General features: G+C 32.3%; 4 protein-coding genes across 4 annotated transcripts in view; 2 read left to right on the top strand and 2 right to left on the bottom strand.

The window, feature by feature from the left end:
• Positions 1-5,633, top strand: part of LOC145325794 (uncharacterized) — an 11,335-nt gene extending 5,702 nt beyond the window's left edge. Inside the window, exons 16-24 of the mRNA XM_080168754.1 lie at positions 61-146; positions 256-313; positions 558-597; positions 1,622-1,707; positions 3,026-3,114; positions 3,470-3,564; positions 3,978-4,009; positions 4,329-4,382; positions 4,754-5,633. Coding sequence (XP_080024880.1) covers positions 61-146; positions 256-313; positions 558-597; positions 1,622-1,707; positions 3,026-3,114; positions 3,470-3,564; positions 3,978-4,009; positions 4,329-4,382; positions 4,754-4,786 — 573 coding nt within the window. The 3' untranslated portion in view covers positions 4,787-5,633. The remainder of the gene's footprint in view (positions 1-60; positions 147-255; positions 314-557; positions 598-1,621; positions 1,708-3,025; positions 3,115-3,469; positions 3,565-3,977; positions 4,010-4,328; positions 4,383-4,753) is intronic.
• Positions 5,634-10,882: 5,249 nt separating this feature from the next.
• Positions 10,883-17,967, bottom strand: LOC145325795 (gelsolin, cytoplasmic-like). The gene is made up of 10 exons (XM_080168755.1): positions 17,854-17,967; positions 17,403-17,500; positions 15,865-15,990; positions 15,104-15,190; positions 14,407-14,487; positions 13,927-13,974; positions 13,431-13,503; positions 11,910-11,977; positions 11,373-11,408; positions 10,883-11,097 (listed from the first exon to the last, which is right to left on the bottom strand). Exons 1-10 carry the CDS (start codon positions 17,897-17,899, stop codon positions 11,011-11,013), a joined length of 750 nt encoding a protein of 249 aa, XP_080024881.1. The 5' UTR covers positions 17,900-17,967; the 3' UTR covers positions 10,883-11,010.
• Positions 17,968-23,642: 5,675 nt separating this feature from the next.
• Positions 23,643-48,479, bottom strand: LOC145325797 (uncharacterized). Its single transcript, XM_080168757.1, has 18 exons — positions 48,425-48,479; positions 47,304-47,373; positions 43,194-43,288; positions 41,967-42,108; positions 41,405-41,572; positions 41,279-41,326; positions 40,883-41,143; positions 40,611-40,706; positions 40,317-40,418; positions 38,969-39,085; positions 36,652-36,762; positions 29,259-29,378; positions 28,925-29,038; positions 27,358-27,462; positions 26,845-26,943; positions 26,195-26,323; positions 25,166-25,246; positions 23,643-23,765 (listed from the first exon to the last, which is right to left on the bottom strand). The coding sequence occupies exons 2-18, from the start codon at positions 47,371-47,373 to the stop codon at positions 23,740-23,742; spliced, it is 1,884 nt and encodes a 627-aa protein (XP_080024883.1). The 5' UTR covers positions 48,425-48,479; the 3' UTR covers positions 23,643-23,739.
• Positions 48,480-60,138: 11,659 nt separating this feature from the next.
• Positions 60,139-72,089, top strand: part of LOC145325564 (uncharacterized) — a 127,230-nt gene continuing 115,279 nt past the window's right edge. Inside the window, exon 1 of the mRNA XM_080168537.1 lies at positions 60,139-60,371. Within this exon, the coding sequence (XP_080024663.1) occupies positions 60,353-60,371 (19 nt within the window). The 5' untranslated portion in view covers positions 60,139-60,352. The remainder of the gene's footprint in view (positions 60,372-72,089) is intronic.

Here is a 72,089-nt window from a genome sequence, read left to right on the forward strand (position 1 = left end):
AAGTACAGACAGACACAAACACTTATAAAGTAACGTTGCTATTACAAATGCTGTTGATAGGTTGCTGAGCATGACCTGACCAAACCTGATGGAGAGAGATATGTCAAAGTTTGTGGAAAGGCTGAACATCCCAACTTTAACTCTAGGTATCACAATCTTCAAGTTTATAAAGAAAAAGTTATTTAAAATTTATTTAAATTTAAAAGAAAAACATATAATATAACTTTTTATTTGATAAATATTTTACATTTTTAGAACAGCAGATTATGATTATGCTACTCTTACCCTCTGCGAGGAACTTAGTTGGGCTAAGGTTAAAACATGAACCTATTTTGGTTGTAAAGTTACTCTTTAGATGTTTGTGTCTTTTGACGTGTTTACCTCCCTCTATATATAGTTATTTAGATCATTAAAAAGTTTCTTTATATATTTGTATATAGAGCCAAATGTAAAAAAAAACTCTATTATCTTCTCTAGCATTAGATCACTTATTGGTTTCATTCCGTGCTCATCTGTAAATATGTTAATTTCTCTTTAATTAATTTTCAATATTTCAGGATGTTGCTCCAGTTTGTATGCCAACCACTAGTGGACAAGGTAATTATTAGCAACATTAGTTATATACTATAGTAAAAGTTATAAGGTCTAGAAGAAGTTGGCCTAGAAGTTAAAAGTTATTAGGGCAATCATCAGGAGGAAGAGGATTTAAAGATAAGGTAAGAAACGTACAAATTGCAGGCAAACAATGAATGGGGGAGAATAAAATTTAAAATTTCACATGTTTTCTCAAATTTATTAAATCGTTTATTAGAAACCTTTTTAAGCACTGGGTACAATGTTCCAAGAGACTATCTTATTGTCTTAAGTTCCCTCCAATTCACCCTTAATGGTCGGGGGGGAGAAGCGTTTAAGTATGGATATGACACATAACTGAGAGTTGGAATTTTTGAATATCTCCATCCTGGCGGGCACAGCATGCCAGCAAACCTGGCAGGGTCATCCAGGTAAAGAGCAAAAATATATTTTTGACTTAAACAAAGCATTTTATCTTACCAAAATACTAAAATATTCTCTAGTAGTACATCCTCATATGAAAAACAGGTGTTCAAGTCAAGTTCAGGTTCCAGGTATGATCCTGCAGGTCCTGATCCTCCAGGTCTTCTTACATGTATACATGACGCATTAAAATTTCACAAAGATCTGCCGCCGTTTTTCCGCCGACCGCCGACTGCGGCGGCTGGCAGCTGCCAAATACAGCTGAAATTTATACTTTGATATTTCTAAAATAAAATTTACATAAAGATAAATATTTTCTGCAAAAAATTTTTCTTATAGCTACAAAAATAAGAAAATTACAGCCGTTTGAAATTTTTAAGTAAAAAGGACCTAAAACAAAAGTTGTTAAATAAAAAGGTAAAGGAAGCAAAAATTGACTTTTACTTACTTAAGGTAAGAAATTTATTATCTAACAGGAGAATTGCACAAAATTTTTAGCCCTCTAGCTCTAATAGGAACTGAGATAATAGGGGTGGGGGCGTTGAATGCACCCCCCCCCTCCTTCGACCGATTAAGGTGCGGCAAGGGGCCTGACTGTTAAGAGTTAAATGATGTATATGTATAGGAAGCCAATATGAGAACAAGGCATCTGTTGTATCTGGATGGGGAACCCTGTCCTCTAATAGTCCCAACCGCCCTGCTCAGCTCCAGGTATAATTTAATTATCAGATATATAGGGATATGATATTTGATCAGAACTAATTATATTTTATGTCTTGTACTTTAGTGGTAAGAAATAATTGAATTTTTCTTGTACAACTAACAAAGGATTTTTACAAAAGTTTTTTCTCTAGGCATTCAGTCACACTCAAAAAATTTCACAATCTAAGGGACCACAATTTGTTTAACAATATAATTTTCCCAAGCAACGACCTATCTTAGAGTTTCCATTATATATAGCTAGATGACTTATTGTGTAGATGAAATGAAAATAAGTCCTTATGTAGTATGTGTTCCCTGTGTTCCTCACGGTCCAATTAAATTACCATTCCATTGCAAAAAACGCGATATTGGGTTTGTTTAAATATCCATTTATTTAGCATTTTTCAAGAATGTCAAGCGTGAGAAAATTTTTTGAATGTGGTAACCATTTATTTTGATTTAAATGGTACATATGATTTTCATTTAAATTCATTTTTGGACCCGTGAGAAAATTTTTTTAACGTGAGAACCATTTAATTTTCATTGAATTTCATTTTTTGGAAGTGTGGGAAAAAAAATATGTTTTAGTATAAAGAAATGTTCTATCAGTTTCAAACCTTTTTCATTCGATAGATCATACTGACTTTGGAAAAACTGTCAGACCGATTTTTGAAATTCAATCTGTGAAAAAAGATATTCAAGTTTTAATTTTTTGTTTTGAAAATATTATTTTACATGTATTGACGCCATCTTGGATTATGATAATTTTTTTTTGTTAGAAGATTTTTTTTCTAAAATATTCATTCCTAAACAAAAAACTGGACAGGAATACCCCATTTATGCTAAATTTTGTTTGCTTAAATAACTCATTTATTTCCCGGAGGTAGTCATTTTTAGAAGATTTTTAATTTTTTTTTGAAGATTTTTGAATTTTTATTAAATATTAAAAGAAACTTGATATCAGGGATATAAATGATCATAGCCGGGAAATAAATGAAAATTAAAAACCAAAATTAAACCACATTTTAGCATAAAAAATTAGTTTTTTGTTTAAATGAGAATGATATTCCTGTCCAGTTTTTTGTTTGTTTTTTCATTCCTAAACAAAAAACTGGACAGGAATACCCCATTTAGATAAAAATCTTTCTCAACTCAATTTAAATGGAAAAATCTACTTTATCATTCCAAAATATATTTAAAGTATAAAATATTCATTACCAATTGCATCTGTTGTAGAAGTAAACTAAGCAATATTAAGTGATCTAGAATTCTATAATTATTGGGAAATAAAACATAGAGCAAAGATGATATATAAAATAATTTGTAGGAAGTGACAGTAAACACAATGTCCAATTCAGCCTGTTGTGCCTCTTCAAATCTTCAATCTCTTTACTCTTGTATCCAAATCACAAGCAGGTATTATAATTAAACCATAACAAACTAAATTTGCTTAATAATCAAGGATATTGAAAATGACACCTACTGCTACTTTGTTAGATTAATAATAATCACTTGGCCCTAAAAGGGCTCAATTCTTAACAACTCATAATTAGGAGTAAAACCAAGGTGAAAGGGTAAGTTGCGTGCAATATTTTGTATAAAAGTCTGTCATTCATGATGAATTTTGTTTTATTTCATTCAAGGTTTTCTCACCAAGGATTCCTAGTTCTAATGGATCTCTAAAGTTTTCAGTGCATTAATTTCGATAATACACTATCAAAACAGTACAAAAGTTCTCCCCCCCCCCCCCTTCTACATCTAAATAATTTAGAATGATATGTGCTTCTGCACCCAACAAGGATGCCTGCATGGGTGATTCTGGAGGACCTCTGGTGGTCTCTGAGAACAACTCTTACAAACTTGCTGGTCAGTATTTTATAGTATGCGATACTTCCCTATAGGTGTGTAGCTGGCTATATGTATATACGCTTTTATATTTTCTATTTTCTCTTCGTACTTAGTATGCTGCCTCTCTAAAAAATTACTGATGTATAAAATATTTATTTCTATAACTGCTTTAATAATGACATACATTTGATTAAAAGTCATATTTAGAGAATAAAAATGGAAAGGAAAGCACAAACAATAAAAAAACGCACAATAACTATAATATCAAAAGCCGCACAATACCTTGATTACAGGACATACTTACATTTTAACAATACATTGCATTGGTTGCATCTAATCATTACAGGAATTGCAAAATATAATGTGCTTTCTATATTGTTCTTGTGATGATAGTGTGATTTGACTTAACAGTAATTTATAATTTTGTTTAGGAATTGTATCTTGGGGCTTTGGATGTGCTCAGGTAAAATAAATAATTTTAGTAGTATAAAGTCAAATTTATAACAGTGAAGAATATGCAAATATTTTGAGAGATTCACGCATACCCTAATACAATGTTTCTACCAGCTAGCTAATATAACAATACACCCCTTCACCCTTATGACTTTACCCCCATCCCCTCCCTTAACCATGTAGGGACACATTGACCAATATCCAAGGACTATGTTATCAACTAAATTGACGAAAAATATTCCCCTGTCACATTATCCCTGTATTCTATATCCATAACACAACATCGACTATCTTGATAACCATAACTTTCTAACAATAAATATTTTTAGGCTAATGCACCCGGTGTATATGCCAGGGTCACAGATCAATTAGGATGGTTGAATGTAAGTTTTTTTTTTTTATCTAATAAATACGGGTATAGGACAATGAATGATAAATATAATTTTTTGTTTAATCCTTTTATATATATTTAGTCATTATCATTTAAAGTCTATCTTATTATCCCCTCTCCTTTTGCTTGTAATTACAAAAATGAAAAAAATGAAAGTGAAACAAGGAGATGTAGAGAGAAATAAAGTAAGAGGGGCGCATTGAGAGAAATAAAAAAAAGATACTACTCAATAAAGAATAGAATTACTTAACGAATTAAGAACAGGCATACAGACTCAAATAAGGCATACAGACAAAAAGACGAACTGAGAACTGTTTAAAAAGTAGCTTCATTACACAAAGATTTATTATATCTTTTTTTCAGAGCAACATTCAAGGATCCACATGCCTTCCCTGAATAACCCACAAAAAACACACACAAGAATGACCAATGAACAACCGACTAAATGAATTTAAAAGAATGCGTCTTAATATTTTTGGCCATTTTTAATATAATACAATTTTTTTATTTTTATTACTTTTTTCAACAGGAGTGTATCAGGAAGAAAAATTCACAGATAAAGTTATGACAAGGATAAGGTTTTAGGCAATTTGGATTTCCTATCTTTAAACAATCCCATTTGTGGAACCAATCATTTTTTGCAAATTCAAATTTGAATTAAGTTGTTAAATTCAAGATATAAAATTTTTTTTTATATAACTAAATATTTTGTTAAAAATAGTTAAAACATATTACCACTGGGTTATTTTTTAAAACATTAATCTTTGCTTTTATAATATACTATTTGTTCTTTTATTATATGTAAATAGTGACAACTTGAAGAACAGCTTTTTGCGGATATTAAAATAAAAAACTATGAGAATAAAACCAGTTTTTGTTTTCCTCGAGGGTCCAAAGGCCTGGGCAAACAAAACTGGTATTAATTTTTATTTCAATATTGTCTGTAGTGCGATGCTACACATGATTTTTAGTATGGCTAATAACCAGTTCTTATTCACTGGATATTAATCAATTTTAAGCCCATACTGAAAAAAAGATTTCTTAGACTTTAGTTTGCATGGGCCCAATAATATCAATTCAACAAGAAAGTCTAAGAAACATTCCTACGAAATTCCAGGGTGAACCCCCCTTTATCAAATTGTCACTACTAATATCCTTAATTATATTGCTTTATTCATTTTCTTGTCAATTGTCTATTGCTTTGTTCATTTTCTTGTTAACTGTAAATAAATTTTTGCATCTATCAATTCTTTTCTCATTGTTTATTCTATATACTATATTAATTCACTTAGTTAGTAGGGGCGCAGCAGCTAGTAAATTTATATTCTATTTATCAACAATTGTCATATCGTCTGATTTTAGAACTTCGTTTTTACGGACATTGCCATCCTTGTCTTGGGGCATTCTGCACAATAATAGTGCTCTATAACTGAAAATGTCCTGTTAGCTAGCTTAAGGGGAAAAACATGAAAAATACAAAAAAGTTATAAACGTACTTAAAAACAGTCCTTCTGCCATGGATGTTTTAAAGTTAATTATGCTCCATAATGATGAGAATGTTTTAGCCTTCTATCCTAAATAGCAGCCGAGAAAATAACATTTCCCTTATAGCGTTACGTACTGACTTACGAACAGACATAGTGCATAATAGAGTTGCTTTGCTACTAAAACGTATAGCATATATTTAGTAGTTTGTAATAACCCATTAATGACAATAGGGTCTTAAACGACGCACAAATTCAAACCTATACTATCACTCTATTTTTTTATGCTGTCCTTTTTAAATGTTTGTAAATAACTGAATAGAGCTTCAAGTTTTGTCCTCTACATTGCTTGGCCTCTCACTTCATTCGATGACCAGATGAAATCATATTTTCATGGCAGAAGTGGAAAAAATAGGAAAAAATTTCCACACCAGGCCTAACTTTTTTCTTTTAAAGAATTAAAACATACTTATTTATAATTAATTATAGCATTTGTTATATATTTTTAGTTTCTGCTAAGTTTTCTTTAATTTTAGTTAGTTTACATACTTTTTTTTGATAAATTGTTGTGCGTCGTATTCGACGCATTCGGACTAATCATTTTAGCCATTGCGTCCTTTTTGACCTTATAGGACTAATCATTTTAGGATTTTACTGTATAATCTCCTATAATCTACTAGTTGCTACGCCCCTAACCTCTAGGACGTGTGGGGGATGTCAGGAAAATAGCTTAAAACCATCCCAAGGTATTTATAAAGCTTCCCTGATAAGTAAAACCAATTCAGACCTTCAATTTCTGTAAACTTTGGCTTGAGCCAAAAAACCTTACTACTTTATAGTATGGAATACAATACAAGCAGCGGCTACGCCCCTAGAGGCATCTAGGGCCCCTTAGATTGCAGGGGGAGTCAAATCCCCTCTTTCAATTACAATTTTTTAAAGAAAAAGTTCTTTTTTTAGTTTTGGTTTTTTTTTATTTTCTAGGGATAATTTCTCTTAAGGGATGGTGGTGGTACCCTCCTTTAAAATAGTTATAAACCTTACCAGGACCTAGTAGAAGCTACCATGTAACAGAGCACCATATACAGGGTGGGGCAAATAAGACCGGACAAATTCTAACTTCTAAACAATTGAACATAAAATCGTCAATTTTAAAGATTTTATTGAATTTTAAAAACTGGCAAGCAAAATAGGTATATTACTATTAGATTATTCAATAAAATCCCCGCCAGCCTTAATTACCGCCTCTACCTACGTCCTAAACCGCCGGCAGGTCCAGGTCAAAATGTACCTGTCCAAGCTGGCGTAGTTCTCCTTGATAGTGGCAATGAGGGAGGTCTTTGTGGTATGGGCACGTCTATTGGTGCATGCTTCAAAGTAGCCCCAGGCCAAAAAGTCTAATGAATTAAGATCGGGCTGCTGGGAGGTCACATTTCCTTAGGAACGTGAGTAACCGCAGGGTCCAAATTTGCCCAACTTTCAAGCTACCCTTATACACGGACGCTCTTATTTGGACCACAGTTGAGCTAGAACGACGTTCTTTACCTTTTTAGAAATGGCATGAAGTTTCAGCTAGGGTTGTCAGCGCAACCCATGGTCTAAAATGAGTTTTAAAGTTCAATATGGGTCCCTGGAGTCAAGAACCGAGAAATTTTCACGGTTTTTGACTTATTTTACATCTAAAAATGTACCCCGTTTCACTTTGCTGGAGTACTACGGCCAAGTCATTTCAGATAGAGAGCTCTAGTCTTTTCTAGTGTCTTACTTATGTATCTAACAGTATCTCCAGCAAGTTGCATAACTCTACCTCACCTACAGATAGGCTGAGGTCAGATTTAGTGGGCCCTAGTCGAGAATCCAGATTAAACCACCGGCGCATTTGGAATCTGCCTTGTTGAACATATGCGCGGCCAGCTTCTTGTACACGTCCATCTTCGTTCAAAGATTTTTTTGTGCTAAAAGGTCATTACCTAAGCTTTTTATATTGTGGTCAAACGTCCTGATTGGTCAAGTAGTTTTGGCGCTATGGCCGTTTAAAGTTTGTCCGGTCTTATTTGCCCCACCCTGTAGGTTCAGTGGTTAGCAAGGTCCTTTGGTACACACACAAAGACATACAATAACATGTTACTTTATTTAAAGGCTATAAAAGTAGTAGCGCAGACAATCTACAACTAGGGTCTGTCTGTACGTCCACATGTCTGTATTTCCATAATTGCATCCAAATAAATAATAGCTACCTTACAACTAGGGAATGTATGTATGTCTGTCTATATATCCAAAATTACAGCCAATTAAAGACTGTAAATATGTTTATACTTCCGTAATTTTTATTGCAGCCTAGCTGTTAATATATTCATAAAAATAGCGCAAATACTCTACAATTATGGTCTGTCTGTACATCCGTCCGTCTGTATATATATAATTGCATCCAAATAATTAACAACTAGACTACGCTACAACTAAGAAATGTATTGGTTATGGATCTAAAATAGTAAGTCAATGGCCGATAAATTGATGTACTTACTCAGGGATATTATACCATAAAATCTTTCTGTAGATTACATTTAGTGGTTGAAACATTTGGACATTTAATAAACCAACCAATCAAAATACAAATACAATTCCCCACAGTTGGTAATACAACAAATAAGAAAAAGTTATTATAAAACTTAAGGATTAACAGGGGCTGGGGGGGGGGGGGGGGGTGAGGGGTTGTCATGTATTGGGTTGTTCAATAAAATTGTGGACAAAATCATATTTCTTAGCTAAACATTGTAATAAAGTGAAAGGATATCTCTCTGTGTATCTGCTTAACTAATATGCATCTTTTTTTACTTTGTAGCTTCTCATAGGTCCTAGGAAGGTTTACAACTATTTTTGGGGAGGTTACCTCCACCCTCCAAAGAGAAATCGCCCCTTGAAAAAGACCCCCCAACACAAGAAAAAATAGAATTAACTTAATGAAATTAATTCTTTTTAAATAAAAAATATTGTTGTTGAATTCAATGACCTCTCCCAATCTCAAGTGCTCCTAAAGGCCTCTAGGGGCGTAGCCACTAGTACTAAATAATTATATTCTGAATTGTTTCAAACAGACGAATGGACGTACAGACCGACACTGATTGTAGATTATCTGTGTTATGTATCCTTTTAATAAAGTAACAGGATATACTTTCTACATGTGTCTGTGTGTTGTGTACCAAGGGATCTCACTAACCACTGAACCGATATGGTTCTCCTTTACATGGTAGCTTCTCATAGAACCTGGTAAGGTTTATAAATATTTTGGGGGAGAGTACCACCACCCTCCAAAGAGAAATCGCCACTTAAAAAAGACCCCCAACACAAGAAAAAATAGAATGAACTCAATGAAATTAATTCTTTTTAAATCTAAAATAAAAAATATTGTTGTAGAATTCAATGACCTCTCCCCATCCCAAGTGCCCCTAAAGGCCTCTAGGGGCGTAGCCACTAGTACCAAATAATTATATTCTGAATTGTTTTATACAGACGAATGGACGTACAGACAGACACTGATTGTAGAGTATCTGTGTTATGTATCCTTTTAATAAAGTAACAGGATCTAAATACATTCTACATACATGTGTCTGTGTGTACTAAGGGATCTCACTAACCACTGAACCGATATGGTTCTCCTTTACATTTTAGCTTCTCATAGGACCTGGTAAGGTTTATAACTATTTTGGGGGAGAGTACCACAAACGCTCTAGGAGAAATCACCCCTAGAAAATAATAAACCCCTCTCATTATTTTTTAAAATTTTTTCTTTAAAAACTGAAATTGAAAGAGGGGGTTTGACTCCCCCCAATACCAAGGGTCTCTGGATGCCTCTAGGGGCGAAGCCGCTGCTAGTATAGTGTTCCATACTATAAAGTAGCAAGGTTTTTGTCTGAAGCTAAAGATTATAGAAATTTCGGGTCTGAATTGGTTTTACTTATCAGGAAAGCTTTATAAATATCTTTGGATGGTTTCATACTATTTTTCTGACATTCCCCACCCGCCCTAGAGGTTAGGGGCGAAGCAACTAATAGATTATACAGTAAAAGCCTAAGATGATTAGTCCGATATGGTACATAATAGACGCATGGGAAAAATGATTAGTCCGAATGCGTCGGAAACGACGCAAAAAAAAAACTTCTTTGGTATGCCACAAATCAAAAAATCTAAAAATACAAATGTCTTACAATCCCTTAAGGAAGCTGTGTTTAAAATTTCAAGTGATTCTGACGACAGGGGGGAAGTTCGGCACTAATGGGATAAGACTTGCATGGTAAAACAAGTTTTATTTTTAACTAGAAAAGAAATGGGACAAATTAGTGTAAAAACTAAAATGTAAGCATATGTATGTATAAATAATAAAGTACAATAAATATGTTTACAATAGTTTTCAAAGGTTTGAGAGACAAAATAGTAGATGAATGAAATGAAGTTAGGAAATGTATTTGTTTACATAATTATGGTTATTGTTTGTCAGTTTATCCTTGTGTTAAACATTAAAGTTAGATATTTTCCTATCCTTATATAAAAGTAATATGATATCTGTGTGTACTGAAGTATCTCTCTAACCGCTAAACGATATGGTTCTCTTTTACAATATAGCTTGTCATAGGTCCAGGAAAGGTGTATAGATATTTTTGGAGGGGAGCTATAAATTGTCGCATATCTAAGGATAAACCTTTTCTTGGGTAAACAAATTTATGTAAAAAAATCTTTTTAGTATAATGTGAATCACATGACAAAACATATAATTAGTTGTTCATGAATAGTTGAATTTCTTAGAATAAAGTTAACTTTCTAAAAATTATATCGTCGAAAAATTTAGTCGCAATTAATGTCGCCCGTATCTCGTATATAACAAAGATTAAACAAAGGTTTTAGTCTTCAAAAAAAACTTTTTAAGTTTGACAAAAATGGAGTCTGAGGCCACAAATTAGATATATTATGTCTATTGTCTTTCATGATTCAAAATTGTCTGAGTAAAAAATGAAAAGAGATATATATTTATTTGCAAATATGCACAACAAAAATTAAATATAATTTAAAGTTATTAAAATTTACTGTTATTTAAATATAATAATTCTTACAATTAATCCATCTGTCTGTATTGTACACTATTTAGTTCAGAGCACTGGTAAATTGGGAGGAAGGCTTTGCTCCCAACTCAACTCTTGCGTTGTCTCGTGGGAACAGGCTTCTAACAACCTTAATATATAGATCAAGATCAATTTTGGTGGAGGAAGGATTGTAGATTACCTAAAAATTCATTGTCTTCGAAAAAAATTTGTATGAATCTTAAGTTATGGTTAATACAGAAAGTGGCACAAAGACGTCTTTTTAATTGTGGAAGGGGGGGGGGAGATACAATCTTACATTTTGGTTTATAAGATTAGAAATGGTATTTCTCTAAAAATCTCTAAATATTAGACTACCCTACTAAAAAAAACAGCCCTAAACCTTTCTTTTGCCAACTTAATTACCTTCTGGGCAGTAGCTTTTTCTTCAGCAGAAGCATTCTAAAATGTAAACCATTGATGAAAAAGGGCTAATTGTCTATACTAGGTAGTAGCAAACCTTTTCTACAATTAAAATATATTTGCCTGTTTGATTTCAATATAATGATAGATTGATTTAGAATCACAGCTACTATATAATATAGTCAACTATTGGCTAAGAGGGAGGAAACTCACATTAGCCTCATAAATATATTTGAAAAATAACTTTAGCCTCATAAATGCATTTGAAAACATACTTAAGCCTCATAAATGCATTTGAAAAACAATATACTTAAGCCTCATAAATGCATTTTAAAACATACTTAAGCCTCATAAATGCATTTGAAAACAAACATACTTAAGCCTCATAAATGCATTTGAAAACATACTTTTGCCTAATAAATATGTTTGAAAACATACCATTATCTAAGCCTCATAAATACATATATATGAGAACATACCTAAGCCTATTGAATTTATTGGAAAAAAACCATAGCCTCATTAATGTTTTTGAAAACATACCTTAGCCTCATAAATGTAAAGTGTAGAAGGAGTCTTAAGAATAAACACATCATCAGTGTTGAGTTCACCTAAACAATAAAAAATATATAAAGTTTAGATAATCTAACATCTAATTAGGCTAATAGAAATACAGGCTAGGGACAATTAAGAGTGTTATCTTATTTTATTTCTATCACTTATTATGGTATTGAATCATTATGAATTAGTATAAAAAAACTACAGCATGACCCTCGAAAAAGTATTTTTAAGCATCTGCAGCCCTTATTTCTCAATGAATTATTTAAAAATGCATATGTCCTTGTTCTCCATAGTATTCCACGTAAGTAGATATAAAAATATTTTTTTTACCTCCATTAACACCGGAGATTTTTAAAGCTAAAGTTTTGAAAAAGTGACTGAGAAAAAGAATTTTTTTTTGTTTCTCTTATTTTTTGGATGGTTATATTATGTTTTTCTGGCAACTGAATAATAATACACAAAGAAAAACAAGTTAACTAAATATTTCTTTTTTATTCCACCAAAAAATATAAATTTTTAATGGCAAAAAATACTACAGAATGAATGGATTATTTGCAAATTTTAAGTTATTTATTAACCCTTATTTATAGAAAAGGATTAATTATGACAGTTGCTCCGCCTACTTTTCTGACATCTCAATTATTTAATAGGGGGTAAATTAAGCTTTTTAGACTAAAAAATCATTATGTTTATTTTTATTTTCTTTATAACTTTTTTGTTATTAAAGTTAGGATTGTGAAACAAAAACAATTTTCCTGCTATATTCATAGAGATTTATTTGGTTTTTTAATCTTGAACAATTTTGCCTAATAAGTAAGTTTTTCAAAATATCATTAAACTAAAAAGACTCAAAAAATATGTGTAAAAAAATGCTTTTTACTCAAAAACAAAATTTTTTATTTCATTTTTGTATAAAGTTTCTGCTAGTAACAAAAATAAAAGGATTTCTAGCTTAATTTTGCTAAAAAAGTCGTTTAATGTTAAAAGTTACTTTTTCCTCAGTCACTTTTTCAAAACTTTAGCACTAAAAATCTCCGGTGTTAATGGAGGTAAAAAAAATATTTTTATATCTACTTACGTGGAATACTATAGAGAACAAGGACATATGCATTTTTTAATAATTCATTGAGAAATAAGGGCTGCAGATGCTTAAAAATACTTTTTCGAGGGTCATGCTGTACATCTGCCAGAGATCGACAGACAGTCGTACAAGCAATGTTATAGATTAGCTGCACACTACATGTGCATCTTAAATCGCAGTCCAGAAAATCAAAATTACCTATTTGCAGTACAGACTGAAGGACGAATGGACAGACAAACACTAGTTATAAATTGACAAAAAAAATTGGATCTAGTGCACTTCACGGTAAAATGTTGCTGGAAACGATTATATCCAAAAAATCTATGAAATATAAAGACTGCTAGGGTTCATATAATTTTTTGGAGATAATCATTACCAGGAACATTTTACCGTGATCTGCACTAGAGCCTAAAAATTATTACTTTTCTTTTCTGGAACTTGGTTTGTTCTGGTCAAAGGCTTCTTGTCTCCTTTCTCATTGCAGGTAGATTTCACCTGAAAAGTTGGTGGACTAACGTAGGGACTAAAACAATTTATTTTTTTAATATAATTCCGAATTCGGTACCCGCAGATCTAAATGTCGATTTCACTTACAAATATTGTCTTAAGTGATAAGAAAAAAAAAATATATATTTATGTAAACCTTAAAAATTATTTACAAAATTAAAACTGTAGAATAAAACTTCGTTCCTTTAGGTTGTATTGAGCACTGTGAAGCACTGCAAAGTTGGAGCCCCACACGGTTAGGTATAGGAAAAATACCTCCCCTCCCTTTTCCCCAATCTTAAATCTAGTTTTGTTTAAACAGGAGGTTACAGTGCTCGACTGGTCCTTTGTGTAAAAACAATTAAAAAATATAAATAGGTAAATAGTTTAAAACAATGGTAATGATATCTCAAGAAATAAAAAAAGGTTTACCTTAAAGAGCATTGTACCATCGGTGTCCTTAGTTACACTCTCTCTTTCCTATAAAACATAATATTCAAATAGAACACTCAACAAAGCTCCATGTCTATAGAAGCACGTTGTTTTATTTATCAAAGTTTATGGCTATTTTTAAATTTTTCCTTTATTTTTCCATTTCTCTCAAGTATATAGTCCGATTTTCCAAATTTTTAAATTTAAGGATAAAAAAATTAAATTTCCTGTCGTTTTAAGAAAACAACCATGGCGGTCAGACTGCCTTTTAGTAGGTATTTGGCTATTTTATGTTTGACATATTTCCCCATATCTTTACTTTGACCGTCATCATTGTACAAAATAATACAAGGTTTCATCTTTATTTCCACCAATAAATCTTGATTTTAACAAATAGACTTTAAATCTAATTGTACGTATTCCCATCTATGATTTTTTGTGCTTCGCTACTTATGAATGTTGTCATTCTTGTATACTTACAATTCCACCAAGGAGAGTTACAAAGGTGCCTTGAAACATGTTGAGGAAGTGGCTGGGCTCTGAACCTTGCACCACACGAGCCTACAGCAAACAAATATTCATTACACATCTAACAAATCACATCAGAAAAACAAAGACGACAAATTGAAATACATCACTAGGAATGATAGAAGGATTATCTTTTCAGCAGATTAAAATCATTGGTTGAAAAGTTTAGACACTAATAGTATAGTACTAACCAAACAACATTTGATAAAAGTCCTAAAAGTTATTGACCCAACGAATACGATAACATGGTTAAAAAAACTTTGCAATCTAATGTATTTTTCAGTCCAATGTCTGCTCCTGTTGATTTATAACTAGCTTTGTCTTAGTGACTAACAGACATACGTACAGGCGGATTAATATAATTAGAGAAGCTGCGATACTAATAACTTTCAGAGAGAGGGTGGACAAAGGGCTGTTTAGTACAATACTCCCCAAAGTTTTATAATATCGTTTTCTTATTCGTTGGCTTAACAACATTGGGGACTTTTTAGTGTATTCTGATTGGAGGATCATTAAGTTGATTGTCAAAACGTTTCAGCTATTGATTGTGATCTATATAAGGGGTAATTTTATGTATCTTTATTGGGGATGTACAACATTTTATCGGGCAATGTCTTATCCCTTTATATACCTGAAAAACTTTATTGACCTGTTTAGCAACGCCACCAAAGCTGTCATCCAGTTGAACAGACAGGATGGCGCTTGCTCCCTTCTCCCATCTGCTGCTACTGGCTCCCTGCAAGAAATTAAGATCTTGTTAACAGCTACAAAAATATACACAAATACAATAGCCTCGCACTTCTTATCTGAAGGTAGCTCTTTATTCAAGCAATTAAGTCCTACAATGCAAATGACCAATAATAGGCCAATACATAGACTAAATTACCAATGGCAGGCAAGAATACATTTTAAATGACTAAATGGTAGGCCAGGATAAAGTCATTTTTGATAGGTACTAAAGGTCATCATCCTATCATATAAAGAAGTAAGGTTATTTTGTCTCAGGAATAAGGCATAGCCAACAAGCGAAATAAATCCAAAATAGTTTTTGTAGTCCTGATAAAAAAGTCGTCAGTTCTACTATGTAGTCCCTCAACGACAGCAGAAAATCATGTATAGTTTTCAGCTTTCGTGATATTTTTCCGAATTAATTTTGTAGTTGGAATAAGCTGATTTTGTCTAAAGATAAGATCTCTGAAAATGTTGGTCAAAATAAGTTTAACTTTTCAGGGAAGTTTTAAAATATAAGATACATACAATATTTTTTTAGCATGACTGACGAACCAAATAATTTATATACTAGATGCTCAATGGTATAGGTAATCTTCACGTTCCCCCCCTAACGATTTCGTACAGACCAACGGATATTTCGAATTATAGAGTAGTTTAGATACTAAAAAAATACTTAACCTGCCAAAAATATATGACATCCGGCTTCCTCCCCTCCCTGACGGAATATTGAATCACGTAGCTGTCTCCAGAATACAAGCTGTTGGTCAGGCCATGGCTTTGAACAGTCACTGGGACTAGCTTACCCTGAATAGTTGATTAATAGTAGTGAAGCTACTCTGTAAATAGGATTTGTATGTACAATAGGTCAGTCCACTAGCTGATTATTAATAACGCAGCATCTATATTCTTAAATAAAAGACGTTTAAGTAAGTCTTTGAGTTTAACATTGCAATATTTCTTATATATAGCTTATTTCATTTTAAGTATGATTTTATTATTATTCTAAAATTTAAATTAAATGAGTTATTTAAGCAAACAAAATTTAGCATAAATGGATATTTAAATCCCAAGGTATTAAATGATCAAGCGTTAGCTCATCATTTAATACCGAGGGGTTTAAATATCCATTTATGCTAAATTTTGTTTGCTTAAATAACATTCTATTGCAACAAAAAGGTGATGTTAGCAAATAATTTCTTGAATAAAATCATAAAACGTTTTTTCATTTAATTTTCATTTTTTCACTGTTGTGTTTTTATTTGACATTAAAAATAAAAATCATAAAAAATCTTCCAAATCAAAGAGAAAAAATCTTTGAATTATTGGTCCATTTAAGTTCAAAGATTTTTTTTATTGTAAAAAGTTAATTTTTGTAAAATATTTTAGAAAAAAAATCTTCTAACAAAAAATAAATTATCATAATCCAAGATGGCGTCAATACATGTAAAATAATATTTTCAAAACAAAAATTAAAACTTGAATATCTTTTTTCACAGATTGAATTTCAAAAATTGGTCTGACAGTTTTTCCAAAGTCAGAATGATCTATCGAATGAAAAAGGTTTGAAACTGATAGAACATTTCTTTATACTAAAACATATTTTTTCTCCCATTTTTTCCCACACTTGCAAAAAATGAAATTCAATGAAAATTAAATGGTTCTCACGTTAAAAAAATTTTCTCACGGGTCCAAAAAATGAATTTAAATGAAAATCATATGTACCATTTAAATCAAAATAAATGGTTCCCACATTCTAAAAATTTTCCCACGCTTGACATTCTTGAAAAATGCTAAATAAATGGACATTTAAACAAACCAAAAATCGCGTTTTTTGCAATGGAATGAACAGTCCTTAATTAATTAGTGGTTGTTTGTCAGATGGACGGACTAGTATAAAGAATTAAAGGTGTGTCATCATTTCCCTAAACATACTTTCCATTTCATTTGCTATTTTACAAAATAAAAACACAATATGCGGGATTGACCAGGGGTAGATTTTCTGATAATAAATTCTACAAAAAACACGAAACCTTTTTAATTTTTCTTCAAAAAATCACGAAACCTTTATAAGTGTTTCATTTAACTGAATAGGGGTTGGTAAGAAGGGGAGAAAAAGGGGAAGGTGGTTGTGGGGAAATTTTATAATTGTTTGTCAGAATATCATTCCCTTGTCCCTGGGATTGACAAGTCACCAGAATAAAAAAATACAGACTTACATTTCTGCCATTATCCAAGCGTTGAACTCTTGATATATTGAAAGGTCCCTGACCCTCGTCTCTCTTGATAGGGTCTTCTATCTCTGTACATTCCTCTCCTAATAATCAATATATTATTTTATGGATGTTGCACCAGATTTTCGTGGACTCTGATGTTCGCAGTAGGCTAAAACAACGGTACCCCCCCCCCTAAATCCCCTTTACCCCATCTCCTCTCCTCCCACTGTATGAACGTGCTGACCAATAAACTAGGTCCATGTTAGCAAGCTAAATTGACGACAAATTTTCCCTTTTGTCAATATATCCAATGACTCTAGCGGCCTAGCCACTGTCATCTACATATATTAATTAGCATTCATTATCCCGAAAAGTAGCCATCAAATTAAATAAACTTTTTGCCGGAATTTTACATTTTAGTCAAAAAGTAGAATCGACAAAAAAAAATATTTACCTAAAGCAAAGCCAAAAACGGCAATGAAAGCCAGAACTTTAAACATTTCTAGTATTTCGAGTATTTATTTCTGAAAATTGTTAAAATATAATAGAAATAATTTTGAATTTTTTTCTTGGGAAGGTAATATAAAGGATAGGAGAGTTAAATAACCCCTCGTAACCTGCGTGAAATCTTAAATTAGATTCCGAGATCTTATTGAGCACAGACACCTTACTACTTTCATATATATATATAATATATATGTTAAGATTATAATACTACTTTTATCTTAATACTACTTGTGAGTGTAACTTGAAAGCGAGTTCACAATAAACTGATTTCAGTCTTGCATTCAGATTAAAATTACGATAAAAAATTTATACATACACAGATAAAATCTTAGAAATCCTGAATAAAAAGAAAATCAAAGTTGCCAACCTTTAAAATTGATAATGTTTTTTTGTAAGCAGGGTTGCTAAAATTAAGAATAGTTATTTTGATAGATAAAAACCAGTTTTGTTAGTTTTGTTTATGGCCCGGGGTAACAAAATTGGTATTAATTTCATGATTTTTATTTTAATATTCATGGAAAATTGTCACTTTTTTTAAAGCTATTTTCTATACATACAGACAGACATTTGTACAACAAATACCTATATACGATAAGCTGCAATGGGACAGTGTCATGTGTGACGTCATAAAAATAGGTCTATTATCCATCTCTTTCTCTAAAGGTTTCCTTTCTCACTTCTCCCCTCATCCTTTCTTTTAGAGAGTATTTTTAAGACGTCACACATGACACTTTCCGCTGTCCCAACTGCAATACCAAAAACAGATTTAGTAGAGTAGAGAAAAACTTAAAATTTTCAGAGAATACTATTTTTTTCTCTCTGTAATTTGCCCTTAAATATAGAAGAAACTGTCTTTAAGAGAATAGTCCCTTTCATAATATCGCCCCATAAGGGGCGATTCGTCGTATATTTAAAATGGCTTTTTATAGTATATTTTAGGTTAGGTTAGGTGATTGCCCCACAGGGTTAGGTAATTGGCCCCGCAAGGTTAGAGCATCCGCAGGGGCTAGAAATAGGAGAAAAGCTACTGTGAAAAATACGGAGAATCGCCACATAAGGGGCGATCTTACGAAAGGGACTATACCCGTCTTTAAAGTTTACCCTTATTCCTTATTCCTCTATCCTTGAATATGTGAGTTGAACCAAGTTCTTGCAGTTAATGTCAGGGAGTGAGGGTACATTGGGCTGTTTATTACACCAGTCCCCAAAGTTTATAATAACGTTTTCTTATTCGTTGGCTTTACAACTTTGGGGACTTTTTTGGATCTACTGCAGTTGACGGTAAAATATTCTGGTAAGCAATATTTCCAAAAATCTATGAATTTTAAAGGCTGCTAGCTGCCAAAAGGCTGAACGTACAGATCATACCCGCACACCATTTTAAGCGGCAAAAGAAGGCGTACAAATAATCTGGAATATCCAAGATCTAATTATGCACAGGGAAAGCTTCACTGAAATGCGTAAAATAGGTCTTTTTCGCGCATTTCTCTGCACTGCGAGATAATTATGCATTATTGATTTATGGCTATTCCAGATTATTTGTAGGCCTTCTTATGCCGCTTAAAACAGTGTGCGGGCATGATCTGTACGTCAGCTGTTTGGCAGCTAGCAGCCTTTTAAATTTATAGATTTTTGGAAATATTGCTTACCAGCAATATTTTACTGTGAACTGCAGTAGATCCAAATTTTTTTATTGGTTTGTTCATTAAGTTCAAATTTTCAACCACTAATTGTAATCTACAGAAGAGATAATTTCTTGTTTAACCATCGGGTATGTACATCAATTTATTGGTTAATGTCTTATCCCTTTAGATCCCTGATTTAATGTTTAGTTACAGTTGAAATAAAATCAAGTTTTATCATTCGATAAGAAGGGTTAAAGTTATAAAACAAGGCAAATTTTGGTCATAATGTGCACAAGTTCATTATAAATTAAATAATATTTACAGCAAAGTAATCAGTTATTATTTTAGTTATTTATGCAATGGTATTATAGACAGCTTTCCGTGGAGAGTAAAATGATAAATTAAGATTAATTCTAGCTGCCAAACGGCTGAACGTACAGATCATGCCCAACCACTGTTTTAAGCGGCATAAGAAGGCCTACAAATAATCTGGAATAGCTATAAATCAATAATGCATAATTATTTCGCAGTGCAGAGAAATGCGCGAAAAAGGCCTATTTTACGAGTTTTTTCTTCAGTGAAGCTTTCCCTGTGCATCATTGGATCTTGGCTATTCCAGATTATTTGTAGGCCTTCTTAAACCGCTTAAAATGGTGTGCGGGTATAATCTGTACGTTCAGCCGTTTGGCAGCTAGCAGCCTTTAAAATCCATAGGTTTTTAGCAATATTCGTCACCAGCAATATTTTACCGTGAACTGCAGTAGATCCCATTTTTTCTATCATCTGATTTTAGACCTTCGCTTTTATGGATAATGTCATTATTGTTTTGTCGCAGTTTACTTGAATTACCAAATATTTAATAAAATTTGGGATTCCAAGATAAGATAGAATTAAGAAAATTCGTCGATCTTTTAAAAAACTAGTTGCTCTTATAATGAGGCAAATATTACAATTTAGCGAAGGGAAGTACTAATGTTTTCAACTAAAAAACGTATGCGCATTTAATTTTAGATAGATGGAGCGATACGTTCATATTTACATTATACTTAAAACTGTCAATTTAAACCTTTTTAAAAAATATAAAAAAGTTACATTGTTGGAATTCCGGAAAATCTTAAGTTCCGAGAAATCATACAAAATCTAACCCATATGTGGGAATTTTTATTTCTTATGCATTTTTATAAACACAGCTTCTCTATATATAGTACTGAAAGTTGTCTATAAAATTTTATATATCAATGGATATAAGGTATAAGTGGACATATTGACAGGGAAAAATTTTCTTCATTTTAATTTGCTAATATGGCCCTTATTTATTGATAAGTTCGTTCATCCAGTAAGAGTAGAATGGGTGGGATAAACGGTGTATATAGGGTATCGGTATTTTATCCTGCTGAGGGCATCACTTTATCAGAGTACATAAAATTTCTGGTGCAACATCCAAGAAAAAATATATTTATTAATATCGTTTAATTTTATTAAATTTGTGTTTAATTTCATTTTAATAGTTACTTCTCGCATCGTTTTATAAACAGCTTTCCGCGGATATAAAATGTGCAAGACTGAATCACTTGTACATTTTATATTCGTAGAAAACTCAATATAATAAGATATTGCTAGACAAATTTTTTTGTATGGATGAGAACAGGTTCTATTCCAACGGATATTAATAGGTTTCCAATGAATACGAGAATAGTTATTTCTCGTATCGTATTATAAACAGCTTTCCGCGGATATAGAATGTACAATTATAAGATTAAAACTAGTTTTTTTAGCCCCGTGGTGCCGAAGGCACCGGCTAAAAAAACTAGTTTTAATCTTATGATTGTACATTTCTATATTCGTAAAAAACTGGATATAATACGATGCTAGACATAGTTTTTTCGTATGGATGAGAACCGGTTCCTATCCACCGGATTCGAATGAATACGAGAAAATACTTTTTCTTTGTTGATAGATGTTATTGCTAAGGTTCTTATGGACATAATTGTCCTTGTTATTTTTTTTGCATAAGATACATATAGTTTTTTGCACATGTTTAACAAGATAGTTGTAAGGAAGACGACAATTAAAAACGTTTGGACACCATTAGTTTGAAACTAACCAATCAAAATTTGATTAAAATACCCATATATTTTAAGTCATGAAATAAGAAAATGTGATAATAAAACTTTGGGTACTAGTGTAATAAATAGTTCAATGTCACCTCCCTCCCTGGGTATATTTTAAATAAACTAAGGGATTTTAAGTTAAAGAAAAGTAAAAACAAAAAAAATTTGAGGGGAAAACCATCCCCCCCTTCCCCCCTCTAATTTTAATTTTTGTTTTAAAAATGCAGTTTTTTGGGGGGGATTTTATCTTGGGGCAATTTTTCGGGAGGGGGGGGGGGTGCCAACCCCCAAAAATAGTTATAAACTATCCCAATATCTATAAGTTACTTCACTGTAAAGTAGAACCATATAGGTTCAGTGGTTAGCGAGATTATTGGGTAGACACACATAGAAAAAGAAAAGGAATTTTGTTTTCTTAACTAAATCAAACATTAGCAGCAGTAGAAAAATTATTAGAAATTCATCCCAATTAGTTGAAAAAAGAGGAAATTTGGTAGCTATGTGGTAATACGACAACCAGACGGACAGGCAGTTTATAGAATTGCTACGCTGTGACTTATCATAACAAACCCTCTGCACTAATCTTATTATATCACCATTTATCTCATGACCGATGTTGACCCCGCTATCCAGCGGTCAAACTGGCCTGCCTAAATGTGGGGAGGGGCTCAAACACGCAGCTATCACGCGCCCCTCACGCGATTATACAACCGGGAGGCGCTGCCTCCCCTTTTACCACAGCTGCCCCCACAGCCTGTCTACCGCCGGGAGCTAAGCCCCTACGTCCCACACCCCCTTCAAACCTAACCATTGTTATAATCTGTGTATATATATAGTAAACATCCATTGTAAATATTATTCAGTTAAATATATAATTTCTGTATGACTAAATCCTGCTAGTTTGTTTTGGTAGAATAATTCAAGGCTAAGGCTCGTTGAACTCGAACTCGCAACCCTGTGAGCTGAAACGTTCGGCTTACCACAGCTACATACACCCTTTGATAATGTTGACTCTTGGTGTCGCTTCGGGTACTAGACTTCTGAACGTACCTTGAAACATACTCTGTTTATGATAGCGGTATAAATCGTTCATTCGCCCATCAGAAAACTAACCCTTTGATTGCACGACCTTTGTCTAAGAAGTTCTGACTGTGCATCGTAATGAGTCGAACCGATCACTTTCCCGAAAACGAGCAGATGCGCTACGTGTTACACTACAGTCGCAAGTTTACACAATTGATCAAATGCTTAACCCTTACAGATCGGGCCCCTATTCCCACCTTAATAGATTGGGGGGGGGGGGGTAATCTCGGCTTCTGTTACAGATAAAGACATAAAATTTTTTTCTGGTGGTTCATGTGTATTTTTAGAGAAAATTACTTTTTCTAGTCATAGCGATCAGGCCGCTTTTTAGCGGCCAGCCGCTAAATTTTAAAATAACTGTAGAGCGGCCAATTTTGTAGCTAGGATGACCAAATTTTAGGACGAAATTTTTATTTTTCATAACAAAAAAATTACTTTTTGTAAGGATTAATAACTAAACAGCCAAGCCATTGCAGGAATGAGATTTGTATTATTGTTTTTTAAAATCGAAGCTTTTCTATAATTAGGGTCGGTCCATACGTCCGTCCGTCCGTCTGTCCGTCCGTGCGTCCGTCCATCCGTACGTTTGAGATAGTTAGCTTTTTTTTTATAAATTTAGGCATGTTAGAATTGTCCTATCGATTTCAAACTTTGCATGGTGATTCCTGAAGTAGTTAGGTATGATTTAGAAAGCATAGCAACTCTATAATCATTACCAGAATGTCCGTACGTCCATTTTAAACATGTTGATTTTTTTACTTTTTTAACCAAACATTTTTATGTGATCTATATGTCCGTGTGTCCTATCGTTTCCGAGCAACGCTTTTTTATGGATGTTGTCATCCTTGTTTTTATAGTAAAGTTGGGTAAAGTAAAATAATATATCCCTGCTGCATGCATTTACAAAACACAAGAAAAGAAAATTGCCAAAATTTATTTAAAAATGAACACAAAAGTAAAAACCAAAGAATAAATCAAAAATATCAGTAGCACACAAATCCATATAGTTTCATTTCAAGCTGCCAATTCTAAATCCATTCCTAAATAACATTAAAATGAAACTAAAATAAAAAAAATGATTGAAACTAGAGGTGAATTCTTAAAAAAACTTTTGCCCCACTAAAACCAGTGAGGCAAACTAAAAATTTAGAGGGGATTATTTTGCCTCACTCAAATTTTAGTGGAGCAAACTGATTTTAGTGGGGCAAAAGTTTTTTTTAAAGAATTCACCTCAGTTCTCAACCATACTGAACAATTATGTAAAGCAACGTATTACAGACAATTTTTCTTTATTATAATGATCATATGGGAAAATTGGGGATAGAGGAATTTCTTATTTGTCATGTGATCAAACGTTGACATAATATTTTGAATACCCATTCCATCATGAATCACAATAAATAACTATTACTAATACTCAGGGAGAAGACAATAGTTGATGTATTGATGGACATCCCCCATGATGATAAACAACATTAACCCCTTTATTAACCACAATTCAGGAAAAGGGTATAGCCAACAAGATTTAGGCTGTATGTAAATACTGCTTGTATAACTACAGCATGACCGATAAGAAAGTATTTTTTAGGTTTACAGCCCTTTATTTCCTAATGTATAATCAAAAGTAGTATATGTTGTTTTCTATGATTATGTTACAAGTGCCCATTGTAGAATAGTTTTCTTTTACAACGACAGCAGCTTATAGAGCTGCTTTACTCATAAGTCACAAACACAGTAGGTTTTAGGTTTCTAGTATTTACAAGTTTATTCAACAAGAATCTATACAATACATCCAAGAAAATATTGGTGACGCAATGCAAGTTAGGTTAAAATTGCTATAGTTAATTAACTCCTCCCACAACAATAGCATACTTAAATAGGCTGGGTTAAGGGTGGGAACAAATAGATCACTTACCCCCTATACATTTGGGGGAAGGGATCCCCGTCTTTTTACCACCATTTTACAATAATAGGACAGGTAAAATTAAATATAGAATTTACATAAAGATGAACGTTTTCTGCAAAAAAATTATTCTAGCTTCAGAAATAAAAAGATTACAGCTGTTTGAAATTATTAAGTAAAAAGGACCTAAAAACAAAGGTTGTTAAGTAAAAGGGTGAAGGAAGCGATAATTGACTTTGACTTAAGGTCGAAAATTCATTATCAAATAGGGGACTTGCATATAAAATTTTAGCCCTCTAGCTCTAATAGAAACGAAGATAATAGGGGGGGGGGGGCGCCCCCCCCCCCCCAACGAAAAATAAAGGTGCGGCAAGGGGCCCGACTGAAAAGGGTAAATAGAGTTTTTCCTTTGCCAGTCAAAATGGAGATATTCAAAAAATTTCAACACTAACTTACTTATTGATTTTTTCTTATTCTTATTAAGAATTAATTTTCTAGTTTCTAAAAAAATCTAAACCACAATAAACTGTAACTTACCATTGATAAGGAGCCAAGCTTCGAGAACATCAACAACTTCTTGACAATCGTTTTCCTTCGCAATTTCTAGTGCTGTTTCTCCTAGACAAGTATAATAAATATAAAAAAAATTTGTCATGGCTAATTGATGCACAATATTTTCAGTTTTATTAGAAATTAAAAGGACTCTCCACAGAAAAATCAACTTTGGATTTTTGAAAATCTAACCTGAAATTATTATTCTCTGTTCAATTTTAGGCATTTTTTGTTTTTGTGGCATCGCGATCGAAGCCCTTTGAAATTTTTTACCTCCTTTAAGTGAATCCTCCCGCCATTTAATTTGTGCTGCTTTAGTGATTTTTAGCTTCTATTTTTGCCGCCGTTGCCGCATTCATCGCCCTTCTCCGCCGCTACTCCGCTGTACGTCGCTTTTTAATACATGCTCCCCTCTCCCTTGTTCAGAAATTAAATGGAGGCTGGGGGTGTTGTGTATAGCTACGTACGCAATGTATAGCGGAGTAGCGGCGGAGAAGGGCGATGAATGCGGCAACTGCGGCAAAAGATGGTTATATTTGGCGGAGGCGAACACAAAATGGAGGCGGCAGGATTGTCCAGTCAAGGAAGAGGATAAATCGTAGAGCGGCCGGTTGCAATGGAGCAAATGTTCTTTAGCGGCGAACATATATTGAGTGGAGGAAAGTGTAGTATATATTGTTATAGCGGCAGTACAAATAGGCGGCGGACAAAATTTTCAAAGGGCTTCGATCGCGATGCCACAAAAACAAAAAATGCCTAAAATTGAACAGAGAATAATAGTTTCAGGTTAGATTTTCAAAAATCCAAAGTTGATTTTTCTGTGGAGAGTCCTTTTAAAGGGCCGGTATTTGTGCTCCACAATTAAATAATAAATAAATATATAAAAACTATATTATGAATACATCTCCCTTTGCAAAGCAAACTTTCTTTTCATATCTTTATATTTTCTTACATTATTTATTATTTTTTGTGAGAAATGAAAATGAAATCAATCAATATAAAAATTTATATTACCATTGTTATCAGTTGCCTGTACATCAACACCATTATCAAGTAAAAGTTGAACCATTTCACTCCATTCATATTTAGAATTCTCAATCTTAGAATCACAATTTGAAGCAGCAATATGTAGGCAGTTCTGGCCTATATTATTACAAAATAAAGTTATAATTATATAGACTATTTAGAGAGTAAAGGTGGGGACAATAGGCAATTAATTCAATTTAAGAGGGTTCGCTGAAAAGCAATGAAAACCCGATTTATCAAGAAAATTTTACCAAAATTGTAAAGGGATCATGGTAACCTAATTTAGAACAAAATTAGTTCTAAGAAAAAAATCATTTACTTGAAAATTAAATTATCAACACATCACAATGTAGTAAACATTCTGTAATAAATCACTAGAAAAATCATTTTCTTGGAAAAAAATATTTGTTAAAACCAGCTATTAATAACAAATTTTTCTGTCTGCATATTCAAAACTGCTAGTTAGCGAGGCATTGATGCGCAAGTACCCAAAGTCAGTCAGAATCTGCTGTATTCGTGCACATTTCCTTTAAGCCAGTACCCAAAGTCTGAGACTCCTAAAAATTGAATATTCGATCCATTGCCCCCTCCCTTACTCCCTGTAGACTATTTCAAGAAATATTGGTTTTATTACTTACCCTTTTTGTTTTTATCGTTGACATTTGATCCATAATCAATCAATAGCTGTGCGGTCAAGATATTGTTAACTCTTACAGCTGTATGAAGAGCAGTGTTGCCTATAAGTTTTTAAAATTACATATTATCATTAACATGTTTTGAAAAAAAATTAATATTCCTTTAATCTATATTGATAGTGTAAAGGGACAGACTAAATTGAATAGTAGCTATGCACCTATTTATATTATTATCATGTTATGAAATCTGTTAAATAAATTATGCCTTGAGTGCAATTCCATTTTTGTTTTTTGCCATTCCTTCCCCAAACTATATCAAGGGAAAGAATACAATGTTATCTTTCTTAACCCACCCTAAATTGAATCAGTATTGTGTTGTTTGTGTATAAACAAACTTGAATAAATAACCCTGTGTTATTGGGGTCGGAAGGTAAGCTTCTCTATAGTTATAACTTGGTATACCCATCCATCCTGTACGCTATAATAGCTATTTCAAACTTTTCATTTCAAACTTACCTCTACTGTCCTTGGTAGTAACAGATATTCCTTTTTCCAGAAGCAATTTAGTATTATTATATCGCAAATCTTGGTATACTCCTGATGAAAAATGCAATGCAGTTCCTATAATAATAGTTTAAATCCAGAACAGAGTTAAATACAATTAAAATTTTAAATATAAATTTTTACTTTTATAACTTTATGTAATGATTACACTAAAGCATAGTTAACAAAAGACTTGTTAAAGGTTGCAATTAGCATAATTGCGCAAAAAAGTATACAGTATAAGGACATACTTTCATATTTAGGATTTAATTATAGAGATGGCTCGTTTATAATATTGTACCTTGTTATCCTAACAATCATTATGCCAAAAATCAGATGGATCGGATAATTATATCATATTAAGTTTTTTTTTAATGGAGGTAAGGACTTTCTGGTAAGGTTTATAGAGTTGCTACGCTTTCCAAATCTGTTCAAATATTTGTTATTGGAATCATCATACGTTTGAAATTGATAGGACAATTCTATCAAAAAGAGCTAATCGTTACACAAAAGAAGCTAACTGAGACAAATTAGACCCTATTATAGAAAAGCTTTGCTAATAATTCGTGTTATATTTCGGACAGGCTATTTAAAGGAAGTGTATATGTAGAAAATTTCTCATCATGTTATTAAATCTTAACATTTTCTAAGCACATTTCACTATACTGATCAACCAAAAACATCCTATTAACAAAAATATAGAGGATTTATGCCTTGATTTATGGTATTTTGGGAGGGAAAACTGAGAAAAAAAAGGGAAAATCTAAACGTTTTTATTTACTTAAATGTTCTTAGGGATATTAAACTTGTCATATATAGTTTAAACAATTTACTTACTATTAAGGATGTATTAGATGACATCACTGTCTACAAAGGGATGAATCTCAAAGGTTATTTGAAATGATAATATCTTTTTTATTGTGTCGGACAATAAATAATCTACTTAGTAGATTTATATGACACTTTTATCAGACTGTTTATAAAGAAATATTTCACCTTTATTATTCATAAATTTTTAATTAAAGGTGGGCGAGAGATGGCCCCACTGAAGTTACTTGGATACTAATATTTTGCTTTATTATTTTATTTGATACTAGCGGCTACGCCCTAGAGGCCTCTAGGGACTTGAGGAGGAGAGATTCGATTTTTTTTGTGGGGGAGTGCCCCCCCCACCTCATTTTAATTTTAGTTAAAAAAAAATTGGGGGGGGGATTGTTTATTTTTTGGGGGGGTTGAAGGTGTCCCACCCCCCAATAAGATAGTTATAAACCTTCCCGAGATCTATGAGAAGCTACCCTGTTAAGAAAATCCGATTGGTTCAGCGTTTAGCGAGATCCTTCGGTACAAACATACAAACACACAGACAAACATACAAACACACAAACATCCTGTTACTTTATTGTAAGGATTAAATAAAAATATTGAGCTTATATGAAGAGATGATGTTAAGGTTTGATAATCTGGTGGGAATTTTTTCCATGCACGGTCCCCTTAAATGTAATTTGTTAACTAAGCTATGTGTAAAATAAATTCAGCTTACCATCAGGAATTGCATCATTTATCCTTGCACCATAATCAAGTAATAAATTAACAATGTTAATCGAATCTACTTCATCAACACTATTAGCACTAACGAGCATTAAACAATTCCCATCTGAAGTAAGAAATATATCAAAAATATGAAACTCATCATAGGGATTAATTGTTAATCTGGGATTAATATTCCATTTTCTGGTTGTGAAAGATAGATAGAGAGGGCCATAACTGCTTATTTTTCAATAAATGGTATGAAACAAAACTGAGAGTTGGATTTGTTAAATATCTCGACATTGGATAAGTTACTTCAATCATTGGGATTAACATAAAGTACTTACCATTTATACCAAAAGGTCGAAGATATTTCATGTGGTTAGGATTGGCTCCATTTTCAAGGAGGATTTTTATTGAATCTGCCTTTACCCGCATACAGGCAATTACTAATGCAGTATTTGAACCTATAATGGATTGCATACAAGTTAAATATTTTTGCTTATAGGGCGAATATAGGTTCGATATGATATGAGCGTATATCAAAGGAGCCATTACATAGTTTTAGAATATCTATGCCAAAGAAGGCGTCTTAACTTTTTTGCTTTTTATTTAAGATAGCTAGCCGAAGCTTTTAGTAAGTAGTAGATGTAAAATTTTCCATAGAATTTAGATATGCAATCGGTTTTTTTTGTAGACCTCTTATTTTTGAATTAATTTATGTTTTTAAAAAAAAATTAGGTCGGTTTTAAGGTACTAAAATGAAACAAAAAAAGAGAAAAAAATAGCCATAATAAACAAAAATAGTAAGATCTTTAATTTGACACCTTATTTTTTTAATTCTGTTAGGTAATTGTTGAAAAAATCTATTTTTTTTAACCTTGATGAACGAAAACTTTGAACTGATTTTTATCCTGAAATAGGCATAAAAATATGTATTTACATATACCTTTAGAATGAGAAAAATATTACAAATCCATTCTAAGCAAAATTGAAAATAGTTAATAAACTATTATAAAAAAATATATGAAAATTGCCAAAATATTACAAAATACTGGCAACACTTACTTAAGCTATGTCTCAATTTCTTTCTTCCATGTAAAGGTAACTTAAATAGGACTTTTTTCTAGCTTTCAACTTCGATTTTCATCTAAAGATGGCCATTCATTTTAAATGTCTTATTGATGATTATTTAGAACAAAAATCAAATAAAAGATAAAGATAATAAATCGTAAAAAAGTGTTTCTTGAAATATTAATTTCATAACAAAACAAATGTAACATAGAAATTGAGATTAGGCTAAATTAATTTACAGCTGAATAATGAAAGCCATGTCTCAATTTCTTTCTGCCTTGTAAAGGTAACTTATATAGACTTTTTTTCTAGCTTTCAATTTCCATTTTCGCCAAATACTTTAATTAAAAAAAAAATAAATCGTAAAAAAGTGTTTCTTTAAATATTGATTTCATAACAAAACAAATGTAAAATAGAAATTGAGATTGGGCTAAATTAATTCACAGCTGAATAATGAAAGTAAAGGTTGTCTTTACACAGGTCTCCTTAACAAAACCTTAGATTAAAAAAAATCTCCAAAGAAACGGACAATGGGGCCTTCAAATAGTGCACAGTGGTGGTCAGAATCTGTTTGAGATTAAATCTTAGCTGCTCCTTCTTGCCAGATATTGCAATTTGAAGTTTTGTGGTAAAAATGCCTAAAATTGCAAGGATTCCAAGGATATATGCATAAGTGAACACCTTAATTCATCAAATAAAAAGGGTGAGTTAACATTTGAAGAGTTAAGATATTTCTTCATATGTAAACTACACACTACATCCCCATTCAAAACAATTTTTTTTTACTACTATAAATGATGTTTTTAACTTCAATAAGAGTAATAAATAAGGTACTATAAGCTTAAAGAGGTTTGTCCAATTTACAACTTTATCCTAAAGGCTGTTAACATGGAACTAGAAGAAAAAACTTCAGTTTAAGTTTACATATGGCCCAAGTTACTTTTAGTAATATTGCTCCCCCCCCCCCCACCCTCCATACTCTCACAACCTACAAACTTTAGGGTTGAGGGGTGGGGGAAGCATAGTAATGCTATTATGTTTTTCAAAAACTAATTGAAGTATAGTGGGAAAAATTTTTATGTAAGGTTTTTAGGCCAAAAGTTTGTAGAAATTATGTTGACCACCTTCTCCCCCCCCCTCCCCTTTGTCCTAACCTAATGGAGGGGGTGGGGGGGGGGGGTGGCAGAAGATCATTCTAATGTGTTTTAAAAAACTATTAGATATATATGTATAAGCTTTTGGATTTGTATTGTTGTAGGACCCAAAGCACTTTTACATATATTGCTGACCTCTTCCCCTCCCCTCATAAATCATAAACATAACATTTTGCAAAGAGAGAAAGGGGGGAGGGTTGCAGTTGAAAGGGTACTTCTCTGTTGTGTTACTAAGAAACCGCTAGAATTATAGCAGCAAAGCAAACCTCTGAGATATGTTTTGGTAGGTCAAAAGCAACTTTTACAAAATTTGCTGAAACCCCCCCTCCAAGCCCCCCTTCCCTCCATATTGCTTTACAATCTCCCCCCCCCCCCCTCCAATTAAGTAATATAGGCAAGTATAGCAATACCCTTTTGGATTTAAACTTTAGTAGGTCCATAATTACTTCATACTTGAACAAATATTGCTGACCTTTCCCAACTTCAACCAACCCCATCCAGAAAAATTATATTGCTGCACAATTTCCTCCACCCCCATAAAAATAATATTAAATTATTGCTTGCCCTCCCCCTCACTCTTAAGCTACCCTCCATAAAATCTCACCACTTGTGTTTTACTCAGGAACCGCTAAAGCATCAAGGAGCAAACTTTGGAATAAAGCTTTTAGATTTCCAAATTGCTCTAAATGTATTACCTATTCAATGTTTTGGGAAGGAGCAATGGGTTGACAATATTTCTTTTATTAGTCCAATAGGTTGGAGGAGATTATGCAGCAAATAATTGTATTTGGAATAGATATTAGGGTTGTAGTTGAAATAGATATTTATAAAAGTAAATATGGGCCTATATAAGTTAAAATAATAACCCTGAATATCTCTAGAGGTTTCTAAATGATACAAAATATTATTTACCTATGCCACTAGCCTCTATTTCCAACAGATAGAGGGGGTTGGTTGCATCAATTTTTGTAAGAGATTTTGATGCCTACTAAAGTTTATGTACTAAAGCTTATATATTTATTTAGTGATGTCTAAAGAAATATACCCATTCCCCCTTAAAATTATGGACTGTAAGGGGTGGGGTTGAAGGGGGGGGGGGTTGTGAGTATTTTAAAAACTAACTTTAGCTATATGTAATCTTGAACTGAGGTTTTTTCTACTGGTTCCAGGGTAACAGCTTCTAGCTTAAAGTTATAAACTAGACATTGTACCTTTTTCATTACTCTTGTTAAAATAGTTTTTTTTAAAGTTTTAAAATTTTGTAAATGGGGAGGGACTGTGTAGTTTACATATGCAGAGACATCTAAACTCTTCAAATGTTAAACTCATCTTTTTATTTGATGAATTAAGGTGTTCATGTATGCATATATCCTTGGAATTCTTGTAATTTTAGGCATTTTTACCGCAAAACTTCAAATTGCAATATCTGGCAAGAAGGAGCAGCTAAGATTTAATCTCCAACGGATTCTAACCACCACTGTGCCCTATTTGAAGGCCCCATTGTCCGTTTCTTTGGAGATTTTTTTTAATCTAAGGTTTTGTTAAGGAGACCTCTGTTTAATGTATAATATTTTTGACTATTTTTAATATAATACAATTTTTTATTTTTATTACTTTTTTCAATTTTGCTTAGAATGGATTTGTAATATTTTTCTAATTCTAAAGGTATATATAAATACATATTTTTTATGCCTATTTTAGGACATAAATCATTTCAAAGTTTTCGTTCACCGAGGTTAAAAAAAATTTATTTTTCAACAATTACTTAACAGAATTTAAAAATTAAAATTAAAGATCTTACTATTTTTGTTTAATATGGCTATTTTTTTCTCTTTTTTGTTTTGTTTTGGTACCTTAAAACCGACTTAAATTTTTCTTTTTAAAACTTAAATTACTTCAAAAATAAGAGGTCTACAAAAAAAACGATTGCATATCTAAATTCTATGGAAAATTTTACATCTACTACTTACTAAAAGCACAGGCTAGCTATCTTAAATAAAAAGCAAAAAAGTTAAGACGCCTTCTTTGGCATATATATTCTAAAACTATGTAATGGCTCCTTTGATATAAGCTCATATCATATCAAACCTATATTCGCCCTTTATAGAATTCTAAATATCACGAGTTAAACTGTTTTTAACTGATTTTTGAAAGCTATATCAAAAATATATTCTGACACATGAAGAATCATACAGCAGAGCTAGAAATACAAATAGGGCCCTAAATAACTTTATGGGGGGATTTTAAAGTTTATTTATTTACTATAGATTGAGAAAATTTTTAAAGATAATTAGCTTTTGTTTTTTTAGGGATAAATTCTTGCTTACAAAGCATTTTTCTCCATAATATGATTAAATCTTAATGATAGTAAAAAAATGTCCCTTTAGATTTTGTTTATATTAATTCATTAAAAGTTAAAGCTGTAGGATATTTATAATAATTAACATACAAATTATGATGATTCAGAATTAACCAATAACAAAACTTGAATTGAAACTTTTAAAAAGAGTGTTTTAACAAAGTGACTTATTTCCGATATAATTAGATAAATTGTATTTTATTAAAATGAAAAGAATGAAAACTATACACACATACATACTTAAAAATATTTTAAAAATAAGTTTAAGAAATCTGATTTCATATCATATTTATATATGTTATAGAAATAAATTTGTTGTATTGCACAATACATTTATTTACATTTTACATATTTCAGCCTCTACAGCCGAATTTTATATAATTTAAATGGGAAATAGATATTCAACATGTTTATGCTAATTTATTGTATTATAATATTGTCAAAAGTCTTATACTATACTAGATTACAATATTAATGAAGCAAAACACTATAAAAGCTATGATTTTTACCCCAAAATAAAGAAAACCTAATTATATATAAAAACTGTCTCAATCTGTGTTAAAAGAATTAAGTTTAAATTCCCCTAAAAAGTTATTTGGGGCCTATTCTTATTTTTAGCTCTGCAATATGATTCTACAGGTGTCAGAGTATATTTTTGACATACCTTTTATACAGATTGACCCTCGAAAAAGTATTTTTTAGCATCTGCAGCCCTTATTTCTCAATGAATTATTTAAACATGTATATGTCCTTGTTCTCTATAGATTTCCACATAAGTAGATATAAAAAATATTTTTTTTACCTCCATTAACACAAGAGATTTTTAGAGCTAAAGTTTTGAAAAAGTGACTGAGGAAAAAGTAACTTTTAACATGAAACGACTTTTTGAGCAAAATTAAGGTAGAAATCCTTTTATTTTTGTTACTAAAAGAAACTTTATACAAAAATGAAATAAAAAATTTAGGTTTTAAATAAAAAGCATTTTTGTACACATATTTTTGAGTCTTTTTAGTTTAATGATATTTTTATTAGACAAAATTATGTTAGATTAAAGAACCAAATAAATCTTTATGAATATAGCAGGAAAATTGTTTTTGTTTCATAATCCTAACTTTAAAAACAAAAAAGTTATAAAGAAAATGAAATTACAACATAATAATTTTTTAGTCTAAAAAGCTTGATAAACCCCCTATTAAAAGATTATAATGTAAGAAAAGGGGGCGGAGCAACTGTCATAATTAATCCTTTTCATAATAAGGGTAAATAAATAACCTAAAATTTAAAAATAATCAACTACAAATCCTCTATTTAGTCTGGCTTCAAATATCGAATCTACACAAAAAATAAACTAAAAAAAAACTATATTATTAACTATTCTATGCTTTTAAGAGAAAATAAATGTTCCAAAATTAAGATGTAAGTGGTTCTTTTCATGATTTTTAGATTTTGTTGAGCTATACCGGCAAACGGAAGTAAGCAAAACTGCCTGCTTCAGGGGGAAATGAAAGCCAGGGTAGTAGAGGGGGGATTCATACTGAGAATGATGCAATTATGAAGCTGGAAACCGGTTATTTTTGTGATTTTCTGGAACCGGGCTTTAAAACCCGGTTCGGCACTAATGGGTTAAGTTTATAATAAGTTTATCCTAATATATAAAGTAGTAAGCGTTTTTTGTCTGTCCCAAAGGATCTCGCTAACCGCTAAACCGATTTTATTCTCCTTTATAATTAAGCTTCTGATAGGTCCTCGGAAGGTTTTAAACTATTATTCGGGAGGGTGTCTTCATCCCCATCCCCACAAAAAAATATTTTTTTTTTAAACTCAAATTTAAAATGGGATACGGTCAACTTTTACCTCTCTTACCTTAAGTACCCCTAGAGGCTTCTAGGGGCGTAGCCGCTAGTAATAGAAATAAGTCATCAGAGTTTTAATCAATCTCTATAATATCATCTCTCAAAATGATGATTAATGATAATAATAATCAATCAATAAAAATGCTTATAATCTATAGTAGAAAGTAGCTTGATGTCTGTCCGTCTGTCTGTCTGTCCGTCTGTTCGTCTGTCTGTTTGTCTGTCTGTTCGTCTGTCTGTCTGTTCGTCTGTCTGTCCGTCTGTCTGTCCATCCCTTAAGATCTCGGTAACCACTGAACTTATAAGACTCTACTCTTCAGGGTATTTACCTATTGGTCCTGTGGTGGTTTTAGGCTATTTTCTTGGGGGGTAAGACACCCTTAACCCCCCAAAAAACTAAAAAAAAACACCCCCCCAAAAATTTTTTTTTTACATTTTTTTGTAAAATCTCAGTAACTGCTGAACAAATTGGGCTCTACCCTTCTGGGAATGTACCTACTGGTCCTCTGGTGGTTTTAAGCTATTTTTATGGAGGGTGGGACTCCCCATCCCCCCAAAAAATAAAAAAGTCCCCTTTTTCAAAATTTTTATTTTTCTTATTTTTGTAAAGAAAAAAACAGTAATTGAGGTGGGGGAACCCCATTGCATCATGGGGCGAAACCCCCATGACCCCCTCCCCCTCCAAAAATATTTTTTTTTACAAATTCTAATTTTTGTGTATGCGAACAACCTGGGTTTAATTTTTACAAATTGAAATATTTGTGTATACGGCAAACAACCTGGGTTTAATTTTAATGATTTGAATTTTTTGTGTATACAGTGCACAACCTGGGTTTAATTTTTACTAATTGCAATTTTTGTGTATAGGGCAAACAACCTGAGTTTAATTTTTACGAATTAAAATTTTTGTGTATACAGCGCACAACCTGGGTTTAATTTTACCACAGAGTAATTAAACAAAGACTAACTTTTTGAATATTTCTATTTAGGAGGGTTGACTTCCCATTACTTCAGAGGGCGAAGCCCCTATAGGCTAGGGGCGAAGCCACTAGTAAAGTAATAAAGTAACATAATGTTTTTCTGTACCCAAAGGATCTCACTAACTGCTGAAAATGGGATTTCAGTACAATGAAGATATTTTTCTTTTGATGATTATGCCAATTAAAAAACGATTTAAACACAATTTTTACAAACAAAATTAATAGTCACTAATATTCATAATTCATTGAGTTCATGCAGATAATTATTTACCCTATTGAAGGCATCTAAGGTCACAAATCAACAAGATTAAAATACATACCATAACAAGTTTTATACTCTATATCTGCACCATTTTTAAGAAGAAAGTCAATCCATGCAACATGATTCATGTAGGCTGATCTTTGCAAAGGAGAATAGCCGCAAGAAAATCCTTAAAGATACTATGAATTAGAAAATAAAGCTTTACATATCAAAAGATATAGTCAAAAAGAATGAGTTCCTACACCTAACCCTGTCTTATTGTGTTTTTCATATTCACATTACAGAAGAAAAGACAGGTATTGGAGCTTTCTTAAAACGTCTCTAACATTTTTCTAGCTCTAATACTTATGAGGTATCTTATTTCAAAGTTTTACTGTAAAATCATTTTTGCACAGCAAAAAGGTAATTCATAAAATTAGATATTTTAGAAAAAAATGTAAGTATCTTCATAGAAATCTCTCTAATATTGCTCCAAATTGACCAAATTGTTCAGTTAAAGGTGCCTAAAATATTCAATGGACAATCCAAATACATACTTTTAAAATTAAATAAGTCAACATGAGGATGCTAAATTGTAATGTCAAAAAAACATATTTTATTCAATTATCAAGTCAAAATTATCTTTAATATATTTTTTAAAATATGAAAAAGGTGTTTTAATGTTAAAAAAACTCATATTTGATAATGATTTTTCAATTCAAAACAGACACACAGCTTGAAAGAAAAAAAGAAAGGAATTGTATATAAGTCTAGTTTTTGTTCTTGTGCTGTGAACACACACACAAATGACTAATTAGATCAGGGAGTAAGGGAGGGGACAATGGGCAATTAATTCGGTTTAAGAGTTATCACTGAAAGACTATGAAATCCAGATTAATCCAGAAAATATGAAGGAAATTGTAAAGGGAGAGGCAGAAAACTATAAAATGAGAAAAGAGTTCCAAGAAAAAAGCATTCATTTGAAAATTAGATTACAAGCACATAATACTGACATAATCATTATGTAATTAATAACTATAAAAATCTCCCTGGAACCCATTCAACCCATCGCCCAATAACCCACAATTTAATTGGGTTCTTAGAATTGCTATTAAACAAATATCACAATAAAGTTTTCATCTATGAAATGATATTTTCTGGAGAGAAAAAAATTGTTAAAACCAGCCACATCATAACAAATTAAGTTTATTGATACTTTTCTGCCTAAAACTGCTAAATTCTTGTACATTCCCTTTAAGCCAGTACCCAAAGTCTGAGATAAATTAGTACTTTAAATCATTGTGTGATTTCTCTAAAAGTTCTTTTTATTTTCTTGCAGTTTTTTAGTGTTAGTTTTCACAGAATCAGTACATTTTTTTCTGTATAGGGCTTGATTCTTTTTGGCATGTTAATAAGGTTAATAATAAATAGGCAAATCGGAATTTTCAGAATAGCTCCTTTATTATTATTTAGGTTCATTTTACTATAAACATGAAATGAAGATGCATGTTTTGTTTACAAGTTTCAACTGTTAATTTTTTATTAATCAGCACTAATGAAGCACAAGATCTCAAAAACAGCATTAGGGGGAATTACTGGTGAATCAAAAAGATATGCAAATCCAAAGAAAATCAATTGGAAAACGTTCATTTTGCACTTTTTTCCTCTTTAAAAGATTGATTCTGATATATTAACAATTTAAATCTATGCATTAATTATTATGAAACAGAATAAGGTATAAAATAATTAATTTTCTAAAAAGAAATATTAGAAAAAAAGAAATTCGACCTCTATCACTTTAGAGGAGAGCTCATGACCTCCAGTCTAATGGATAAAAATTACCCTCAATAGTATAAAAAATGTTTTTAATGAATTTTAAAAATTCATTTCAAATCATGATTTTGATGATGCTGACCTTTCAGATGCTGCTATTGGTGGTGATGGTGAGCCAAATGTGAATTAGTACATGACCAGTACAACAACTTGTCGATTAGCCTATGTACCATTTTTGGTACTTTTGGCTGGAGGCTGCTATGACTACAAAAATTGGACCATAGTTCAATATATAAGTTGTCTGCATGCACTTTCAAAACATTTGGCTCACAATCAGCACCAGAAGGAGCATCTTAAATGCCATTATCCTCAAAATCAAGATTTATAATTTTAAAATTTTAACTTTTCCAAAAACTATTTTTTTTCTTCATTGGTTGTAAAAATTTTAAGAGGCCGATCAAAAATAAAATTACAAGAATTATTAGATTCAAATTTTGAACTGTTTGGAAATGTCCAAAATTCTAACCCAGTTTTAGTTTATTTACAATAATTATGTCTTTTTTTTAGGTATTGCTTCTATTTGTTCAAAATATCAGATAATTGTGTCATTATTACTGTCTTACCCCAATCTAGTTCCCCTCTATTTGGATTTGCTCCACCAGCTAGCAATAGTTTGGCAACTCCTTCAAGACTAGTTGAATACTGTTGTCTACATAAGTGTACCAGCAGTGTTCCTTGAACTAAAACAATATTGTTTGTATTTAACTCTTACAGATAGGGGTCTCATATCATACCTGTAATTTTGCCGTTTTTAAGCTGCCAGTTGCCGAATTTTAAAATAGCTCTAGACCAGCCAAATTTTATATGTAGTCTTTTATTTTGATCAGAAACAGATGAAAAATTTATTGGCGCCGGCAACTGCCATTTTTCGGCGATGGTCAGAAAAAGTTATATTTATGAAAAAAAAAGTTTCACCTAAGATTTGGTAATCTTAGCTTAGAATTGGATGCTCTACAGCTGTTTTAATATTTAACAACAGGTCGCTAGAAAGCGGCTAATGAGGGGTCTGACCGATATGAATAGAAATAGTAATTTTCTCTTAAAATGCATATGAACCTTAATCGGTCGGGGGGGGGGGGTGGCGGGGGGGGTGTTACACGCCTCCCCATATTATCTCAGTTCCTATTAGAGCTAGAGGGATAATTTTTTTTGGCAAGTCCTCTGTCTAATAATGAATTTCAGACCTTAATTAAGTCAAAGTCAATTTTTGCTTCCTTCACCCTTTTATTTAACAACCTTTTTTTTGGTCCTTTTCAAAAAAATTTCAAATGACTGTAATTTTCTTATTTTTAAAGCTAGAAGAACAATGTTTTAGCAGAAAATGTTCATCTTTATGTAATTTATATTAGAAATAAAAATATATAAATTTTAGCGGCTGCAGCTGTACTTTGGAGCTGTTAGCAACCGCAGTCGGCGGGAAAACAGCGGCAGATCTTTATGAAATTTTAATACGATATGTAGACATGTAAGAAAACCTTAAGTTTACAATTTAAAGTCTCTAAGTCAAAAATTGCGGCCACAGGAGCCTTTTAAAGATTTCTGGAGACCTGGAGGAACAGGACCTTCAGGATCATACCTGGAACCTGAAATTGACCTGAACACAGGTATTTCAAAAAAGGGATGTACTATTAGAGGATATTTTAGTATTTTTGTAATATAAAATGCTTTGTTTAAGTCAAAAAATATTTTTGCTCTTTACCTGGATGACCCTGCCAGGTTTGCTGGCATCCTGTGCCCGCCAGGATGGAGATATTCAAAAAATTCCCATTCTCAGTTATGTGTTATACCCATACTTAAAAAGTCAAGCAGTTTGGGTTCTTTATCTTTCACACACAGAAAATGAAATAGGAAAAAACGGAGGAGGGTCGTTCACCCCCCCCGGACTGTTAAGGGTTAAATAAAAATCATTACCTTTTTCATCATAGTGCAGACTAACATTAGCACCATATCTAATCAAAACATCAACTACTTCAACATGACCATTAATTCCAGCTTCATACAGTGGAGTTTCACCTAGCAATAATAAAACAAACTCTTTAATTTTTGTGTTCAGCAGCTACATAATAAACTATAGTACAGTACTACCTTGTTTTTATTAAATTTAAAGGTCAAAGGAAATCTAACCTTGAAAGTATTTAATCTGTTCAAATACCCTTCATGTAACTAATCTTTTGTTAATTGTATTAAACTGTACTAAAAATTTACCCCAGGGCTCTGCTCCTCTTCCATTTACATTTACTCCTTTTGATAATAAGTCTTTGACTGACTCAACATTTCCAGATCTAGCTGCGTTCAACAGATCTAATAAGATAAAATTATAAAATAGGAATGCTCATTTTATATCACACAGTTTTTATGAAATAATATTTTAATATTAGGTTTTACAGTAGTTAATTTAACTTCAAACATAGATTACTATGATTTAGATATAAATATTAAATAACCAAAGTAATTTTTAAAAAACTTTCAAAATTTACCATTTATACTTGGGGTTGCATTTGGTGTACTAGAAATTTTAGTTGTTGTAGTAGTAGTGGTTGTTGTTGTTGTAGAAGTGGTTTTTGTAGTAGTAGTGGTTGTTGTAGGGGTAGTAGTGGTTGTTGTAGTGGTAGTAGTGGTTGTTGTAGTGGTAGTAGTGGTTGTTCTAGTAGTAGTAGTGGTTGTTCTAGTAGTAGTAGTGGTTGTTGTAGTGGTAGTAGTAGTTGTTGTGGTAGTAGTTGTGGTTGTAGTAGTTGTTTCTAAAATTTACTTTAATTTTGACAGATTTAACAATAATCATTTTATTATATTATCTTTTGGTTTGTTAGAATAAACCCTTTTCAATTCCATAACATAACTTTTGTAATTTCATACAAATAATAAACAAAATTTACCACTTGTGCAGTAGTTTATGCCAGAAAATATATTCTTTCTCCTTTTGACTAAGAAAAATAATTAATAAATGAATACAATTTACATTACTTTTTGGATTCAAATACAATATACTATTGATTGTTTACCATTGAAAACACTGAGTTGACATTGTAAAGTTGATTGTTGGAATTGCCAAATTAAACAATTTTGTTGGCCAGCACACATATTCATACAGTATGTAGAAGTTTCTGTGTTCTTGTTCAGTTTTTTCATGGATGGGTTTCCTTCAGATATTTTACACTCTGGAGCTGTACCTTAATATATTTATGTTTGTTTACATTAACGTAAAAGTTTTACAGAAAAAATCATTTTTGCACTAAAATATGACAAATGACTAAAATAATATACATTAATTTATCAATGTATTTCTTTAATAGAGAAATATTAATAATCAGTATTACATCAAACAAAAGCACATGTTTATCTTTTTTTTTCATTTTTACTAAGATTAATTTTAAATAAAATCAATAAATATATTTACTTAAATATATATGATTTAAATAGGTGGTAAAGAATTTGATATTAGTTGTATCTAAAATTAAAATTACCTTTTTCAGAATATGATTCCATTCTATCAGTTCTATTCTGGTTAATTTTTATCATACCTTATTCTTATGAATAAAATATCAGAAAATATTAATAACTGACCTATTGTAGGTGTCCCACAGCCCTGACAATTGTTTATTCCATAAGTGTATCCTTGTGTGGAAATATCTGTTGAAACATAAATAAAACAAGAAGTTTTCACCCTTTTCCAGTACATGCACTTCATGTGGCTACTGCAAGCATCCTGTAATTATAAAAAAGATGAAGTTCACTATCAGGATACTATAGATGAAGTAGGTATTTCATATATTATTCCTATTGGCTACCCTTAGAAATTGTATAGTTATTTAACACCATGATGAAAAGTATATTTAAAGCTTATTGTAATATACTGGGTATAATCTCCTTATTTAAATATCATACAGAAAATATTAACAATGTACCGTGTTTTTTTTATGAGAACTTTTTTGAAAGCAATTTTACCCAACTTATAGTTATCAGAATTTAATGATTAATGGCTTATTTTCTTCGTTTTTTAATGCAATTAATAGAACAACAAAAAATATTTCAGTTTTTATTTAAAAAGTACAGTAAAATCTAAATTTCAATACATAGGTGTCAACATCTAAAAATGGTTTTAGCGCATTTTTCTAATGCTCAAATGTTCAACCTTTTGCAAGAATGGCTGCTAAACACTTCAAAGTTGAGTTATAGAGATAAAAATGTATACAGATACTATTAGAGACATGTACTAGAACATATCAAAGTTTGAAGGTATTATCACTACCATGGAGGGAGTACTGGCTCCAGAAGTCGACAACAGAAGGGTAGAAGATTTAGGCATAAGAGAAATGCGCTAAATCCATTTTTAGATGTTGACACTTATGTTTTGAAATTTTTTTATTTTACTGTACTTTTAAAATAAAAAAATAAAATATTTTTTTGGTGTTCTATTTATTGAATTAAAAAACGAAGAAAATAAGCCATTAATCATTAAATTCTAATAACTATAAGTGGGGTAAAATTTTCTCAATATAGAATTTTTTTCAACAAAATAGATAAAAAAAAATCAATCAATCTTAAATTCTCTTCATTTCTGATAACAAGAATTAACTTAGACCCACAGGCAGAATATGACCAAATCAAAATTTTATAAAACAATATTGCAATAAATTATATTTTTGTACACATTTGTAAAAAGCTCTGACACTTTTCTTCATTTTTTCTTAAATGATTCTTTATTTTTAACTCAAAAATTGAATCTTTACAGGCATACAAAGAAAAGTTATTTATCTTACATAATGCTGTAAGTGCAAAACTGAATATTACCTTACAGGTAGAATCATCCTTAGCCGCATTAATCTTCAGTCGACCCATAGAAAAACTTTTATCTTCAAATATACATGAAGCTGCATTTCTACTATCTAAAATAAATATACATTTCAGCTAATATTTTGACTTTAAACAGTAATTAATTCAAGCCTTTTTCATTTTATGATGGTCCCCATTAATTAACCCTTAACAGTCAAGGGGAGGGGGGTCGTTGAACGCCCCCCTCATCCGGTTTTTTCTATCTCATTTTCTGTGTGTGAAAGATAAAGAGCCCAAACTGCTTGACTTTTTAAGTGTGGGTATGAGACATAACTGAGAGTTGAAATTTTTTGAATATCTCCATCCTGGCGGGCACAGGATGCCAGCAAACCTGGCAGGGTCATCCAGGTAAAGAGCAAAAATATTTTTTTGACTTACCAAAATACTAAAATATCCTCTAGTAGTACATCCTCATATCAAATACAGGTGTTCAAGTCAATTTTAGGGTCCAGGTATGATCCTTTAGGTCCTGATCCTTCAGGTCTCCAGAAATCTTATAAGGCTCCTGTGGCCGCAATTTTTGACTTAGATTTCAAACTTAAGCTTATCTTTCATGTCTACATAATGTATTAAAATTTCATAAAGATCCGCCGTTGTTTTCCCGCCGACCGCCGACTACGGCGGCTGGCAGCTGCCGAGTACAGCTGCGGCAGCTGAAATTATATTTTGATATTTCAAATATAAAATTTACATAAAGATAAACATTTTTTGCTAAACAATTTTTATTCTAGCTTCAAAAATAAAAAAATTACAGCCGTTTAAAGTAAAAAAGGGCCTAAAAACAAAGGTTGATAAAAGGGTGAAGGAAGCGAAAATTGACTTTGACTTACTTAAGGTCTGAAATTCATTATTAGACAGAGGACTTGCCAAAAAAAAAATATCCCTCTAGCTCAGGTGTTCAAGTCAATTTCAGGTTCCAGGTATGATCCTGCAGGTCCTGATCCTCCAGGTCTCCAGAAATCTTTAAAAGGCTCCTGTGGCCTCAATTTTTGACTTAGAGACTTCAAATTTTAAACTTAAGCTTTTCTTACATGTCTACATAACGTATTAAAATTTCATAAAGATCCACCGCCGTTTTCCCGCCGACCGCCGACTGCGGCGGCTTGCAGCTGCCAAGTACAGCTGCGGCCGCTGAAATTTATATTTTGACATTTCAAATATAAAATTTACATGAAGATAAACATTTTCTGCAAAAAAATTGTTCTTCTAGCTTCAAAAATAAGAAAATTACATCCGTTTGAAATTTTTAAGTAAAAAAGGACCTAAAAACAAAGGTTGTTAAATAAAAGGGTGAAGGAAGCGAAAATTGACTTTGACTTACTTAAGGTCGGAAATTCATCATAACACAGGGGACTTGCACAAAAGTTTTTAGCCCTCTAACTCTAGTAGGAAGTGAGATAATAGAGGGGGGCGTTAAACGCTCCCCCCCCTGACTGATTAAGGTGCGTCAAGGGGCCCGACTGTAAGGGGTTAAATTGAATTTAGATAAATTTTTATATAATTTTACAAAACTTCAAACTCGGAAAAGCTACAAGAGTTTAAACTCACTCTAAGGAACATATTTGAATTGGTGACTATTCAAGAGTAAGATGGAGTTGAAGATATTTGGCAAGGTATCAAAAAAGTTTATAATGAGAGGTAAGACAAAATACACTCTTAAGAAACTCTCTAGAAGATAAAGACTGTATAAGATGCTCAGCAGGGAAATCCAAAGAAGTGTCAGAATTTACCAAAAAGAACACTTGGAAAACCTTGCATTGCAAGCAAAAAAAGCTGCTAATCAAAATAGAATGAAAGATGTCTATGAGATTACTAAGAGCATTGCAGGTAAAGTACATAAATCAGGATCATACATCAGGGACAAAGATGGTTCACTCCTTAAAACTGATGAGGATATTCTAAATAGATGGGCAGGACTGGAAGAATGGACATATCTCAATACTGGCTAAAAATGGAGACTTGACCCGATGTCAGAGGGATTACAGAGGGATAAAGCTTCTTTCAGTACCTTGCTGTATCCTTGGTAAGATTCTTAGAATAAAGAAGAAGGTTAATGAAAAGCTAAGACCTAATCAGGCTGGATTTAGACCAAACCGTTTCACTATTGATCAGATAACCTCTCAGATAATCATCATAGAGCAATCCAAGAAATGGAACTCTGAGCTTTTTGTAAACTTCATTGACTACAAAAAAGCATTTAATTCTTTGGAATTCTCTCTGGAAGATTTGCCGACACTATGGCATTCCAGAAAAGATAATCAATATTATTAAAGCTATCTATCATAAAGGAGGTGGAAATGTTTTGTATAAATGTAAACTATCAACCTTTTTTTTGAGATTGTAACAGGTGACAGACAAGGATGCCTTCTCTCCCCCTTCCTTTTCCTCCTTGCCATTGACTGGATCATGAAAAACTGTGATGGCATTCCCTGGCTGAAAATTCCAAGAAAATTGGACTTGAAATAAATTTTCCCCAAATACTAACATACTCAGATTAAATGCAAACTTCCAAGAACTAATAACTATAGGAGACCAAATTCTTGAGGATGTAAACTGCTTTGAGTATCTTTGAAGTAAAATTGATGAAGCTGGAAGCACTGTGACAGAATTAACAATTCTAGAACAGCCTTTGCAAGCTTGAACAAAATTTGTAATTCCAACAACATCTCCATAAAGACCAAGCTAAGACTTTTCAAGTCAAATGTTATCTCTGTTTTGCTGTATGGGGCTGAAACTTGGTTCCTAAACACTGCAGTGGTCTCCAAGCTAGAGACATATGTCAACAAATGTCTTAGGAGAATTCACAAGATTGTTTGGCCAAATAAGATCACAAATGCTGAGCTTCTAGATTGCAGTGATATGTCAGACATCAAACTGACAATAAAGCAGAGAAAATGCAGATGGTTGGGGATTACTCTAAGGAAAGGGCGTGATGATTTAACCAATCTAGCCTTGATATGGAACCCCTTTACAGGAAAGAGGAAACTAGGTAGACCAAAAACAACTTGGAGGGAATTCCTGGATGAACTGAAAGAAAAGAATCTATCATCTTTCAGTAAAGCCTCTACTAAGGCCCAATTCAAAGATAATGGAGAACCATTGTGCGTGGCCTATGCTCTAGAAAGAAGAGATAAATGGCAATAATAATGAAAATTTTAATAAAAAAACAAGGATGACAACATCTATAAATAGCAAACCTCAAAAATTATGAATGAATATCGGGAAAAAAATTTACTAAAGAAAAGTGTCATACAACAGACATTAAACTTGGTAAAATAGGGAAATCACAAAACTTTTAAAATAACGCAACCTTTCAAATGACAAAACACTTAAAATCTAGCAATCGATTTAGCACTTCAATTTTTAGACAAATCTTAATGAAAATTGATGGAAATATGAGCATATTCAACCCCTGATAATTTAAGCCATCAATCATGAATAGGAATTTAGAAAATTAGAATCCCTGACAATTTCAGGCCTTTTCTTGAAATCACAAAAACTTGAAAATCTAGGAATCAAACTAGCACTTAAATAACAGACAGATGGACAAAACAATGTATAGTATAGATGGTCATATGTAAAAGGAATTTTCTTTAAACATTTTAGCTGTCTATCTTGAATAGGAGCCGAGAAAATCACGTTTCCCCCATAGCGTTAAGGACTTATGGACTGACATTTAAATACACATATATAAAGCGGTTTTATCTATAATTCTAGAGGCACTTTTGGTTGGTGGGAAGGCAGGAAAGTCGATCCCTCCCAATTTAAATTTTATTTAAGAAGAATTTTGTTTGGAGGTCAATTGGATGTGATTTATCTCGAATAGTGGAACCCTTACTAAAAGTATTACAAACCTTCCTAGGACCTATGAGTACCTACATTGTAAAGGAGAACCATATTGGTTCATTGGTTAGCGAGATCCTTTTGCACATACAGACAGACAGTCAAACACTGAGACTTAGAGACATCCTATTTCTTTTATATAGGATATCTATACTTTTTCATAAAAAGTACAGTTTTCAAACTAGGTTTAAATAAAACCATACTGAATGAAATTAAAATTCAAACCTGAAGAACTAACTGTTGCTAATCCATTGCAAAGGAGCAGCATTAACCAACCAATTTTAAGTATCCTCATCTAAATATCAATAATGAGTTTGTTCATGGTGGAGGGAATTTTTTAGGGGTGATTCTTGGGACGGTGGATATTAAATCCCCCACAGAAGTTATAACCCTTCTTTGGACCCTTAAGAAGCTTCGCTGTAAAGGAGAGCCATATCGGTTCTGCAGTTAGCTAGAATATTCGCTACAGACAAAAAAGCTTAATTTTACATAGAAGGACTAACGGCTTCGGCCCTAGCCTCTAGAAGCTTTGCCCGAAGTGGCAATTTAAAAAAAAGTGGTGGTGTAGCAGGGGCGTTAAAGCTTTTTCATTTTGGGAGGGGGGTGGGGGTAAAAGTTTTATAATAAAAATTTTGAGGGGGGTAATCTTAATATCATAGAGGCAAGCTTTTTTATTTTGGGGGGGGGGGGGTAAAAATTGAAAATCAAAAATTTTGGGGTTGGTTATCACCCCTTCCCGCCCCCCCCTTTTGGACATCCTTGTGGTGCAGCACCAATGTTTTTATTACCTAACCTCAAAATAAATGGAAGGGGTATTTTTTGTTGTGTTTTTTTTTGGGGGGGGGGGAGTATCCCACCCCCAACAAAAAATAGCCTAAAACCACCACAGGACCAGCAGGTATATTCCATGAATAGTAGAATACGATCGGTTCAGTAGTTATCAAGATCTTAAGGAACAGACATACGGACGGACAGACATCATTCTACTTTGTATTATAGATATAATTCTATTTAACAAATCCGTATCAACTAGTACCCTAATCTAAAAAATTAACATAATTTATAAAAAGGATTAATCTTACAGGTATATTTAGGAGAATCTTCAAAAAAAAATCAGATGGCTCCAATTGGTACAAGTATAGAAATAGTATATGCGGCTATAAAGCAGTTGATAAGCGGTCTGGTTACCAATGTCATTGAGAATCAAACATGCCAAATAGTAAGGGAAATTCACTTTGAAAAAATCAAATCTCTATCTTTAATAACCATTTAGACATTTTTTTTTTGTTTAATGCCAATGTCAGACGGATCGCCCTCGTTATAGAGTAGCTTGCGCTAATAAAAACCTTTATTAATGCTGGGTCAAGGACAACTAAAACTGCAATGATTAAATTCTGAAGAAGTGTTTGAATTTATAATATTATTTTTTTAATTGGGTAATAACAAGGAAAATAATGTCGTTGATAAGATCATCATTGGTCAGCTTTGTTTTCAAATTTTGGGCATATAATCCAACTAACAATCTTTTGTTATCTTTTAGATGATGCAATGCAATTTTGAAATAAATTTGAAGGGGTCGGGGTGGTGGTGGTGGTGGGTGTATCTCTTCATGACAAGGCAAGGGAAAGGATCGAAAAATAGGAGGGAGGAGACACTTTTGGTTGGGTTTAAGTTGAGTGTCCAAACGTCTACTAATTTCAATCTACCTTGTAATTTTGTGTATCATAATTGTGTATGTACAATGTACATAATTTTATAGACCACTGTCTCATCCATTTAGATCCCTTGAAAATTCTTATAATAAAGTAAAAGAATGTTTGTTCGTCTGTTTGTTTGCCTGTTTGCACTGAAGGTTCTCTGCTGAACTGATCGGGTTCTCTTTAACAGGGTAGCTTCTTATAGGTCCCAGCAAGGTTTATAACTATTTTTGGGGAGGGTCCCAACACCCTAACAAGAAGAATAGACCCTAGAAAGAAAAAAATAAATAATTTTACTTTTTTTTTAAATCGAAATTTAAATAAAAGAGTTTTGGATTCAACTCCTCAAGTGCCCATAGAGGCCTTCAAGGGCGTAGCCGCTAGTATAGAATATAATATCAATAATCTGATGGTTGAAGTAATTTAAATTTTTATAAATGATGACACAATAATTATAGAGTTTCTTTGCACTCAATTGTTATTAAAGTGTTTTTATATCAAAAGTTTAACACTTTACTAGTGGGATATTGGTTCTCTACAAGCCTCCAACCTAGGTTCTGATCCAAAATACAGGTAAATCCAGCTACATTTTTAAAGGCATTCATATCAAAATAATTCCTAACAATATCGTTTTTAACAGTAAATAATGGTCCTTTAGAGGTGAAATTAGTTTCGATCTTCAAAATTCAGTTTGTCCTATATCTCTACACATTATGAGTGCTATATGACACGACCACCCACCCCCTCTCAATTAGCCAAGTCCCCGGAATAAAAGAGTTAACTGCAATAAAAAAAACATATTTTTAAATGTATCGCTTGGAAACAATAAAATAATGGATGGTGATATAAATATTCTATTGTTTTAATAGTAAATTTACACACAATAATTGAGAAAAAAATAGGATCAAGTGCAGTTCATAGCAAAATGATACAATAATCCTGGTAACGACGAAGCCCAATCTGTACCACTTTTGATTCATGTGACATCATATAAATGAGGGAGATGAGAGGAGAAGTGGGAAAGAAAACCCTCAAAAAAGAGATGAAAAATCCCTCATTTTTATTACGTCACAGGAATCAAAAGTGGTGCAAATGTGGTTCAGATTGGGCTTCGTCCTGGTAACGATTGTCTCCAAAAATCTATGAACTTTAAAGGCTTATAACGACCAAACCTTGAAACGGACAGATTATGCTCGCAACAAATTTACACTGACAGAGAAAAGCCTACAAATAATTTTTCCATAAAACAGTGCTCATATATGTGCGAAAATGACATATTTTATGCGTTTTTTCTTCTGTGAAGTTTTCCCTGCACTGTAAATCATTAGATCTTGGCAAATTCCAGATTATTTATAAGCATTCTTTTACCATCAAACCACCCCTGTCCTGGATAAAATGTTTATTTAAAAAAACATGCGCGTTATTTGCCGTTTTTCGGCGATGATCAGAAAAAGTAATTTTTTTGTTATGAAAAATAAAAGTTCGTCCTAAAACTTGGTCATCCTAACTGCAAAATTGGCCGCTCTACAGCTGTTTTAAAATTTAGCGGCTGGCCGCTAAAAAGCGGCTAAGGAGCGATCTGACTGCTATGACTAGAAAAAGTAATTTTCTCTAAAAATACACATGAACCACCGGAAAAAAAATTTACGTCTTTATCTGTACCAGGAGCCGAGATAGAGGGGGGGGCTCTTTGAGCCCCCCCCCCCCCCCCCCCCGATCTATTAAGGTGGGAATTGGGGCCCGATCTGTAAGGGTTAAATGTCTTTTCTGGTTAAAAACAAATATGTCCATGTTTAACAGTTAATAACGGTCAAAACAGCAGGTATATTTTTATTGATTCTGTTGGCATTCAAGGAATGTATATTCTAAGGTGTGTTAGACACTTTTTACTGTTCACTAAAACATGTTTTGAACAAAAATTTTTAATAGTTATTTAAAAGATTATTGAAAAATCAGTGACAAAAGTAATTTGCATTTTTGGAGATCTTATAGAACAGCTAGGATTTCGGGAAAGATATTTTTGGAACTGGGGGACAAAAATGTATCAGGAAATGAAAAAAACTAAATGCGCATGTTTTTTTAAATAAACATTTTATCCAGGACAGGGGTGAAACAAGGTGTTTATTATTGTTTAGCAGTTTGGCAGCTGGCAGCTTTTAAAGTTTATATAATTTTTAAGATCGTTACCAGAGGTGGATTCTTAAAAAACCTTTGGCTCACTACCTCACTAAAATTAGTGAGGCTCGCTAAAAAAATTTTGTGAAAAATTCTTCAAAATCGCATTGAAAATCTACAAAAATTAAACGAAATCTTATGTAAATGATGATTTTATTTAATTTTTGTATATTTCTTATGCGATTTTGGAGGGTTTTTCACAAAAAAAATTAGCTAGTCTTAATAATTTTAGTGAAGCAGTGAGCCAAAAAGTTTTTTTTTAAGAATTCACCTCAGGAACATTATACCTTGAACTGCACTGGATATATAAACTGTACTAACTTAATAAAAATGCTATTAACATGATGCAAATTGCGCAAATCATAATTAAAATTTTTGTGTTAATACGTAGATTTTTTGGTAGCAAGGGTACTTTATAATTTACTTTGCCTGTCTGTCCGTGCATAACGCTATAGAAGAAATGTTCTCTGCTGCTATAAAAGACTGTTTATAATATTTGGCAAAGGTATACAGGGCGTTTCAAAACAAACTGCGTTTTCCAAATTTGGGAAACAACCATTAGGAGTACAAAAAAATAATTATATGTCAATATTCTCTATAAAAATATGCATCGGAATTGTTACAGGTGTTTTTTAATATCTCTGAAAATAACGGCGCATTTTAAAGCACAAATATTTCAAAAGATGCGTATGATGCTTTTTTCTGGTAGAATTTTGTGCCTTAAGGTTGGTTTTCAAAAATTTATTCACTTGAAAACAACATCTTAATACGGCCAATACAATTTTCTACCAATTACACTAAAAAGTTCATTTAAAATTCCCTCACTGAAAACAAATACTCAGTTTTCTTTTTGTATACTTAAGAAACATGACCTTAAAATTTGCTCATGTTCGTAAATCCCCACCCCTCATTTATTACTATAATCCTTTAATTTGATTGACAGGTTAAGATATAAACTCATAATTTGATTGACAGGTTAAGATATAAACTCATAATTTATCCATAATTTGTAATTAAATGCTTTAATAAAAAAAATTCAAACTTCAATAACTTTTTTGTCTGTAGAGATTATTTTGTCAAATAAAAAGGAGTTTTTTTTCTTTTTACTATAACCTACGTTATTAAAGAAGATTCTTTTACTGCAAATGCATCACAATCAAGAAATGTGAAAAAATGACAAATTGCAGTTTCTTAAAAATGCTTTTGTGAGGAGCTAAAAAGCATTTCACCTTTAAAACTCATTAAGGTACTTTTCTTACACATGTATCTATCATAGAAGCCGTATTTTTAGAGATAATGAAAAACACCTGTTATAATTTTGATGTACTTTTTACAGAGAATAAGGACATATAATCGTTTTTCCTGTATTCCTTCTGGTTGTGTCAGAAAAACGGAAAACGCAGTTTTTTTCTGAAACACCGTGTACATATTACGATGTCTCTCTATCTGTCGGTCATGCTAATTAAAGCAAATATTTATATTTTTTGAAAGGTGTACCTAGTAATTTTCTATTATTTAATAATTCCATGTTCTCTCTATTCATGATTTTTGTGCCTTGCTAATAATAGGTGTTGTCATTTTTGTTAAATTTATTGGGAATAGTCCCTTTTGTAACATCGCCCTTAAGGGGCGATTTGTCGTATTTTTAAAATGTCATTTTAAAGGTTATTTTAGTTTAGGTTAGGTTATATTGGGTTAGGTGATTGCCTCACAGGGTTAGAAACCCCCGCAGGGGCTAGAAATAGGAGAAAAGCTACTGTGAAAAATAGATTCGTCGTATCTTTAAAATGGCTTTTTAAAGGTTATTTTAGTTTAGGTTAGGTTATATTGGGTTAAGTGATTGCCTACAGGGTTAGGTAATTGGCCCCGCAGGATTAAAAAACCCCGCAGAGGCTAGAAATAGGAGAAAAGCTACTGTGAAAAATACGAAGAATCGCCCCATAAGGTGCGATGTTACGAAAGGGACAATACCAAATTTATTACATTATAATGATCAGTTAAAATCACGAAACTTTGACTTCAACAAAATTCTATTTCGCATCGGAAACATGAAATTTTAAAATCCATAAGACTCTTTTTCATCAATATATAAATCCTGCTAATATCAAGTACATTAAGAAAAAGGGGGGGGGAGAGAAAAGACCGCCCTTCCCCCCAAAAAATAAATTAGAAAGTGATTTTCTTACATTTCAAACATTAAAATGTATGGTTTTACCCTGCCCCCCCCCCCCCCAGTAAAAAGAAAAGAAGCAAGAGGAATAAAACCCACCGTCCCTACACCTAAATAAGTTTACCCCATGGGTAAAATTTTCAATAATTTGATAATCAAAATTTAAATGAAGATTTAAAGGATCGTACAACAAACCGCGGATTTTGTGTTTTTATAAATGCTACTTTGAGCGACTGAATGAGAAAATCTTTGTTTATTTTGACTGTTTGGTGAAAACACTGATTAATAAACTTGGAAGGACAAATATGAGCGTATTGAAATTTATACAATTTAATCAAACTTGCACATTATTATCAAGGAGGGAGCGGACATTGGGCTGTAAATTATGTACTATAGTACCCAATGTTTTATTATACAAAGGGTGTTAAAAAAATAACCGATCGCTCACTATTTGAACCACCATAAGTACTTCAAATCTTGAAGATAGACCCCATAATGTTTAAAGTTTTTGCTCTGTCTATTCCTTGTTCTTGATGATTGCCAGGTCTTTCTTTTTGATGCCAAATTTGCTAAGATTGTGTTAGAAACCTTGTTAAAGTGTCTAAAGAAAGGTCTTTACATGCCCCATCAAAAACTTCAAACATTATGGGGTCTATCTACAAGATCTTAAATACTTATGGTGGTTCAAATTGTGAGCGATTGGTTTTTAAAAAGACAAATTTGTAATAAAATATGCACTTTCGGCGTAGGGCAAATTTCTCTGCAAGGGCTAGGTCTTAAGCTCTAGGGCTCTGGAAGGGTGAGTAGATTCAAAATTCAATATTGTTTTCTCATTGTCATTGCTTGGGCATGAATTGTATCATTTTTCATTAGTTTTGGACCAAAACTGTAAGGTTTATATTAAAAAAGTGAATCAATTGGTTTTTTTTTACCCCCCTAATATTGGCTTATAGACTTAGGAAACTTAAAATCTTGACTTAGTTGTGTGTAAACCTTTCCATAAATTCAATCTACAGAATTCGTTTATTGTTAATTCGCCTTACTTACCCTTGAGGCTATACCCTAAAAAAAAGTTATCAAAAGATATAAAAATAAAACTTTTTAACTGGACGTACGGACTTTCTGATAACAATTATAGAGTTGCTTTGTTTTCTAACTCTAACATGAATCATCATGCAAGGTTTGAAATCGATAGGACAATTCTAACATGCCTAAATTAATGCATAAAAGCTAACTATCTCGGACGGACGGACGGACGTACGGACGGACCGACCCTAATTAAATACATGTTTTAATGTTTATTATAGAGTTGCTTCACTTTATAAATCGTAACTAACGGAGAAATGAATCATCATCCAAAGTTTTAATCTATAGGACAATTATAACATGCAAAAATTAACGGACAAAGCTAACCGCAACGGGCGCACGGACGGACATAAGACCTTAAGTATAGAACAGCTTCTCATTTACAAGAAATGTTTGGTATAAACGTATGAAGATGAAGTATAAATTACCCAAATTTGTAAGTACAAATGATTGGAATTATTGACGGGTCTATTCATGATAAGCTAGTATGTAAATATTTATCTACTAGGTTTATACTTCATTTAGATTGAAGTACATGTCATACTAGTATGTTAGATTTGTCATTGACAATCGAAATTAAGGTTTTAGAATTATAAAAAAAAATTATTTATAGAATAGATGATTAGGATCAAATCTAATTGAGCATTCTATCTTTAATGAATTACAAGAATATTACATAACAAGGATGACAACATCCATAAAAGCGAAGCACTGAAACGGTAGGACAAACGGACATTAACACTTGTATAGTATCTGAACTGAAAAATCGGAACATAAATGTATAAATGTCGAATCAAAATTGTAGGTAAATTTGTTGAAAAACTGCTTAAAAACAGGATAATGTTTATGGACATACTTACATTTTTGGACTTGATTATAGAGTTGCTTCGCTTATAATATTGTTCTTTGTTGTCCCAGGAATCAATATACCAAAAATTAGATCAAACGGATAATTAAAACACTTGAAAATTTGTTGTTAAAAAAGTAGAAAAATCAACATGTTTAAAATGGACGTACGGACATTCTGGTAATGATTATAGAGTTGCTACGCTTTCTAAATCGTACCCAACTACTACAGGAATCATCATGCAAAGTTTGAAATCGATAGGACAATTCTAACATGCCTAAATTAACGAATAAAAGCTATCTATCTCGGACGGACGGACGGACGGACGTACGGACGGACGTACGGACGGACGGACGGACCGACCCTAATTATAGAAAAGCTTCGCTTTTAAAAATGTGTAAATTAAGAACATTATGATATGTTTAAAAAGGAATCTTTAAAATATCATCTTACATGCATTTGAGTAATTTCAATTTACCTCATAACGTTTGGACAAACAATGAAAGCAACAGAGTTTTTCTAAAAGCCTAACAGAAAAACATGTATCGTAAGAATAATATAAACGTGAAGTACATAATCTGAAAGTGAATCGTATAGGCAACTTCTAGATAGATTTAGACAAACGAGGTTTTATTATGTGTGCTTATTTACAGGGATATCATAGAATAAGACAATGGTTGATAAATTGATGTATATACCCAATGATTATACACTAAATTACTCCTTCTGTAAATCAAAAAGGAGTGTTTTAAACGGTTGGATTCAAGTAAATGAATCAACCAATGAAAATTTGATAAAAGTCCCCAAGGTTCTAACAAATAAGAAAGCGTTATTTATAAGACTTTGGGGACTACCTAGATAGAGAGATGAATAGATCTTCAAAAAAATAGAGAAACAAAGATATAGAAAATATAGAAATTATTAAATATATATCAATTATTTTGTAAATGTTTATCTTTGTGTTTGTAAAGGGTTTAATCCGTTGTTGTTGTTGTTCAAATGATTTATTCATTTTACAGAAACAAATCATACCTAATATAATAAGAATAATGCAAATTGAAACAAAAATGATATATTAGATACATGTTAGTAGGTAAAGGGTTAGCAGTTTAGATAATGATGATTCATTTGGTTTGGTTTTCAGGAGTAGAAAAATGGTGTTAGAGGGGTCCCAGTTTAAACTTACTTGGCATTTTTAGGGACTTACAGCATTGAGGAAAAGTCAAAATTGTAAGGTAACCTACAAAAAAAGGCTTCAAAAGTTCTTGCCGTGGATTTCTAAATTTCACTTGACGTGCCCCGCTCCTAGGCCAGGCGGGTGAAGTTTACCCCATGAAAAATGGGGGAGGCTGCAACAGAATTAAAGGGAAACATATCCCCATTAACCCTTTACAGTCGGGCCCCTTGCCGCACCTTAATCAGTCGGGGGGGGGGGGCGTTCAACGCCCCCCCTTATTATCTCAGTTCCTATTAGAGCTAGAGGGCTAATTTTTTTTGTGCAAGTCCTCTGTTTGATAATGAATTTCCGACCTTTTATAAGTCTAAGTCAATTTTCGCTTCCTTCACCCTTTTATTTAACAACCTTTGTTTTTAGGTCCTTTTTTACTTAAAAATTTCAAACGGCTGTAATTTTCTTATTTTTGAAGCTAGAAGAAAATTTTTTTTCTAGAAAATTTTTTTCTTTATGTAACTTTTACATTAGAAATATCAAAATATAAATTTCAGTGGCCGCAGCTGTACTTGGCAGCTGCCAGCCGCCGCAGTCGGCGGTCGGCGGGAAAACGGCGGCGGATCTTCATGAAATTTTAATACGTTATGTAGACATGTAAGAAAAGCTTAAGTTTAAAATTTGAAGTCTCTAAGTCAAAAATTGCGGCCACAGGAGCCTTTTAAAGATTTCTGGAGACCTGGAGGATCAGGACCTGCAGGATCATACCTGGAACCTGAAAGTGACTTGAACACCTGTATTTTATATAAGGATGTACTACTAGAGGATTTTTTAGTATTTTGGTATGATAAAATGCTTTGTTTTAGTCAAAAAAATATTTTTGCTCTTTACCTGGATGACCCTGCCAGGTTTGCTGGCATCCTGTGCCCGCCAGGATGGAGATATTCAAAAAATTCCAACTCTCAGTTATGTGTCATACCCATACTTAAAAAGTCAAGCAGTTTGGGCTCTTCATCTTTCACACACAGAAAATGAGATAGAAAAAACCGGAGGGGGGGGCGTTCAACGCCCCCCCCCCGACCGTTAAGGGTTAAGACATAGGAAGACATCGTTCTACTTTGAATCGTGTACATTTTATTCGAAATCTACAAGTTCTATATCTATCTATCTATCTGTATGTATATCAGATATAAAATCTACATATCCAATCCACATATCTATCTATCAACTGTAAAATCTACATATCTTATGAGATTCCAAGTTCATATATGTATGTAGAAATTGTTCATATATGTAGAAACAAATTAACCTTAACTTACCCTTCCATCTATAATGTAATATGTATTTGTCTTACTTTCTTTCTTTTCTCTCTCTCTTTCTGTGTTTCTCTTTCTCCTTCTCTCTCTCTTTCTCTATCTCTATGTCTCTCTAACTCTTATACACCTGTAAGTAATAAAGCGCTATGGGGTTGCTAAAAAGGGGGATAGGGGCGTCAAAGATGCGTAAGGATGAGCAATAAACGTACGCAACTCACACACACACACACACACACAAACGCCGGAAGGGGAAGGACGGAAAAGGAAGGGGAAGGGATGGGCCCAAGAGGTGTTTTCACAAATCATTACAATTTTTTCATAGAACCATTATTCAAGATTTTAACTCTGTGAGACGAAGACCAATCTGTACTACTTTTAATTCCTGAGACGTCATAAAATGAGGAAGATGATAGAACAAGTGGAAAGAAAACCCCTAAAAAGAGATAGAGTAAAAAAGAGAAAAAGTGGTACAAAAGTGGTACATATTGGGCTTCGTCAACCATAGATATTAGAATGAAACATATTAAACTTTGCCAGTGTTGTTATATCGGCATAAATTCTGATACTATTGAATATTTTAAATAGGAGTAATGATATTATAGCATCTATATAAACTCTTTAAAAACAAAGAAATTCTAAAATTAACATAGGTACGTCCATAATCAATAGATCTGAGCTGGATCTTTAAATCATTTTAGTGGTGAGCCAGATCGGGGTGAGCCAACTTTCCACCAATAATAGCACAGCATTTTATGAAATGCCGCGCTGTGATTGGCTGAAATTCGGCTCACCCCGATCTGGCTCACCACTAAAACGATTTAAAGATCCAGCTCTGATCCTTAATTTAAACAAACTTTTTACAGGTTTTGTCTGTTTTGTTTAAGGGACTTGTATAAACATTTCTCAGATCGATGGTTGTAAATCCAGGGAGGGAGGAGACAATGGCCACTCAATTAATCTACACCCTTTTCTTCTCCCATTATTGAGCAGATAATAAACTGGAATAATGCACATACAAGTGGCAATTTTTATTTCTCATTGATATATCCCTAACTCCCTGTTGTATTGGCAGATATTTAATGGATGAAATAATATAAAAATCAGCGGTTTCTATCAAAGTGCTTAGTCAAGAACAGTCATCCACCCCCCCCCCCCTCCATGTTTTTGAAATGAATTGAAAATATGAGGGGATGGGGATGAGGTTTTTGTCTTACAATAATTGTTTATAAATTAGGCTAAGTTAGGTTAGGTTATATTGGAGACAGGGTAGGCATGAAGTGTAACAGCCCCCGCAGGAGTTAGGATTAGAAAAAATATCTTCCTTGTCCTATTCTAATTTACTTAAAAATAAGATATTAACCCTTACAGATCGGGGGGGGGGGGGGGGTCATATTTGCCGTTTTTCGGCGATGGTCAGAAAAAGTAATTTTTTTGTTATAAAAATTAAAAGTTCCACCTAAAATTTTGTGATCCTAGCTTTAAAATTGGCTGCTCTACAGCTGTTATAATATTTAGTGGCTGGCCGCTAAGGAGCGGTCTGACTGCTATGACTAGAAAAAGGAATTTTCTCTAAATATGCACATGAACCACCAAAAATTTTTTTTTATGTCTATAACTGTAACAGGAGCCGAGATAGAGGGGGGGGGGGGTCAAATTAGCCCCTCTCCCCCGATCTATTAAGGTGGGAATTGGAGCCCGATCTGTAAGGGTTAAGATGGGTTCCAATGAATTTGAATGTATAGCTTAAAATAAAAAGGATAATTCACAATATTGATCATAAATTTAGTATTTCATATCAATCTCAAATGAATCTAACATAAATTATTATTATGTAATTTGATAATAATTTGTTTTAAAAAATCTACATTTTTAGAGTGATATTGTTGGAGTTTGAAGAAGAGTGTTGCTGACACACACACTCACACACACACACATACACACAAACAAATACACATTTACACAGAATCACACAAACGATGCATGCGTAAATGTTGGTTCGTTTTTCGCGGGGTTATTCCCATAAAACAGCAGGTTATTTTTTTTAGCAAAATTGAATTTTAATCATCAGAAAAGCAACTGTTCGTACATCCATAAACGGAGGTTATGCAAACGTACTGGTACTTTTTTGTTTAATAAATACAAAAATATTATTGTACAGCCCCGTAGTCACATAAACTCAATATATGCTATAATCCGACCTAAAATATTCGAAAAATCCCACCCCTTTTTTTTTAAATTATTTCAAAATAAAAAAAAGAAATGTATACTATAGTTTATTGTACTTTTTTACTTTATGATTCTTATGGAATTACTACCATTTTTTGCTACACATAAAATCAGCGGTATTGCGCGAAGTTGCGTACATAAATGTTTGCGTCGAAGATGCGTAAAGCGTCGGATCGCGCCGCCGGTCGTTCATAAAGCAACAAGCCCGCAACATCCAAATGGTCGTAAGGATGTTCTTCGCAACAACAGTGAGAGAGAGGGAGTGAGAGAGAGAGAGAGAGAGAGAGAGAGAGAGAGAGAGAGAGAGAGAGAGGGAATGAGAGAGAGAGAGAGAGAGAGAGGACATACCTAGGATTTTATAGTGAAGATAGGCATCTGAATTTTAGTTGCCGATAATCCTTTAAAGAGTCAACCTAACCCAAGAACTCTGAAAACATTTTAAGTGATTTTTAAAAATATTTCTTTAGTGAGAAACATACAAAAAATGGATTAAAACTAAGAAATTATTTCGATAATTCTTAAAAAGACAAAATATTTTTGTTAGACTTTTATTTGTAGTGTGATTTAGAAGTTTTTGTAGTGCTTTAAAATGGTTTTTCATATAAAAGGTAAGTTGAATTTTTTGATAATTTAAAATCCAACAACTCATTTTATCAAATATCTAAAAAATATTTTTGAAAAGTGTCTCTAAACAGACATTTTACTATTTTAGTTTTGATGCATGAGGTATAGAAGCAATTAATATTGAGCTTTAAATTTGAATGCAATGGGACGATTTCAACATGTAAATATATTTAATCAATTAATTTGTCAGTTCTATGGAGTAACTTACAGAAGAGTTTTGCTTCAGAATAGTTATTCATGGCATCGCGTTATAGACAGCTTTTCTGTGGGTATTAAAATTAAAAATTATAAGATTAAAATCAGTTTTGTTAGCCCTGGAGGCCGAAAGCTAGGACTTACAAGCCTGGTATTAATTTATTATTTCTATTTTAATATTTGTTGATAATGATCAGTAATACGATGCTATACATGATTTTTCAGTTTGGCTGAGAACCGGTTCTAATCCAGTGGATATTAATCGGTTTTGAAGCCAAACTGGAAAAGTAATTAGTCTACAAATTATCGGAATTTTTGACAACTTTTAGCTTTTGATTTATAGTTTGTAACGTAAATAGTCTACTAATTGCAGGGATATCAAGGGATAAGACAATTGACGATAAATTTGATGTTCACCCCCAATTATAAGAAACAAAATGACCACTGCTAGTTTGAACCAACTTTTCATGATTTAATAGAAGTACTCAAAGTTTTCAAGCAACAAAATTGGAGAACGTATATTATAAACTTTGGGTACCAGTGTAATTTACAGCCCAAAGTTCTCTCCATCCCTGACTGAGTGAGAATTTGAACGCTTAAACTAAGAGACATTAGTTGACATTGATTTCAGCTATATGGAATCGAGTAATAATTGAAATTTCTGACATTTTGGACTGTAAAATGCACTGATCGACTATTGACTCTAGGGGCGTGGTGACGCTTCGGGCACAAGTTCTCTCCACGTCACCTTTGAACATACTCTGTGTCTTAAATTCCAGTGTAACGCGCTCAACCGCCTAGGGTATCAACACCCATCAGGCAACCAACCCTTGATTGCACGACCTTTGTCTGAGAAGTCCTAACTGAGCATAGTAATGAGTTGCGCCTGTTTTGGACCAAGACATTCCCCCTACTCTAACTATTTATATCGCGCATCTGACATAGCAGCAGTAGGAAACATTTTTAACGTCTTTAGTTATGACGCGGTGTCGGACCGAGATTCGAACCTATCACCTTCCCGACGACGAGCGGATGCGCTACGTGTTGAGCCACGGTCGCGGGTTAAAATGCACAGATACTCACAAGTTTTGTGGCCACGTTCTTTTGTTTGTTGGTTCACTATCTTAGGATTCTTCACTGAATTGTGATTGGTTGGTTCAAAACTAGTGTTCATACACTTCAATCACTATCATCATTGGGGATGTATATTAATTTATCGGCCATTGTTTTATCCTTTTAGATTTTGGATGTGATAGTCCTTGTTATAGAAAAATTCAACAGTTATTTATAGATATAACAAAATTTGTCACAAGATCTCCAAAAAAAATGCGCCAAAATGAAAAATTATTGAAATTATCTCATTATCAACGCAACTTCCATATAAAGAAATAAACTATTATATCGTTTTTATATTTTTGCTAAATTTATAACGGACAAAATGTCATTTTTAACTTTTAACTTTATTATATTTATGTAAAAGCTAATAAGTAAGAATTAATTTATATTGGTTTGTTATTCAAGTTGTGTTTAAATATCATAAATAATTTTGAAAATGAGTATGTCAGTTTGATACCTAGTTCTAACCAATTGACAAGAGAACGGTTCAATAAATCTTTGGGTACTAGTATAATTATACAGTCTTATGTCATCTCCCTCCTTGCTTCCAATATATTTATTTTTGGCATGGATTATAAAAATTTGCCATGTCTCATTTTGATAAATATTTTGGAAGATATAAAGAAAAGGGCATTTCCTTATTCATATTCTCATCCCAATTTAGAATAGTTATTTATCGCATCGTATTATAGACAGACAGCATTCCGCGGATATTTAAATGAAACATTATAAGATTTAAACCAGTTTTGTTAGTCGTGAGGTGTCAAAGGGTATAATTTAATGGCTTATATTTTAATATCCATGGAAAATTGTCTGTAAAATGATGCTATACATAAGTTTAAGTATAACTGTGAACCGTTTTTAATCCAGTAAGCAATACTGGAAAATGCTTTCTGTTTTATCAAAACTTTTCAGCTTTTTCTCATACTTTATACTCACTGGAATCACATTTTAAAAAAATATAGTATATTTATCAAGTAAATCTAGTGTCAAGAATTAATTCTTATGCTTACAATAATACAGCTTGAAGTTTTTGTAATTTTTCATGCAAGTTTCAAAATTGATAAGACGATTTTAACATGCTTAGAATTGCATCAGCGGTTAATATGAAGAAGGAAGCACTCTACAGTGCCTTAAAAAATGACGTCACACAATACAAAAGACCAATGATAGGCTAAAACACAGGCTAAATTGTCAATAGCGACCAGTATACACTTTAATTAACCAATGGTAGGCCAGTATGAAAGAAAAAGGGAAAAGATAGACAAATTTGAAATGGGTAATAGAATAGATACAATTTTTACAAGAATTTCATGATGTTTTACCATGCATAAAGATTGGCGATTTCCCTTGAACTCAAAATGAACCAGTAACAAGCCGTTTAGTTTATACTTATTTTAGTTTTAAAAAAGCCCTACACCTTATTGATAAAATACCAAATTACCCATTCTGTAGATTACAGTTAGTAGTTGAAACGATTAGACACTAAACTTTATGAACCAACCAATCAAAATTCATTAGTCCCCAAAAGTTGTCAACGAATAAGAACAAGTTATTACAAAACGTTGGGGACTAGTGTCAATGTCCCCTCCCTCCTTGATATAGAACTCTAAGGGCTAATAACTGATGTGTCTGTAATAAATTCGCGCTTTAAAGTTGAAATATAAGGGGGTGTTATATGGTCCAATTTTGTTTTCAAGAGATTGTACTGAAATATCATTTCAAATCGCTTCCTTAGTTGTTTAGTACTTTACATGTATCCGATATAGTACAAGGATGTATGTCTGAACGTTTAAACCAGCGTTTCGGAGCCGTTTGATTTTGGTGCGGCTATTTTTGACTTTTGAAGGTTTTAAAGTTCAATTTTTGATAAAAATGGACTTGAAAAACTTAAAAAGGGCATTTGCACATGACAAAACAGAGTTAGTTACCATATTATAATTTATAAAAAAAATCACTTTATTTATCTAGCCCGGAGCCGGAGCCATTTTTTAACGAAAATTACGGCTCCAGCTTCAGCAAAATATGGCGTCTCCACGGCTCCCGGCTCCGAAACCCTGGTTTAAACTATGACAATTTTTTGCTACCTTATTTTAAAAAATTAGAGAAAGCGCCCCTTGCCAGGAGCTCTGCATTCGAAGAGTTAGGAAGGATTTGAATTCATACAAAATAGCTTAAATCCAGCTCGGAGCACCCAACTGATTCAGTTATATTAATCTGACAGACATAAAAAAAACCTATTACTTTGTATGAAAGGATGGAGTTTCTCATAGTTTTTTGCTGGGCAAAATTATTTTAAGAGAAGTTTAGCAATATATTGATATTATTGCTTTTTTTTACACTCGTTAATATTGAAATAGAATTTATTTGTAAATATTAAAACGCTGATTAACATATAAATATTGATATTTTAAAAGTCTAGTGATCATTACTTTTTTAGTAGCGATACTACACAGTAATTTACTTTGTCTGTTTGTTATTCCGTGATGTAATAGAAGAAAAGTTATTTTGTCGACTGGTACCCTTTACAAAAAAGTATCCAGCATATAGATTTTTAAAAATATATCTCTCTTTCATTTTCATTTTTGTGACCACTGTCTTTAATTCACGTTGTCAGTTAGTCATTAGAGTAAAAAACTAGAGGGAGAAAGAGTTAAACAACTGTATCTCCCCATCGCAACCGCCTTGTGCAACCAATCTATTGGGTCATTGAAAATCAACCAATAGTGTTGCTTATATTAACACAGCCATATAACAGAAAATAATTTAGAAGCAGACAAAAGATGTCTTTGAAATAGCAAGGGAGGTAGTTGTATTTATATACACCTATACTATAGATCTGTTATTAGTCCATTAATGTGAATTTGTAATTTACTCTCTATAAATATTGCCATCCTTGTTTCCTATTATAATTTCCATCCCTTTAATAAAAAGACAATATGGGCTGCACACTCAAAAATAAACAACAAAAAAAGAGATAGTTTTAACGTTGAAACATTTTACAATGTGTTCAGATATTGTGAAGCAACTATAATTATAGAGTAGCTATGTTACTAAAAACGCTAAGTAAATTGAATTTTGGCAAAAGTGAATATTTACCTCTTTTTCCACTAATGCAAACTTCGTGCAATTTTAAATGCTGTTTTAAATAAGAAAAATGCCGGATTCTATAAATAACTGTATAAAATAATATCTTTTATGTTATATCAAATACTTTAATTTTTCTGCCTTTTGAAAATAAAGACTTAAGGTTTTTAACCTATCCACCAATTTACACTTCTTTAAAATATTGTTTTTATGGCCCTTCAATATTTTTATTAATTAAAAATGTATAAATTTTGTTTATTAAAATTAAAAATGTTTTTTAATGCTATTCCTTGTAACAAATTTGTCTTATTTTTTCGTTTTTCGAAGATTTTTGGAGAATCGAGCATTAAGGGGCTTGACTTATAAAACATTTACCCATATGTGAATCTGGGATATAAAGGGATAAGATTCATACTAATTTTCTTAGCTCGGGCCTTTTCCCCCTCTTAGCTAACAAAACTAGTTAATAATACGATGCGATAATAGTTATTTCTTTCATCGTATTATAAACCGCTTTCCGCGGAAATAGAATGTACAATTTTTTTTTCGGCACCTCGGGGCTAAAAAAACTTGTTTAATCTTATGATTGTACATGTTTATATTCGTAGATTTTTTCGTATGGATGAAAACCGTTTCCTATCCACCGGATTCGAATGAATACGAGAAATAACTATTATTGATTTTATAATAAAGATAAGAGTATGAAATTGCTTGTTAGAATCTGCATTTCTATGAAAATATACTTGTCCCTTAATTTTAAAACTTCTTACAGTGCAGTGTAACTTTTTTTTGACAAAACCCAGAGATTAAAATTCAACACCCAACATATAACATTAGGGATTTATTCACACCCAGGGCTCGGCACCTGCAGCTGTAAAGACATGCTAAACCGCTACCAAGCCTCACTAACTCACTAGAAAGTTATAGCAGCTAAAATAACAATTGCAGTCGCCGAAAAAATTAGGAGGATTAACAATTAAAATGTGCGGCTGCCAAGCCGTCAGTAAAAATAGATAAATTTATAAAATCCTTATACTAAAGTAACAGGATGTCTGTGTGTTTGTGTGTTTGTACCGAAGGATCTCGCTTACCGCTAAACCGATCGGGTTCTCCTTAACAGGGTAGCTTCTTTTAAGTCCCGGAAAGGTTTATAACTATTTTGGGGGAGGGTGCCACCACCCTATCAGGAGAAATCGCCCCTAGAAAAAAATTACCCCTCCCGAAAAAGAGACTCCAACGAAACATAAACCAATAATTTCTGTAATTAGATATTTCAAATAAAAAAAAACATTCAAAGTGCCACTAGAGGCCTCTAGGGGCGTAGCCGCTAGTAGTAGATAAACGAATAAATATATTTTACTAAACAGTAAGTTTGTTTTGTTGAACAAGTAAATCCATGGAGTTCTCTACTTTTACGGAAACTTTACATAGGTTCCGAGATGGTTGTAGGCTATTTTTTTAATGTTTTATTTAAAACATTCAGTTTCATGTATAAAGTAATAAAAGTTGTATTTCCTTCTTATGGACTAATTTAAATGAGCTAAATATGAAAATGAAAGGACAATTTGTGTTACTTTATAGTTAACTACATCTTCTATTACCTACCCAGCTGAATTTTCGCGAATAAATAGCAAAATTCGTAAAAATTCGCAACATTTTTTTGTTTTTGGGTGGGGTTAGGGGTGTCCCACCCCCCAAGAAAATAGCCTAAAACCACCACAGGACCAGTATGAATATTCCCAGAAGAGTAGAATCCAATCGGTTCAGTGGTTACTGAAATCTTAAGGAACGGACGGACAGACAGACAAACGGACAGACGAAAAGACATCATTCTACTTTGTATTATAGATAGAATATAGAATATTTGTGCACATAATTGTGTTGAAAAAATTTATTGATAAAGAATATAGTCAACCTCAACTCTTTAATAGAAAACATGAAAATCTGGCGTAAGATTTAAGTAATAATATAGCCAAAAATTACTCCGACAAAGTGACAAAATAACGTACATACACACACACATAGTAGAGTAGCTTTGCTGTGAAACACCACACTCAAATTACTCAGTCAGAGTGACAAAATAACGTACATACACACACACACACATAGTAGAGTAGCTTTGCTGTGAAACACCACACTCAAATTACTCAGTCAGAGTGACAAAATAACGTACATACACACACATACATAGTAGAGTAGCTATGCTGTGAAACACCACACTCAATTTACAAACAAGCAATCAATTGAATAAAATAATAAGTTTCACACTGTGTATTATAATTCAATTATACTGCACCTACTGAAAATTATTTTTTAGTTTTTTTTTAAAGCAAAGCTTTTCTATAATTAGGGTCGGTCCGTCCGTCCGTACGTCCGTCACAGAGAGATAGCTCTTTTTGTTAATTTAGTCATGTTAGAATTGTCCTATCGATTTCAAACTTTCCGTGGTGATTCTTATAGTATTTAGATACGATTTAGAAAGCAACTCTATAAGCATTACCAGAAGCAACTCTTTAATCAAGTCCTAAAAATGTAAGTATGTCCATAAACATTATCCTGAATCAAGCAGTTTTTTCCACAAATTTACTTACAATTTTGCTTTGACTCTTATACTTTTATATTCTGATAATTCAGTTCTGACACTATACAAGTGTTAATATCCGTTTGTCCTACCGTGCTTCGCTTTTATGGATGTTTTTATCCTTGTTTTCTTAGATTTTTTAGGCAAATCTTTTAAACAAATGGTCAAAAACATAAAAAGTCAATACATAATAAGTTAAAGAAAAACATAATCGCCTGTATTACACATTATTAATTAACATATTTTGGAAAGTTCTTTTTTTTCAAACAACTAATTTGTTAATTTTTAAATAAAATGGATGTTGTCATCCTTGTTTTTAAACATTATTAACCTTCAGTTTCTAAGATATACAGAAGGAGTTATTTAAGGGTGACTTTAACAAACCGCGTAAATACATCGTTTCGATCTATCTATCTATCTATCTATCTATCTATCTATCTATCTATCTATCTATCTATCTATCTATCTATCTATCTATCTATCTATCTATCTATGTGTGTGTATGTATATCCATATGTTTGACTAGTATATGATAGATAGAGTGTTGTACAAATACTAATTTTTTATCATCATATTTGATTGAGTGATTGAGGTCAATATCGAATCTTTGAAACGTACTATTTCACATGCTATCTATCTATTTATCTATCTATTCTAGTTGTTATCTTTATTTATGAATTTCTTTATTATCCTAAACTTTAAGCATTTGTATAATGTAAATATTTTCACTTTATATGGTTTAAATTACTATTATTTTTTTTTAGCTGAGTATTTGTTCTACACTCACCTAGTTCACAACCTTCTATTTATAAAACTTGAAAATGAATGGTTTTACAATTGCTTCTTTTTAAAACTAGCCACTACGCCCCCAGAGGCCTATAGAGACACTTTAGGGGGTGAAGCGTAGACTAAAGCCCCCCACCCCCCTTTTAATTTTAGTTTTCAATAAAAAAGTTTAATACGAAACAGCGTAAAGTGCCACCAAAAAAAAAAAATGACGCCAAACAATAAAATAACCAATGAGAGGTCAGTATGAATTTTACCATTGGCCAATTACAATGTATACTGGCCCATCATTGGTCATCTAATTGTATGACGTCTTCTTTTCGGAGGCACTTTACGCTGTTTCGTTTAATACCTAATCCCCAAAATAAATATAAACCTTTCCAGGACCTGTTAAAAGCTACATTGTAAAGGAGAACCATGTCGGTTCAGCGAGATCCTTCGGTACAGACAGACATACACTAGACATCATGTTACTTTATTTTAATTATTGTCCATATTTTCTTAATATCATATATGGTTATTAAATAGATAACTTAGTTTTTATTTTGTGTCTGAAAAAATAGTTTATATTTAGATTGTATATCAGCATCTTAATTAAGAACCTCGACTTCCTTTCTTAGTTGCGTTGCATCTCTACAAATTTCATCCACAAAATAAATAAATTCTTTTTACTTTTGTATTGCTTTTTTTCCATCCAAGGCTGCCCAGTACTCAATTAAACCTAACCTAATCTAATCTTACCTAAAGTAATAAACAAACGAAAAACAACTCCCCGATTAATTCAATTTACTAAAGAAATATAGGTTGGCGGTTTGATGTTCGTTAAGGTGAATTTGCTTATCAACCTTATCAAGCCAAATAGCCTAAAGCCTGCCCTAGATATTTGCTATTTATCCCTGAAAGTTGAATGCAAGATTTTGTTGTATATAAAAACAATAATTTACACAATTACACCATCTTCTCCTATAATAGCACTAAATGCTTCGCCCCTAGTCTCTAAATAAAGGCGGGGGATGTCAGAAAAATAGCTTAAAACCACCCTAATTCCAAATTTCCAAGATCTTGATATTTTAAGATAATAATTTCTATTAACAATTTTGGTCTTGTTGATTTTTTTCTTTGAATTTTGTTTATCTATCTATCTACATTTCTTTCTTTTTTAGTAGCGAAGCTACTATATAATTCGAAATGTCCGTCCGTCCGTCTGTCAGAGACTTTTTGAAAGCTGAAACTTTATGACAACATTCCCATAAGGAGCATAATTATCCTTAACACATTCATGACGGTCGGACTACTTTTTTTAGTGTCTTTGGTCCGATTTTAAAACTTTTTTGAGATGACAGTTTCATAAAAATGTTTTCGTTTGTTCTGAGCATCCATTATATAATTTACTTTGACCGTTGGTATGTCAGTCATCATACAAATAGAATAAAGTTTTGTGTTTATTTTCTCCAATAAATATATTATTGATTTTAAAGAATACTCTTTCCTTCTACTTGTACGTATTCCCATCCATGATTTTTGTGCTTTGCTACTTATGGATGTTGTCATCCTTGTTTTTTTTCTTTATTTCTCCTTCTTTCCAACCCTCATATCTTAATCTAACTATCTTTTTAACTGCGAAGCTACTCTATAGTTCAATTTGTCTGTCATAAAGTCCGTAACGCTATGAGGGATATGTGAAAATCCTATATACTAAAGAACATAGTTTATTTGGTCCGTAGGTCTGTCATATTACAACAATATAAATATCAAAGCAAACAAATAATTTATTCTTTCTGTATGACCCTAAACAACTAATTTATTCGTATTTTATTCTATGATCGCCAGTGCTTCGCTACTTATGGATGTTGTCATCCAGGTTTTTCTCTTTTTAAAAAAAATCATAAATGTGAAAAATGTACGAATGTATGTGTGTTGTGTATGTATGTGTGTGTGTGTGTGTGTGTGTGTGTGTGTGTGTGTGTGTGTGTGTGTGTGTGTATGTCCGTATACCACTTATAAAGTCAAATATATTTTGGGAAGTAACACCTTATTAAAATATACTTTAATGGACATTTAATAAGCAAATCTTCTCTACACCTACAAACCTTTGTTTGTTTTGTCTCTGAAAGCTTATTTAGCCAAATAAAATGTCGTTTTATGAAGAAGTCTTTGACAATAAAGTATAATATAGTCTGTACATCAAACTTGTTTACACTCAGTGTTAAGGTAGTTTTCTGGTATAATTCTTATCTGCATGAAGAGTCCTGTAACAATTAGATATAATATGATCTGTACGTAAAAATTATAAACGTCTTTTTCAGTACTGAAGTATATTAGTAGTTTTAAACAGCGTATGTTCTTCCGATATTAGGAAAAATCTAATTTTAGGATTATATAAAATACTAGCGGCTTTGCCCCAAGAGGTGATCAAAAAAAATTTTTGGCAAAAAACAAAAAAGGACCAAAGAAATCTTCTGCAAAAAACAAAATGGGGGGGGGGGGAATTTTCATTTTTGAGGGGGTGGGGTGTCCCACCCCCCAAGAAAATAGCTTAAAAACACCACAGGATCAATAGTTATATACCCTAAAGAGTATAATCCAATCAGTTCAGTGGTTACAGAGATCTTAAGCTTCAGACGGACGGACGAACGGACAGACAGACATCAAGCTACTTTGTATTATAGATAAATCCTCTAAAATCTTAGAATATTTTTGATGAAGTGGATCTTTATTTACACCTGTGTTTCTAAAAAGCTTAATTTTTGCACTCACAAGCCCTTAAACTTTGAGAGGTTAATTCTAGAATTTTTTATAAGCAGTGTTACTATTCAATTAAGTTTATACCCGTTCATCTATCTATATCTCTTCAATTATCCTTATATTTATTTATTAAATCATTCATACATCTCTTCTTTTAACCTATAATAATAATGGATGTAGAATATACGTGAACATTTTCGACATTTCAGAATGCTAACGTAGACACCATTTATTGGTCATTCATACAGAAGGAAGAGAAAGGTATGGGGTAAATGGGGTTGGTTGGGGGGATCGTTATTTTAGCCAGCTACAAGTTTCACTGACGATTTGGTGTAAGATCCAAGTAATAATAAATTCACTATTACAATATATTTAGAATAACCCTCCTTTTATAAAGGATGATTTTCGAGACCACCTTATCTTACTATGTAGATGTCTACGCAGTTTGAAATGTATCTCTGTGAAATCAAAACAATGACTTAAACAAAACATAAAATTAGGTTTTAAATCAGATATTATTAGTATATTTTAAAAAAGTTATTTTTCTTTTTTTTTCCTTTATAAAATTGCCCTTTTTCTTGGTATATAAAAAACAAAAAGACCTATCTATTAAAAGGTAGACATACTATCAATTTTTAAATCTAAATTTGACAACAAAAATGTCTAGAACTTCACATATTAATTAATTATTTGTTATAAATTGCCAAATCAATACGGATTGGGAAAGAGAACATAATTCTCAACAAAAAAAAAACACAACAAAAAACATTTAACTTACATTTAATAACCAAAACGATAAAGCTCTTTATAGTGCCTATAATAGAAGGGGATAAATTAAAAAATCTTTTACATATTATAATTTGACGTCATTCGGGATACTTCGTCAAAAAAATTTAAATCTATCCCCTTTTCTACTAAGATAAAGAGCTTCCAAAAAGGACAATTCTCATTTTAAGGTTAGGAAAAAAACTAATTAAATTTTTTAAAAACATTTCATTTTAATAAAGTATTGATGCATTTGTTAGCTTTATATCTTAAGTCATAATATTCAAAAGGGAGCAAATTCTGTGATTTTTAAAACAAAATTGTTACAAATTAAGTTTTATGAATACCTATCCACTTTCTTATTTTAATTGTGTCTATAAGGAAGTGAGAACTATTTAGATAAACAAAGTGACAGCTAATATAAGAA

The sequence above is a fragment of the Acartia tonsa genome, chromosome 8 (assembly GCF_053477335.1).
Source record: "Acartia tonsa isolate MP-2025a chromosome 8, ASM5347733v1, whole genome shotgun sequence".
NCBI lineage: Eukaryota > Metazoa > Arthropoda > Copepoda > Calanoida > Acartiidae > Acartia > Acartia tonsa.

Bases quoted from the DNA above. Each gene is read 5' to 3' on its own strand.
- LOC145325795 (XM_080168755.1), bottom strand. From the start codon at position 17,899: ATGTTTAAAGTTCTGGCTTTCATTGCCGTTTTTGGCTTTGCTTTAG. The intron at 15,191-15,864 runs GTTAAGTATTTT...AATTTCTTGCAG, and splicing joins ATGTCATATATTTTTGGCAG to GGAGCCAGTAGCAGCAGATG. The intron at 13,975-14,406 runs GTAAGTATACAA...TATGTTTTATAG, and splicing joins TAACTCTCCTTGGTGGAATT to GAAAGAGAGAGTGTAACTAA.
- LOC145325797 (XM_080168757.1), bottom strand. From the start codon at position 47,373: ATGAGGATACTTAAAATTGGTTGGTTAATGCTGCTCCTTTGCAATGGA. The intron at 42,109-43,193 runs GTAATATTCAGT...TTATAATTACAG, and splicing joins AGGATGATTCTACCTGTAAG to GATGCTTGCAGTAGCCACAT. The intron at 36,763-38,968 runs GTAAGACAGTAA...AGTATCTTTAAG, and splicing joins TAGAGGGGAACTAGATTGGG to GATTTTCTTGCGGCTATTCT.